At 35.4% G+C, this 72,089-nt stretch overlaps 5 protein-coding genes across 8 annotated transcripts; 3 read left to right on the top strand and 2 right to left on the bottom strand.

The window, feature by feature from the left end:
• Nucleotides 1–961: 961 nt before the first annotated feature.
• Nucleotides 962–2,246, top strand: LOC109021687 (zinc finger protein ZAT4-like). Its single transcript, XM_019004377.2, has one exon. The coding sequence runs from the start codon at nucleotides 1,105–1,107 to the stop codon at nucleotides 2,074–2,076; it is 972 nt and encodes a 323-aa protein (XP_018859922.1). The 5' UTR covers nucleotides 962–1,104; the 3' UTR covers nucleotides 2,077–2,246.
• A 21,281-nt stretch (nucleotides 2,247–23,527) lies between these two features.
• On the top strand, nucleotides 23,528–33,685 carry LOC109021692 (protein transport protein SEC16B homolog). Of its 3 annotated transcripts, XR_002001125.2 has the most exons (14): nucleotides 23,528–25,585; nucleotides 26,012–26,332; nucleotides 26,704–26,832; nucleotides 26,915–27,037; nucleotides 27,162–27,329; nucleotides 30,125–30,250; nucleotides 30,342–30,476; nucleotides 30,952–31,079; nucleotides 31,170–31,278; nucleotides 31,356–31,673; nucleotides 31,757–31,894; nucleotides 32,027–32,328; nucleotides 32,619–33,270; nucleotides 33,352–33,685. XR_002001125.2 is itself a non-coding variant. In XM_019004380.2 (13 exons), the coding sequence occupies exons 1-13, from the start codon at nucleotides 23,975–23,977 to the stop codon at nucleotides 33,133–33,135; spliced, it is 4,125 nt and encodes a 1,374-aa protein (XP_018859925.2). In that variant the 5' UTR covers nucleotides 23,528–23,974; the 3' UTR covers nucleotides 33,136–33,685. The 3 variants fall into 3 exon arrangements, 2 of the variants coding, with proteins under 2 accessions (XP_018859925.2, XP_018859927.2); XM_019004380.2 differs by having other exon boundaries at nucleotides 32,619–33,685; XM_019004382.2 differs by having other exon boundaries at nucleotides 31,763–31,894; nucleotides 32,619–33,685.
• A 1,180-nt stretch (nucleotides 33,686–34,865) lies between these two features.
• On the top strand, nucleotides 34,866–39,799 carry LOC109021694 (peroxisome biogenesis protein 19-2-like). The gene is made up of 5 exons (XM_035694182.1): nucleotides 34,866–35,049; nucleotides 35,134–35,182; nucleotides 35,278–35,569; nucleotides 38,311–38,627; nucleotides 39,289–39,799. Exons 1-5 carry the CDS (start codon nucleotides 35,010–35,012, stop codon nucleotides 39,332–39,334), a joined length of 744 nt encoding a protein of 247 aa, XP_035550075.1. The 5' UTR covers nucleotides 34,866–35,009; the 3' UTR covers nucleotides 39,335–39,799.
• A 975-nt stretch (nucleotides 39,800–40,774) lies between these two features.
• LOC109021695 (putative glucuronosyltransferase PGSIP8) lies at nucleotides 40,775–48,120 on the bottom strand. 2 transcript variants are annotated; one of them, XM_019004384.2, is made up of 5 exons: nucleotides 47,479–48,120; nucleotides 42,466–42,724; nucleotides 42,113–42,314; nucleotides 41,830–41,977; nucleotides 40,775–41,638 (listed from the first exon to the last, which is right to left on the bottom strand). In XM_019004384.2, the coding sequence occupies exons 1-5, from the start codon at nucleotides 47,787–47,789 to the stop codon at nucleotides 41,098–41,100; spliced, it is 1,461 nt and encodes a 486-aa protein (XP_018859929.1). In that variant the 5' UTR covers nucleotides 47,790–48,120; the 3' UTR covers nucleotides 40,775–41,097. The 2 variants fall into 2 exon arrangements, with proteins under 2 accessions (XP_018859929.1, XP_018859931.1); XM_019004386.2 differs by lacking the exon at nucleotides 47,479–48,120 and adding an exon at nucleotides 43,785–44,123.
• Nucleotides 48,121–65,120: 17,000 nt separating this feature from the next.
• On the bottom strand, nucleotides 65,121–66,949 carry LOC108991579 (pentatricopeptide repeat-containing protein At1g77360, mitochondrial-like). The gene has a single exon (XM_035694183.1). The coding sequence runs from the start codon at nucleotides 66,739–66,741 to the stop codon at nucleotides 65,266–65,268; it is 1,476 nt and encodes a 491-aa protein (XP_035550076.1). The 5' UTR covers nucleotides 66,742–66,949; the 3' UTR covers nucleotides 65,121–65,265.
• Between the last annotated feature and the right edge of the window lie 5,140 nt (nucleotides 66,950–72,089).

Raw genomic sequence — 72,089 nt, forward strand, 5'->3', positions numbered from 1 at the left:
TTCAAATGAAATTTTAAAAAAAAAACCAGTAGTTTAATCATTCAAGGCCAACTTATTTAATTTAAAAGAAAAACAAATTGTCTTCCATTTGGACCATGCATCCACAAACAAACCGATAACATTGTTGGGGAGACTTTTCCTTTTCCAAAGAAAATTCATGCGATTCACAAACGACCCACAACAATAGACAACACACCCATTTGGGGTGGCTTGACTTGTATGACTGAGCCACGTATTTGACTTGGTATCCCCAAATTCACTGACTACCCTAAATAAATCCCAAGTCATAAGCAGGGTATTAAAAAAAAGAAAAATATAAAGAGATTACACAAAATAAATTTATAAACTGACATAATTTTATTGAATCTATTAGATTTGCTTTATAATAAAAATAACTTTATAATTTGATGTATCATATCAAGTCACATCAGTTTGTAAGTTTATTTTTATATAATTTCTATATGACTAAAATATATTCTTTAAAAAAAACACAAACAAATTCAGCTAAATTTTCGTGCCAAAACAAATTCTCAATATGTTTGTTAATATGTACACATCCAACGAGAGAGAAAAAAAAAAGGTTGGTTAAGGTACTGTTAAATTCAATCTGATCAAATCATGCAATATGGCTTTAAAAAGTAGAAGTTTTCCATGAAAAATCCGCCCAACAAAGTTTAAATTAAAACCAGTATCCTTCAAATTTATTATACGTAATTAATGTATTAAAACCAGAGGAAAGCTCTATAATTGCCAAACTGGCAATTTATGAACTTCCAGAAAGTGGTAAAAAGAAAAGGTTAATGCCCAGATGAGCAAGGTCTGCATTGTCACTTGTCCAGCTTTCCCCACTCATGATCACGCTTTCTTAATTTTTTGCCGCTCGGAAGAATTAAATAGAAAGGAATATATATATATAATTTTATACCAAAAAACCATATTTTTGGGTTGTGTGTGTCTTTTGGTGAAGGAATGCTTGTCACCTACTCCTTTTAAAGTTCCCAATCTCCCAATGCTTCTCAAAGTCTCTTAGAGAGAGAGAGAGAGAGAGAGAGGGTAGTAAAAGCTTTGATCTTAGCTTGCTCTGTTTTGGTCCGTTCTGTGCCAATGGAGAGGCATAGATGCAAGCTTTGTTTCAGGACTTTTGCTAATGGCCGAGCTTTGGGTGGTCACATGAAGGCTCATTTGACCACCTTGCCTCTTCCTCCAAAGCCACTGCAACTCGTTGAGTCCCATACTGAGTCGGCCTCGTCTTCATCTTCTTCATCTGGTGAAGAGCAAGAAGAAGATGAACAAAGCCTCAGAGATGCAGAGGAAAAGGCTTTGGCCTATGGTTTGAGAGAGAATCCAAAGAAAAGCTTCAGACTTGCAGATCCTGAGTTCTCTTTTGCAGTCGATGCTGGGTCTGTGGTCCAGGATAGAGAGAGCGAGACCGAGTCAAAGAACCCCACTCGTCAAAGATCCAAGCGAAATCGGAAACCGAGTGTAGCAGAGAATCAGGGCGAGAACTTGGAACTGAAGAAGCCAAAGTTGAGAATACCCAGTTTGGTCGACTCGCCTGAACCGCTGAGTTCGGTTTCTGATACTTCTCCAGAAGAAGATGTTGCTATGTGCCTCATGATGCTTTCAAGGGGCATATGGATGGGGAACAACGAGGAGCAAGATCAAGAACAAGGTAAACAAGTGCAAAGATCGGTTCAAGTCAAGGTCCAAGAACCAGAGGAACTGGAGGAGATTAAAATTAGGAAGGTTCGAGGGAAGCATTGTTGCGAAAAATGTAAGAAAAGGTTTCGATCTTATCAAGCTTTGAGCAGTCACAAAAGGATTTGCTATCGAGATGAAGCAGGAAATGATAGTAACGAGCGAATCTTTGAATGCCCGTTCTGTGACAAAGTGTTTGGGTCTGGACAAGCACTTGGCGGCCATAAGAGATCTCACCTCTTGGGTTCTTCAACAGCAGCTGCTGCTACTGCAAATGCTGCTGCTGCAAGTCCCTTGAAACTTGAATCAACCGTGATAGATCTCAACTTGCCTGCTCCAGTAGAAGAAGACGATTTTAGTGTGGTCTCTGATGCATAATTATTATTATTATTATTTTTTATCTCTAAGATCAAGTTTACATCAATCTTGCTTTGTTTAATTGGATAAAATGGATTTCCTGTAGGCGGTAGTTAGAATATTTCTTCACCTTTGTTAGTACATCAATGCTTTTGAAGTTCCTTTAAAGTTTATGGCAATTCATTTATTACTGACTACTATTTTTATATATGCTGTAACCCCAATTCAATTGTCTTGGATGTTACACAGATTCACTCCATACAAACAAAACCCAAGTGATTTTTCATAGCAAATTCCAAAGTATTGTAGCTCAAATTCCAGTGCTGTGTTAAAGGCAGAATTCATTCAATATTGTTGTTCACTGTGACAACCAAATTAGGTGCAGCAACCTTTAGTAGATGAACCCATTTCAGGTGTACCCCATTTCAGTGATAAAAGTGTTGTTGGAGGCTTGCTTGTGGACTAAGAGAAGCTGGTCCTTAGAAAGTACCGAAATGTTGCTGTTCTGTTAACATGACAACTTTCAGTCTTTACCAAATTCTTTATAATTTTCTTTATTTTTTTTAATTCTCATCATTTGGAATATTATCTCTCCTGTTCTTTGTTGGGTTTCTTGGTTCAAGGTGAAGAAGCATAGAATCAAATGATTTTGAAGATGAACCAGGAACTAAGCTTTAGAGCCATGAAAATGACCTCAAAAAAAAAAAAAAAAAAACATTAGATTTGGTTTCTTGAGTTGAGGAATTCATTGAGATATGCAAAATCTCTTCATTTTCTGAAGAATGGGAAAGGAGATGGGTGGAATTTATTTGCCTTGGAATGAACGAAGTATCCGGGCAAAAGGAAGTGCCATGCTGTTGTTATCGAAGAATCAGTCAGATTTTTATTAATTCCTGATGGGAATCATATAATTAATGCCTTTTTTTAAAAAAATTAATATATACCTGTCACTTTACCAATCGCTAAAGATTGGAATTTGTGTTCCTTTTCTTTCTTTTTTTTTTTTTTTTTTAAATAATAGAATTCCTCGTCAAAGTTAGCGTTCAAGCACGATAAATTTTAAGAATAATGTACGTACAATCTTATTTAAAAATTATAATATAAGTATAGATAATTTTATTTTTAAAATTTTTTAAAATTATAAAAATATTTCTCTTAAAATAATACATTTTCTCATTTAATAAAAAATCTGTATATACAATCTCTAAGTGAGGACTGTAAATAAAATTTCTCAAATTTAATATAAAAAAAATTCTCTTATCACTCAACGCATTCTCTTTAGCTTGGTTAAATAAGAAAATTGAATAAAATTTATATAATTGATATAAAAAATATCTCATATTAAATTTGATAAATTTAAAATAATTTAGATTCTTATTATAGTAGTTGGTCAAAGATAAAAAAAAATTATAATTGATTCACTAAATATTAAAATATTAATTTCTCACTCCAAATAAACATTAAAATATTAGTTTCTCATTTCAAACAAAAATATTATTTGGTTTGTCATTAAGAAATTTAGATAGAATTTTAAATGAGTTTAATAAAATATTTTTTGTTATTAATATTAAATGACTTTTGAAAATATGATTTTTTTTAATATTAACTTAATTAGAATATAATTATTATTAACATTTAATTGGTAAAACTACAAAATGTAATAAAAATAAATTAAATAAAAAAAATTATTAAATTAATAATATTTTATTATTATATAGAGAGTGAATGGATAATTCAATGTAGGGATTGAATTTAAATGAAATAGAGAAATGCAAAAGAGTGTGATATTGACTAAATTCTTAAGATGGATTTGGCCAAGCCAATGAATATACTTTCACTATTCATCACTTCACATTTTATGAAAAATAGTCTCACACCATATGAAAAAATTACAGATATGAAATATGAGAGTAAATAGTGATTGATACAATACATTCTTCTTTTTAAAATATAGAAATAACCCTAAATAACACAATATTTAATTTATTTGAAAGTGTTTGAATCACAAAATTACAAGAAATATTAATACCCATATATATATATATAATTGAGCTTAAATTATATCAATAAGTGGGACATTCTACTTTATCAAAAACAAGTTTTGCAAGTTCATTTTAAAAAAATTGAAAAAATATCGGATTTATTATTTAAAAAAAAATCTATTTTTTAAAATTGGATTACTCTCGCAGCTAATAATCTTTCTCTTTTTCTTTTTTTTTTTATAATGAGTAATTTGTGAAAACATTACATGATAAAAGTAGAAAAGTGGCAAAAAGTCTCATTAATATTGCACCCCCCATTTCTTTTCTTTTTTTTTTTTTTTTTTTTTTTTGAGCAAACAATATTAGTGTTGTCGTGGTCCTTTTGATTCCTGGTCTCCTGCAGAGTGTAATGCCTATTTGCTCTGACCAAAACACACAAAAAAAAAGATAACTACTATGCGAGGTAAACGTTCTCACTTTCCCTTCTTTATTTAATGCCAAAAATTATGATTTCTAATAATTTCTTAAACAACTTCACGCATTTCATGATGTAAAAGCCAAAACAGTTTGCCTTACTTTCCATGGTAAAAGGCAAAAGAGTTGCTAATCCACGTCCATTTTTTTTATTTATTTTTTCTTTCTTTTAAATAAATTACAGAATATTTATTTTAAATAAAATCCACAGAATTTTTAATACCAACACATGAAGAGGTTTTCAATTCATCATCAAACGTGCATGAATAAGTATACCCTATTTTGATCAAATCAATCATAGAAAACCAACAACGTCCTCCTAATTAATATCAATAAGTTTGCTAAGAGATGGAAAGGATAAATTGGCAGGAAAATTGTTAGATCTATGTAACATACTTAACAGACCAAGAAAATTGTCGTTTGGATTCGAAGATGAGTTGAAATAGGTTGTGAATAATAGTGAGATGAATTGTAAATAGTAGTGAGATTTGTGAGTTAAAATTGTTTAATAATAGTGAATAGTAGTGAGATGAGTTGAAATGAGTTGAGATGGACTATGAATACAAACGAGATCTAAATTGAGATGGAAAGGATATATTTGCATAAGAACATATCATAAATGGACTGCACCTCCACTCAACAATTATAAAATTAATTGGGATGCAGTTATTGATAAAATCATTATAAGAAACTAGGAAAGGCTGAGTGCTATGCTATGAACACTCAGATCATCTAGGGAGATCGTTCCATATGCAAAGCTGGGGGAATCTGTTGCAGCTCTAAAAGCCACTATTCTATGCAATGAATTGAGACTGTAGCATGTTATACTCGAAGGAGATGCACTATCAATGGTTAATGCTACTAAGAGTTTTGAGGAGAAATGGAATTCAATCGGGATAATAATCAGAGATGTCAAAAATTTGTTAGGAAAGACAAATCACTGGTCTGTTAAGTATGTTCTATGAGTATTGATAATGTTGCTAATGTGTTAGCAAAACATGCTTTTATATCTCTTCGAGGCGGTTATTCAATCGGAGTTTATTCCTCCTTGTATACATTCTTTGGTTTATGAGAATTAATCACACCAGTCTTTTTCTAAAAAAAAAAAAAAAAGATTTATGTAACTTGACGTGATACATTAAAATTCTTTTATAATTTAATATATTACATCAAAATATTTGTGTATCATTTATGGGTGAGTGGTCCTCATATTGGCATATTGTAGTGGGACATCCTTATCACGCTATGCTCAAATAATTATATTTTCTTATGATAACATCAACCGACCATGTGTACCATGGATTAGAGGACAGACATATGTTGATAGTTGGCAATTTGGCATCCCTAGTGAAGGCCATAATAGGAAATTCGCCCGCGACACATTTGGATAATTAGATTAGGAAAAAAAAATTATATAGATTTGAGTCTTTAAAACTTGAATCCCCTTGGATCGTATATTAAAATTTAGATTTGTCTCAGATTTTAAATTTTCAAATTTTGACTTAAAAACAAAATTTAAATTAGTTACGATAGTACTAATTTGAAATCCGAATCTAAATTTAAATTCTTTCATTTAAATACAATTTATTTATTAGAATCGGAGCCGTATTAGTTTTCTCATCTTTTATTTCGAGATGACATAAAACTTTCTTTGAAAAAAAGAAAAAGGAATTATGAAGTATTTTGTTTATGCAAATATGAAATTATCAATCGTTAATTCAGTGGGTTTGCTGGGTTTAGGATAATTTAGGGTTTTTGTTTGAATTAGAAGGTAGCCAGCCAGCCTAATAACACTTAGATTAATGGAATTGGACAACATTGAATAATAAAGGGAATACCATCTAGGTAAGTCCAAGCCCAATAATACTAAAACGATGTCACTTAACTCAGGCCTAAATCAGAAAAAAGAAATAAAAAAATATTTTAATTAAAAAAATATTATATAAAAATAAATTTATAAAGTGATATTATTTTATGTGATATATTAAATTATAAAATAATTTTAGTATATCACGTAAAATAACATCTAAATTTATTTTTATATAATTAGCAACTCTCAAAACAATGGCCATTATCCAAAGTGATCAGTCGGAGAAGATAAAAAAACGACACGACGACTGTCCGTTTAGAGAACAAAATGATATATAATTCACTCATTAACCCTGAAATTCTCCACTCAGCCACTCAAAGAGCGTGCAGTCTGAAACGTGTCAGTATCAATCATTACAAAACTCAAAGGAAAGCACTTAAAGACAGAAAAATATGTCTAATTACAACCGATCCCACTCCGCCTTTAAAAAACAGCTTCCTTCCGTACTCTCAAAATATGGAGAAATGATACTTATAATTATGAGTGTATAAATATCGTATAGTTATTTTAAAAAAAGTGAATAAATATAAGATTTATATAAAAAAAAATTAATTTTTTAATAATAGACTCCACTCTTTTTCAAAACGACTGTACTACGTTTACACATTTCACCACTATATATAATATTATTCTTAAAAATAAGATCAATCATCAATAGTTCTTATATATAAATATATATATTTGTTTTAAATACTTTTGTTATAATTCATAAATGATAGATACGGTGCGTGAGTTTTAGTATATTCAATATTAAGTTTTATATCTTCTCAAAAAAAAAAAAAAATTTAAGTTTTATATTGCCTACGGCTAGTATTTAGTGCATGATCAATGCTACATATAATACTCATTTGGGGGTTATATGTGTAAGTCTAATCAATTTTATTTTTAAAATTTTTTAAAATTATAATAATATTATTCTTAAAATGATATTTTTTTTTATTTAATAAAGATTCTACATACGCAATCTCCATTTAAAAACTGTAAGTAAATTTTCTCTTAATACATATATCTATGTGCTGTATCTAATTTGAGTGTCTTAGGGCAGGTTTGGGGCCAAAAACAAAACACAAAATTCTCATCTCATCTCATCTTATCATTACACATTTTTCAAATTCTCATACAAAATATAATAAACAATTCAACTTTTTCAAATTCCAATACACCTTTTTCAAATCCCAAAACAATAATAATATTAAAACTTAATATTTTAAACTTCAAAACAAAATACAAAATTTTCATCTCACCCCCCAAACCTACCTTTAGAGTTTGAATTAAGAATTAAATTAGAAGAGAAATAGTCACATGAAACGATCGCTTTTTTTTATTATTATAAGTAGTGCAATGTGTATATATATATATATATATATATATATATATTTATATGAAATGGAAAGAGCTCCAAGACAGCAACAATCACTTTTTTCCATGAAGTGGAGAGGGAGCAAGGGGCGAAAAGCTACAGTCAACAAATCCGTGGAATTCCAGGGGGAGTAAGGGGCCAGCCGCCAGGGCCTGCGAACTTGCGAGAGGGAGTCGACAGAGACTGGCGAGAGGGACTGGCGAGATTTTTTCTTCTGTTTTTTCTTTTGATTTTTCTTAAAAAAAAACTTACCAGCCACCTCATTCTGTATAATATTCGGTAGGCAATTTTCTCTTGAACTAGTATTTCTCACAAACTCTTTGAAAAATATAGATAAATTTTGGATTAATACGAAAAAAAAAATAATTTTTTTAATAATAGACTCTAATTGTATCTAACACTTCAACTGTATTTAATACTATTCAAAATAAAAAATAAAAAATATTAAATATAATCATGAATTATATAAGTGATGCATATTATTTTTAAAAAATAATTGGATTTATCGTTAAAAGAATTATTGTTTTTTTTAAATAGATATCATATTTATTTATTTTTTTTAAAAGAAATGTATAATATTTATATATTCTATAACTATAAATATATAAATATTTATATTAATTAGTGTCCCCCATTTTGTCCAACACAGGCCTAAATGCCTCCACCCTTAATTACTGAGATTGATTAAGGGGCGAGAGGCACTCCTCATTGGCACGACGAACAGCCTCTTGCTAACACGTCATTCTTTTGTAGATCTTCCAAATCCGACTTGGGGACCATGCAATTGGCTTACATTATCATTGCCAATTAATAAGCACTAATTTGTTATTGAGAGGAGAGGATGGTGCAGTCCACCACCCAACATACTCTGTAACTTATACTTGATTATTAATTTAACGTTAGTTCTGATAATTAATGAAATATATATATATATATATATATGAGTTAGTCTATATACAGTCTCTAAATTACGACTACTTATGTAAATCTATACAGTTATGTTTAAAAAAATTTTAAAATTATAATAATATCTTATTTAAAATGATGTTTTTTCTCATTTTATTCTTATTCATCAATGTGACTGTACTTAAATAGAGAAAAAATAGAATTTCTCTATATATATTGTATATGATTTATTTGGAGCAATAATATCGGTGGTAAGAACGTACAATTTAAAGCGGTATTATAAATTATTTTTTTTTTTTAAATAAAAGTACTTCACTTATAAAAAAACATAAAAAAAGAAATCTATTTTTAAGTTAATGTAGAGGATACACTCTTTACAAAGCTAACAATTCGATTTATAAAAAAAAAAATTAGAAATTAAATATTTTATAAATTAAATTATGTCATGTCAACAATGTAAAAGATTAAGAAAAATTCTATTCCTAAGCCTCATACACCACACACCATTCTTTTTATGATTTCTTTAATTTTATTCTCTTACCAAATATGTGGTATATGGATTATAAGTAGAATAATTCAATTATTTTAAGAATAATAAAACGAAAAAAAAACTTTAAAAAAATTTTAAAAAAATAAAAAAATTTTGTTGTGTGGTGTATGGGCTTATGAATAGCAATGCTCAAAGATTAATAGATAATCATCCATACCTGCTTATAAGTAGAAGGATTAAAAAAAAAAAGATGTGCTTAAACTGCATATATACAAATTTTATACAAAATGTGAGACATCATATTGTATTTTTTTATTTATTATAAAGTTAATCTAACATATTACACTAAGCTACATTAGTATAATATAGACTTGTTTGTGTAAGAATGATGACACTTTTTTTGTTAAAAGAAGAAATTTGTTAAATGTACTTAAAAAAAATTTACAAAAAACTTATTTCTCCACGTGTTAGTTATTGATATGCTGAAAATCATAAAAATCTAACAAAATAAATTCTCTAATACACAAAAATGAAACAAGAGGACCGTTAAGTTTTACATGCAAGGGAAGCGAATCGTGTAAATTATTAAGGAAAATTGAGAGAGAGAGAGAGTGAGTAGTCTTGAAAATCATGTGTTGCTGCACGAAACACATGTCCTCGATCTTTCCGCATGCATTATGGATCGTGGCCGGTGGTCTTAATAATTTCGTGTTTATGTACTAAAAGGATGAATCAATATTCCGCCCATGAATAGATGTCATGTATTCAAATTGAATGTTAAGTTTAATGATTAGCTATATTCGATCGAGATTGTGATATTGTTTTGAGATAATTCGGACGCATTACAAGAAAATTAGTTATTTGCGACAGTTATTTTCAACAAAATGATTATTTTTAATTAAAATGAGATAATTTTAATTGCAAAGAGTAGTTTCATTGTAAAAAATTAATCATAAATATTCATTTTTCTTACTGTGACGTTTTAGATTCAAATTTTCCTTTTAGTTATTTATTTATTTATTTTTGTTTGTTAAGGATCAATGGTACCTAGCTAGCTCATACATAGTTTATTAGACAATTCTAACTGTGTTTACAACCCTCGAACATCCTGAAGATTACGCTAAATATTAAAAAGCCCAAAACCAACGTGTCAAAAGTGGAGTATTATTAATTAAATATATGATCCGGTGTGAGGGGAGGAATTGAGCCATGCAGCTGGCGCTTGTTGGGATGTTTCATCCCATGTATGTATTGTTGGGAAATATTTTGAAACGTTTTGTAAATTAGAGAATATGTAAAATAATAAGAATAAATTTAAAAGAGAAAACTCAGTGTTGAGGCAAGTTGTGATAGACACTTTCTTTAAAGTAGATTCCGCCGCTTCCAATTATAAACATACACTAAGCTTGTTGATAGTCTACTTTCAAGATACAACAACATCGGTTTCCGTTAATCTCCTCATCGGTGCACACAAAAGAAGATCCTTGAACCCGATATAAAATAGCCAAAAGCCAAATAAAGAGAGACAAAAAGAATGAGGAAGTGTTTCTCTAATTTTTGTAAAGAATTTAGGGATTAATGAATTTGTGGGTGGGGCTCCCTATTTATAGAGAACGAAAGGGCACTTGTCATAAGTCACAACTTATTTAAATGAAAGGGTACATGTAAAAAGATACTTGTGAAAAGTCACAACTTATTTAAATGAAATGATACATGTGAAAAGTCACATAACATAAATGAAATGGTACTTGTGAAAAGTCATAACTTAAATGAATGAGCACTTTTGAGAAGTCACAACTTCTCAAATATTAGAGAATACATTGAAAAGATTTCTAATTTACCGAATGATACAACCCTTTGTTTGGTTGGGAAGCGGTTAAGGCTCATATCCCCAAGATGCATACATTGGTTCAAGTACCAAGACACATTTTCATTTAAATTTAGATAACCGAACCGATACATTGAACAATGGTAATGGTTCATAGCTTGCGGTTTTGAACGTCTACCTAGTGTTAGCGTGTTTCTATCTGGAAGATCCATAGTGAACCAAGTCTTAAACCAGAATTTTTTAACTCAGGCTTCTCCACACCACACACATAGTACGGCATATATCTTGGATTCATGAGCGCTCTAGAAAATAACACAATTACCATAGACTGCGACCCCACAGTCACACACACATAGGTGAGTCCTCTAAGGGTATCTGCAATTCAATACCTTGCATTAGTCTTAGACTCATTCAAAACATTTCATTTTTTTTTGCCATTGCATTTGTAGCACTCACACACTAGGGATGGACCTATAATAACATTTTAATAGTACTATCCAGTCACTCAAATAGTCTGTTCTTCCCATTGAACATTCTTCTTGGGATCTCCAGTCCGGAAGGTTGGGTTGCCACTATCGGTGACCTAATTAATGGACTTCAGTCCCATCCCCCTTGATGTACGTATAACCTTTGACTTTGCCAGTCTTTTCGTCAAAAGATCCGCTAGGTTATCTTCTGAATTTACATATTCCAAAGTTAGGTATCCATTCTTTATCAGGTATCTTATCTTAGAATGCCTGATACTCAAATGTTTCCTCTTATGATTAAAGTGTTTATTAAAACTAACACTTCTTACAGCCTGATTGTCACAAAGAACAGAAATAGCTGGCATTGATTTTTTAACTAGTGCAATTTCTGATAATAAATTCTTAAACCACTCTACCTCATGCCCGGTAGTATCTAAGGCTATTAATTCAGTTTCTATCGTAGATCGTGAATCACAGTTTGCTTGGAAGATCTTCAAGCCACAACTGCTCCACCGAGAGTGAAAATATATTCACTCGTTCTCTTACGATCTATTATGTCAGTTATCCAACTGGCATCACTGTATGCTTCTAATACAGTGAGATACCCAGAATAATGGATACCATATGTCATGGTTCCTTTCAAATATTTAAAAATTCTTTCCAATGCCTTCCAATGAGAATCATTAGGCCTACTAGTATATCTGCTAAGTCTACTCACAGCATATGAAATATCAGATCTAGTAGAATTAGCAATATACAGTAACGTACCAATAATCTGAGAATATCTCAGTTATGACACAGGATCTCCAAGATTCTTATTTAAATGCAAACAAGGATCAAGAAAAGTACTGACAGTTTGCATTCGAATCTCTCAAACTTTTTAAGAATCTTTTCAATATAATGAGATTGATTTATGCTAATACCATCACGAGATCTCATTAATTTAATACCAAGAATTACCTGTGCCTCTCCCATGTCTTTTATGTCAAAATTATTAGATAAAAAATTTTTAACATCAAGAAAAATATCTATATTAGTACCAAATATGAGAATATCATCAACGTAAAGACATAGCATTACGCATGCACCATCAACTATTTTAGTGTATAAACACTAATCAGATTCTTTTATCTTAAAATCATAAGATAAAATTATTTCATCAAACTTTTGGTGCCATTGTTTAGGAGCTTGCTTCAAACCATAGAGAGATTTAATAAGTTTACAAACTTTAATAAGTTTACAAATTTTCATTTCCTGTCCTGGAATCACAAACCCCTCTGGTTGATCCATGTATATATATTATTCTAGATCGTCATTAAGAAATGCGGTCTTTACGTCCATTTGTTGGACCTCAAGTTTATGGATCACTGCTAGAGCAATTAGAACACGAATTGTGGTTATTCTAGTAACAAGAGAATACGTATCAAAATAATCGATACCCTCTCTTTGTGTAAAGCCCTTTGTAACCAGCCTAGTTTTAAATTTATCAATAGTACCATCAGGTCTCAATTTCTTTTTAAAAATCCACTTACATCCAATGGTTTTACATCCAGGAGGAAAATCACATAAGTTCCAAGTGCCATTAGTAGGGGTGTAAATTCAAACCGGAAAACCGAACCGAACCGGACCGGTTTTACCAGTTTTGAACCGGTCCGGTCGGGAACCGGTTTTTAAAACGTAAAAACCGGCCGGTTCCGGGATTTTTTGGACCGGACCGGTTGATTAAAAAAAATAAAAAAATAATATTTTTATATATAAGTTTTATACAAAATATTTTATATATATTAAATATTAATATATATAAGTTTTCTATATAATGTATAATTATAAATTTTTATGTGAAATTTTATATATAACATATATATTCATATATGAAATAATTTTTTATTATAATTTATAAATTATTACATAAAATGTTAATACTAAATCACTAAAAGTTTATAACTAATACTAATATATAATTTATAACTATATCAATAATCTAATATTAATACTATTATATAGTCTAATATATTAATAAAAGTATAAAACAGTTTTTTTTTAAATCAATTTTTTTTTATAAACAAATTTTTAATGACAAATTGTGAAATTTACATTTTAAAAAAATCGAAAAACCGGACCGGACTGGACCGGAAACCGGTAAAACCAGAAGTACCGGTTTAGGAGGATAACCGGTGCGTAATCGGTTTTGAAAAATACAAAACCGGTACATACCGGTTCGGTCTTAGATTTTATCCAAAACCGGACCGGTTACACCCCTAGCCATTAGTCTTAAGAGATTCTATCTCACTATTTACTGCTTCTTTTCAAAAAGTAGAATCAATGGAAAGTATGACATCCTTGAAAGTCAATGGGTCTTCTTCCATAGAATAAGTCTAAAAATCATGTCCAAAATCCTTTTCATTTCTAACTCGTTTTCTTCTTCCAAGTTCATTTTCTAATCCAGATACACTATTAGGATTAGATATAATGATAGGTTGACTACTGGTGGAAGGAAAATTTACTGTAGGTAAAGATCTCTTTAACTTAATTTTAAAAGGAAATAGATCTTCAAAGAATGTTGCATTAGTAGACTCCATGATGGTGTTGGGATCAATACCTTGGACTTATGATTTAATAATAAAAAACCTATATGCAGAACTATGTCTAGCACACCCAATGAATACTGCATCTACTGTGTTGGGACCTAATTTCTTTTTCTTAATTTTTGGAACATTAACATTTGCAAAACCTCAAATTCTAAAGAAATCAATATTGAGTATTCTACCATTCCAGAGTTCATATGGTGTCTTGTCAGATCCCTTAAATGGTACTCTATTCAAGATAAAATAAGATGCAAGTATTGCTTCACCATATATATCAAGGTTATATTTTACCTTTTAGAAACATTATTGGATTGAGGAGAATATGGAGCGGTTTCCTCATGTATAATATCATTCTCTTCACAGTATTGAACCAAATGATTAGAGGAGCATTCACCTCCTCTATCAGACCTGATAATTTTAATCTTTCTCTCCAATTGGTTTTCATCTTCAGTTTTATAGATGACAAATTTACTAAATGATTCATCTTTTATTTTTATCAAGTAAACATAACAAAATTTGGACATATCATCTATAAAAGTAATGAAGTATTTATTACCACATTTAGAAGAGACATCATATAAATAACAACCATCACTATGAATTAATTCAAGTAGCGATGAATTTCTTATAACAGATTTAAATGGTTTTCTAGGCTGTTTTGATTGAACACAGATTAAATATTTTTCATCCAAATCAACAGGAACTTTAGGAATAATCCATCATTTTTTTAACATTATGATAATTAACATGGCCTAATTTAACATGCCCTATTGAAGAGGAACATGTAGAAAATATAAATTTATTATTAGAATCAAATTTGTCTTCTACGTTATTTTGAATATTTATTACAAACAAACCACCACTCACATAGACTTTCCCTGCAAATGACCCATATTTAGTTACAATAACTTTATTGGATTGAAATAATAATGTGTAGCATATCCCACTAAGTAAAGATCCACTAATTAGGTTTCTCCTTGCCTCTGGTACGTAAAATACTTCTTCTAAAGGAAAAGTAATTTCAGAGTTAGTTTGAGTTCAATTTTTCCTACTCCAAATACTTGTGCAAAGGTGGAGTTACCCATCGTCACTTTCATGCCGCTTGTGTCCTGATATGTTGAAAAAATATTTCGGTTAGAAGTGACATGTACATTGGCTTCTGTTTCTACTATCCAATCAGTAGCACTACAAGCCAGATAAATTTGGAGACTTATGGTTACATACCGTTCATTGGTTCCAACAAAGTCAGTCTCGGAAAGCACCATATGAGCCTGTAGGTTAGGCGATCTTAGTTGTTCATTGCCTTGATATTTTCTCTTCTTATAGCGACAATTTTTGGCCAAGTGACCTGGTTTGTTACAATTAAAACAAATGGGTCTCTTATCATCTTTGTTAATATAGGATTTTGGTTTCAAATTATTCCTATAATTAGTTTTACTCTTATTGAATTTGGACTCTTGATGTAATGGGTTCTTATATATTTTATGGCATTCTACAATATTTGTTTTAAACTGAAAATCAGAAATCAATGGTGGGATGAGATCATTGCCCAGGTGTTGTTCTTGGATCCTAATGGCAGATATTAAGGTTTCCATAGTCATATCTTCAATCTTATATTTAAGAGATAGACCAAAATTCTTCCATGAAGGAGACAACTTGTCTATTGTACAAGCAACTTGGAGACACTCGGTAATATCTATTCCCCGTTGGCCCAATTCATGGTAAAGAATAGTTAACTCATGAGCTTACTCTACCACATATTTGAAATCATCCATCTTGAAACCAAGAAATTTGCTTGCAGTTTACTTATCCATTCCGGCATATTGTACACCATATTTCTTATCAAGAGCATTCCAAATATCTTTGGCAGATTTAATGTGTAGATAAACATAAAAAATGTATTACTTAAACGATTTAAAATCCTACATCTACACAAATGATCTTTTTCTGCACATGTTTGCAATTCAATAGTACGTGCGGGCTCATGTCAATCATCGAAAGGAGGATCATTTTCAATAACAAAATATAATCCAAGCATTGTAAGAAAGATTTTTATATTTTCTTGCCAACGCTTAAAACTGACTCATCCAAATTTCTCGAATGCAATTGGTTCGTTTGAAATCATGGAGGCAACCAAACAATTAAAACACACATCTAGTTTAACAAAGAGATTCTAATTTAAGATTGTTGAGAAATATTTTGAAACTCTTTGTAAACTAGAAAATATGTAAAATAACAAGAATAAATTTGAAAGAGAGAACCCGGTGTTGAGGCACGTTGTGATAGAAGCTTTCCTTACTGTAGATTTTGCTGCCTCTAATTATAAACATGCACTAGGCTTCTTGATAGTCTACTTACAAGATACAACAACATCGGTTCCCATTAATCTCCTCGTTGGTACACACAAAAGGAAATCCTCGAACTCGATATAAAATAGCCAAAGCCCAATAAAAGAAAGACAAAAAGAAAGAGGAAATGTTTTTCTAATTTTTGTAGAGAATTTGGAGATTAATGAATTTGTGGGTGGGGTTTCCTATTTATAGAGAACAAAATGGCATTTTTGATAAGTCACAACTTATTTAAATGAACGGGTACATGTAAAAAGACACTTGTGAAAAGTCACAACTTATTTAAATGAAATGATACATGTGAAAAGTCACATCACATAAATGAAATGGTACTTGTGAAAAGTCACAACTTAAATGAAGGAGCACTTTTGAGAAGTCACAACTTCTCAAATATTAGAGAATACATTGAAAATGTTTCTAATTCACCAAAGGACATAACCATTTGTTTGGTTGGAAAGAGGTTAAGGCTCATATCCCCAAGAGGCATATATTGGTTCAAGTACTAAGACACATTTTCATTTAAATCTATATAACCGAACCGATACATTGAACAATAGTAATGGTTTACATTATTTTCACTTTACATCAAATATTTTAATCATTTCTAAGTTGAAAAACCAACATGTATATCTTGCCTTGGAGGGAAGTCTTCAGATTTTATTTTGAGTATTACTACTAGGTCATCTGCTGCCACATGGCACCAGATGAGTACTCTTGGCACCACATGTGGTATCACATGGTTTATTAAAAAAAATAAAAATAAAAGTGGTAAAGGGAACCTAGGGTTTCGGTCTTCCTCTTAAAAAAAAAAATTCAAAATAGAAGGAGGTCAAAAAATATAAAAGAGGAAGACTAAAACTTTAAGGAACCAGGAACCTAGGGTTTTAGTCTTCCTCTTTAAAAGAGGTTTTTTTTTTATTTTATTTTTTATTTTTATTTTTTTAATCTAAAGCACATTGCATCATATGGTAGTGCCACATGAAAATGGTTATTTGAACAGTAAATTTCATATGGCCAAAGTAGCATTACATATGTTAACAATATGTTTCGCACACCAGTAACTGGGCTTGGTCTCATGCGACACAAGGAATGTGAGGGTTTGGGGTTGGTGAAACACCTCTGATACCTAAATTAGTACATTGTTCTTAGAGAGTTTTTTATATGTAAGAGTGTGTAAGTCTAAATTTTAATCTAAGATTTGGCTTTTATACTTCTTGCTAAGATCCCCGCATACTGTGTCAGGGGGCACCTATCCTCCGTACTGGGTACTGTGCCGTTGTTTTTAATGAGGTATGGCCCCCTCAGGTCGTGTTCTGTGTCGCAGGTGGGTGAGTGCAGTTAGGGGTGATTAACGGTCCGGTCGGACCGAACGGACCGACCGGACCGACCGTTTCAGTCCGGACCGGACCGGACCGAGACTTAGACCGGTCCGGTCCGGTCCATATTTTAGAGGACCGAAATCATTCGGTCCGGTCCACGGTCCACAGTTTTTTCGGACCGGATCGGACCGAATGAAAAATTAAAAAAAAAATATTTTTTATATATAATAATTGTACAATTAATAATATAAATTTTTAAATATATTATTAATTCTTGTTAATATTCTATAAATTAACAATATTTTATATATATCTTCATTTAACCTATCACTATTAACAATATAAAATTTTAAATATACTATTAACACTTGTTAATATTCTATGAATTAATAAATATATAATATCAATTAGTTAATTATATAGTAATTATATAAATTAATAATATAATTTTCATCTAATTTATTATCATTGACCATATAAAATATTTTTTTATTGAGTTTGTTACATAATCTACATTAATAAGTCATTTAATTTAATTTAGTATTTTAAATAAATTTTTTTATTAATTATTTTTAAAAAAAGAGGGCGTATCGACTGGACCGGACCGTATCGGTCCGGTCCGGTCCCTTTGGGTGTTCGGTTCGGTCCGGTCCGGAAAAATAATGGACCGAAAATTTTCGGTCCATCGCCGAACCGGACCGGCCCGTTTGCAGCCCTAAGTGCAGTCATCATCCATACTTTGTGTTAGAGGCAGGGCCCTCGTAGTGATCCCAATCCGCATCCCGTATCTAATCCATTAATGCAATGTTGCTCTATTGTTGTGTGTGAGCGCAATGCCGTGTCATTGCAAATGTTGTATCATTCTCCCACATCAAATCTCTTCCCACACTAGCTCTAAGCCTTCCTCTTCTTATCCTGATTAGTGGGCTGATTATGCTTTGGCCGCTAGGCCTCCCAGGGATGAGTTAGGCCCAGCCTGATACGGAGTGTTAACATCATTTTCAATACATGTTCCCTCCAAAGTTGATGTTGCAGTGTACTGAGGATTGTTGTTAGTTTTCTATTTCGATCACACGATCCCAATATTGTAAGTTGGGAGGCAGTGTTAGCTTTTGAGTGGACTGTCTAGAATTATATGGTACAATCTTAGAGGATTACTTAGTGTAGGGCCATAGGCAGCTAGCATATACCCAATAAGTTGCCCTTGCCTTTCTTGCATGGTTGGGTGATGAAGCATGTGGATTTAACTCTCGAAAAAATAAAGCATGTGTTATTCTAAAGGATGTGATAACCAAATGGTGTACCCTTGGAATGACACTCTCTCCATAGTTATGGTTCACATAGCTCATGGGAGTGATGGTTTAGAAAGTATCAAGAGACACAACCCTTTAATTTAATCAAAAAGTTGTATCCCTCGTCAATCAGTGCCTCATGGTCTATAACTAGGGACCATTTGTGCACAATAAAGGCACTTTATTCCCCTTTGTCCATCACCAACTTGTAGGGAAATATCATCATAGGAGTGTCACTATATTATTGAATCTCTGCCCAGTTTTCTTTCATCTTCGTTCTTCATAATTCTACAAAATAAAGCATTGAAGCTACTGGCCAAAAATTCTGTGATAGTAATAAGTAGTGGTGTGTGAGAGTCACGCGCATTAGCAATAGGGTGTAACTTATTTGATAGTTGAAATGTGGAGTCATTCGATGGGAATGTGGAACATAAAATGCTACTTAGACCGATAATTGTGATTGATTGTCATTTTTATATTTTTAATTAATGGTTAAGTAAGTGACAATCAGTAAATTTTTATTTTGTTTTTCAAAAAATGGTTAAAAAATAAAAAAAAATTTATTTATACTTGTCGGTACAATGTAGGGGCACCATTCTCGATCCCCTAGCATTGTCCATGTAGAACTAGACACCAAGAAACTCTTAGCGAGGCCTATATTTTTAAACATTTAATATAGTTTATTAAGAGCCTGTTTGAGATTGCGTTATGAGTCTTAAAAAGTGCTTAAATAGTTTAAAATCTTTTTAATAGAAAAATTAAGTTGTTTGGGTATTACATATTAAAGTACTTTTTAATATCAAATAAGTTAAAAAGTACGTTTGAGGAAAATAAAAAACGTTTTTCCGGATAATCCGGAATGTAGTTTAAATTTTAAAAATACTATTAATGAGCAAAAATACCCATACAATTTTCAGATAATTATAACTTTCAAAATTTTAAAGATTTGGCCATAATCTTTCAAAGATCAATGATCATTATTTCTACCTCAAAAAGTACTTTTTAAACTTGTTTCCAAAAAAATATAATATGCTTGAAAGTACTTTAAACATATGGTTACCAAACAGTAAATAATTCTTTAATAGTAAAACTTATTACTTTTTTGTTTTTTGATAAAAGAAGATCATCTTCATTCCATAACTCTAACCATCACAAGACTTATCTTTCAAAATAAGATGAGAGACCTCAGGAGGTCCCTCCTCTATCCAAATAAACTCAGTATATGCCTTAATAACCAATTTGGCAAAAACATGTGCAACAACATTTCCATCTCATTAAGTGAATGACGTGAACCATGAAGGTTGAGTAGATAATATTTTCTTCGTGTCTACAACCACTCGACCCATCCAAGAAGTATTTTCAGACTCAGACTTCACATCATCCAACATTGCCTTTGCATCCCCTTCAAAAACAACTTGCCTTAGCCCCAACTCTTCACACAAACTCAACGCTTTGTTCATAGCATAACATTCAACAAGGAAAATTGAACTGACATTATCTCTGGGTGCACTTAATGTCACCATTAATTCTCCATTACTATCCCTGATTACTATGCCAATGCCCATCTTCTTATTGTCGAAAGTAGCGTCAAAATTAGGTTTGTAATAAGGACTAACTAGCTTTTTCTAGCACAGTCTTTCCCCTCCTGTTACCTCCCTCATTACTTTGCACTGAACCTTCTATTGAACTAGTTTAAATGCTTCAAGTTTATCCACTGCCATTTTCATAACTACAATTGGACTTCTAAACTTATCTTCAAAGACAAAGGTATTTCTTCTAGACCATAACTTATGAAAAGCAGCTGAAACCAACTCAAGTTTATCTATAGTTAGACAAGTATACAATCAGACCATAATTGCATAAAATCCACAGCACTGCTCTGCCATTTTTTTACAGGACTTAGCTCTTCAGTCCAAACATCTGTAACTGCAGGGCAACTCCACAGGGCATGAATAACTGTCTCCTCCTCCCTGTGACATATAGGACACATGCTACTCTCCACTATTTTCTTCTTATGCAAATTGACTCGGGTAGGTAGAATATTGTTGAGAGCTTTCCAAATCAATTACTTCACTTTACTCGGGACTTCAATTTGCCATATCTTTCTCCATTGCTCATCTTCCTTATCTGCACTAGAAGTTTCTCTTGCTTTTTGCCATTTTTTCATGAAATCCACAAAATAAGCACTTTTCATCGTGTATGTCCCTTTAGCTGATTTACATCAAATTAATTTATCATTAGCTCCCTTAATATTGATGGGGATACTACAGATAGCTTCCTCCTTATTAAAAACTATTTCTACCATATCTCTTTTCCACAGCTTACTATCTTCATCAATTAATGCAGACACTTTTGTCTCAAAATTCAAAGTGTTAATGGGAGATTGAACTTGATAGGTAAGATGACTAGGAATCCAATATCTTTCCAAATGTGTATGCTCTTTCCATTCCCTACCCTTCAAACAAGTCCCTCCTTCAACAAATCCAAGACTGATCATAAGCTTCTCCAAATATGGGATGGACAGTTTCCCAACTTAGCCTCTAGCAACTGTTTCTTCTGAAAATACTTTTCCTTGTAAATTCGAGCTACCAAAGAAGCAGGCTCTTGAATAAATCTCCATCATTGTTTTACAAGCAAAGCACTATTAAAACTCTCAAGATCCCTGACGGTCAAACCTCCCTTTGATTTTACAGCACCTAACTTAGCCCAGTTTCTCCAATGAACTCCTTTATCAGACTTGTTGCAACTCCACCAAAATCGAGACAAGATAGCTTCAATCTCCCTACATAGCTTTCCAGGTAATTTAAAAACATTCAATAGTGTATGCAGGAATAGCTTACAATATACATTTAATGAGATTTTCCTTACCTATTGTTGAAAGAAGTTCATTCTTCCAACTATTAATCCTCTTCGATATCTTCTCCTTAAGACCTCTAAAAGTGTTGTATTTAGACTTCCCTACCACTGTAGGCAAACCCAAATATCTATCATAATTATTGCACATCACACCATCAGTTTATTGAGAAATAAAATCCCTGGTTGCTGCTTTGGTGTTTGAGCTGAAAAGAATAGAAGTTTTCTGCTTGTTGAGAGCCTGGCCTGATGCCCTTTCATATCTTCTAAGGATATTGTTGACATTATACCATTCTTCCTGCTTTGCTCTACAAAAAATAACACAATCGTCAGCAAAAAGAAGATGACTAATCTTTAAACCTCCCCTTATCACTACCACCCCTTAATATCCCATTTTGCCTCAACTTGTTGTAATAAGGTGCTAAGAGCCTCAGCACATAGTAGAAACATGTAAGGTGATAAGGGATCACTTTGTCTCAATCATCTTTAAAGGCAAAATGGTATCACCTGTCATCCCATTCACAATGACATAATAGCTCACGGGGCAAACACACTCCATAATTAATTTTGTCTATTTCAAACCAAAACCAAGTTTCACCATCATAGCTTCTAAAAAATCACACTCGACTCTATCATAAGTTTTTGACATGTCCAACTTGATAGCCATATTGTCCTCCTTGCCCCACTGTCTTGATTTCATAGTATGAAATAATTCATATGCAACTATAATATTATTTGTAATTAACCTACTAAGAATAAAAACACTTTGATTCCAAGATATGACACTTGACAGAACATTCTTCATCCTATTAGCTAATACTTTTGAGATCAACTTGTACAAGACATTATACAAGCTAATATGTCTGAAATCATGAACAGACTGAGAATAATTTACCTTAAGAATAAAAGCAATATGCATGTGATTCAGAGACTTAGGTATAACTCCACTCCCTAGAAAACCTAGAATTGTCTAAGTAACATCACCACCAACAATCTTCAAACGAGTAGAACTTATTACTTAAGCTATAATTTATAAGCTCTCTAAAGTTATAAGTTATATTTTTTACTGCAATTCTAAATATACACTAAAAATATTGCAAAACATGCACTAAATATTGCAAAAGTCAGCAACTATGGGATGTTTGGCAAACATAAGAATTTTAAAAAACTTCTAATAATTTTATTTCCGAACATCACTCAAGTACAAAATATTTTTTTATTTTAAAATTTTTCATTTAATTATTGCATAATTATTATTCACACACAAAAATCAATACAGATTTTACAAACTTCAAATAAAACACAAAAATTGATATAATTTTTACAAACTTTAAAATAAAAATTATATTAAAAAATCATATATAAACAATTTTTTAATTTTATTTATTCACTTTAACGAACTCCAATACAACTTATTTTAAAAAATATATTATTATTATTATTATTTTTTTTACTTGAAAGTTAAAACTCTCAAAATATTTTATTGCTGTTGACAAAATAAAGAGTGCGGAAGCAGAAAAACGATAGGGCAAGTCAAAGGAAAATGGCTTTTACGATCCCTCCACGTATCGTTCACCAACATTTCTGGCGGTAGAGGAAAATAAATAAATTAAATATAAGAAAGAGGAAAAAATAATTACAAAAGATAGAAAAATATAAGAAAGTAAAAATAAAATGGAATACACGAAGCACTTGGTGGGTGCGGTATTGAGGCCCGTCCCCTGCTCTCGAGACTTTCTCTCCCTCTCTCTTTGTTTCTCTTTGCCATCTCCTCCTCTCGATCTGTAAGTTATTTTTGGATTTTTTTGAATTATTTCCTTTCGCCTCAACTCTATGCGTTGAATTCAAGCAGAAACTTGCAGAAATTTGGTGCATTCTGCTTGATTTATGGTTCTAGGATCGCAACGACGGTACAAACCGTAGATCCTGTTCGTTTGTGGGATGTATATCTTCGATTTTGGGTTAGGTTTCGGGGAAACTAAGATTTTGAGGTGAAATCCTGTGCTTCGTCTTCGGATCTCGAGGGTTAGTCTACATTCCAGCTCGAGTTTCGAGGTTTTACTTCTTCATCGTAATAGATTCGGGGGCCATTGGCCGTGATTTGTTCGAATTTTGGTGGGATCGGGAAGGGTTAGGGTTTTCTAAATGGCTTCGAATTCTCCATTCCTGGTGGAGGATCAGACGGACGAAGATTTCTTTGACAAATTGGTGGACGATGAGTTCGAGTCCTCCACCACCGCCAGCAGATCAAACCCCCAGTTTGCTGACGGTAATGATTCTGACGACGCGAAAGCGTTCGCGAATTTGAGCATCGGTGAGGTTGGAAATCCATATGAGGATGTGGGGGGTGGTAGTCGCGGCGGCGATGAAGATAACATGTTGGATTCTGGATCGAAAAGTGAGAAGGATTGCATGGATGAAGCTGCAGAGTTGTTGGGTGCTCACGCTGATGAGAGGAATTCATTGATTTCATCCAATTCGGTTGAGCATGATAGGATAATGGAGTCGAGTAATGATGGGATTGGATCCGGATTAACACCGGATTGGACTGTGAGCAAGAGCAGCGGATCCGGGGGCTCTAGGGTTAAGGAGGTGGGCTGGAATTCTTTTCACGCGGATACGGAGCAGAATGGCAGTGAAGGGTTTGGATCGTACTCCGATATTTTCAATGAATTGGAAGGTGATTCCAGTGGTTTCCCGGGAAATGTGGGCGATAACTTGAATAGCAAACCGGAAATTGAATCGGCCAATAAAAACTGTGGAGCTGATGGTATGAATAATTTGGTCAATTATGCGCATTATCAGGAGAGTCAAATTCATGGTGCATCAATGGAACAAAGTACGAATGTGCAGGATTTTAAAGATAGCCAGTACTGGGATAATCTCTATCCTGGGTGGAAGTATGATCCCAATACCGGGCAATGGTATCAAGTCGATGGATATGAAACTATGGCAGCGGATGCTCGTGATTCGGCAACTGATCTGGGCGCTGTTTCTGATGGTAAAACGGAGGTTTCTTACATGCAGCAAGCTGCTCCCTCAGCCGTGGGAACTGTGACTGAAACTAGCTCGACTGAGTGTGTGTCTAACTGGAGTCAGGTTTCCCAAGGGAATAACGTGTACCCGGATCATATGGTTTTTGATCCTCAGTACCCCGGCTGGTATTATGACACAATTGCGCAAGAATGGAGCGCTTTGGATACGTACACTTCCTCCGTTCTATCAACCGCACAGACCCATGATCAGCAGCATCAGAATAGGTTTGTTTCCTCTGGTAGTTTTCAGCAGAATAGTAATAGCTTAAATGGTGAGTACTTTCAAACTGACAATTATGGACAAGGTTTTGTGAGCCAAGGCGCGGATCAAAGCTGGGCTGGGGCTTACAACAATGATTATCAGAAGGATTTGAATGCATGGCAAGCTGAAGCTTTTCCAAAGAGTGCGGCTTTTGCAACTTTGAGTGGAAAACAGCAATTGGATAATTCTTATGGCTCGAAGGTTTCTGTGAACCTCAATCAGGAAAATGCTAAGCTGGATGACCAAACACAATTCTCGAACAATTACTTTGACAGTCAGAAAAACGCAAATGTTTCCCAGCAATCCTTTGGGAGTGGCCATCAGGCTTCTTATGCTCCCAATGTAGGAAGATCGTCTGCTGGGCGTCCTCCACATGCTCTGGTAACGTTTGGGTTTGGCGGAAAACTCATTGTAATGAAATATAGTAGTTCTCTCAGTAGCTCATCGTATGGAAGCCAGGTTAGGCCTTGGAATTTTTTCCTATTTTTCTTGATGCTGTTTTTGGTTGCCAAATGACTGAGATACGGAAACAACACTGCATTTCTGCAAGTTTTGTTCTTTCTGGGATACATGTCGAGACCTGGTATCCCATCAATAAAACAGTTTTTCGGTTAAAACATCAAATTGTCGTATAAGACTCTTGGGAATTTTTTGCTCCTTCGGTTACAAGATATTTTTTTCCTATTGATCAAGAAATTCTAAGAACCGATAAAAAAACGATATTTTTTTTCCTTCTTTAAAAAAAAAGGTTTTAAGGATTATTTATTTGAAAACCCCCAATATATTTTTTTCCTTCCTCTCAGCTCTCTGAGAGACCTAGCAATCAGGAACATGTTAGTATTCATATATGAAAGGGCTAATAATCTATTTTTGTTTTATGTGAAGGATCCTGTAGGAGGCTCAATTTCTGTTATGAACTTGACGGAAGTTGTCTTAGGAAACACTGATGCTTCAAGCCTTGGATTGGGTGCCTCTTGTTATTTTCATGCTCTGTGCCAACAATCCTTTCCAGGTCCATTGGCTGGTGGGAGTGCTGGAAGTAAAGAGTTGAACAGATGGATTGACGAGAGGATAACAAGCTGTGAATCATCCAACATGGATTATAAAAAAGGCAAAGTATTGGGGTTGCTTTTCTCTTTGCTTAGGATAGCTTGCCAGCATTATGGAAAACTTCGATCTTCTTTTGGTGCTGATGTTGTTTTGAAGGTAAATCAAACTTTTTCATTTATAATTGCTTTTGATTTGATGAGAACTTTTTAGCATCTATTATATATCCAATATTATAGACAAGGATAATAATTGCGGTAAACATACTGGAGGTCTATTGAGCTGGTAAGCTTGTAAAACCAGGGTACGTGAAGTTTGAATATCAGAATGAAGGGATTTCCCAAATGACGTTCCTTTCTCATGTAATGCTTTCAGAAGCAGGGATAATTTGTTTTTTACCTATAAAAAAAAAAGCAGGGATGATCATTCGTTATTTTTGTTGCGAATGTTTCCAGCTGTTTGCATCCTTTAAGATCAGTCTGGGTTATTTTAATAGGCATTTGGTAATTTTTGCTCTGTATTGTCAATAGGAAAATGATTCTCCTGACTTAGCAGTTGCTAAACTTTTTGCATCTGCCAAAAGTAATGGTGCACAATTCAAGGAGTACGGGGCTCTTAGCCACTTTCTGCAGAAATTGCCTTCTGAAGGACAGCTAATGGTATGCAATAAATTGCTTTGCCTTTCTCCTCCATTTCCCCCGATTTTTACAATTTTGTAATAGATTTTGATGTACTTTACAGGCAACTGCTTCTGAGGTACAAAATTTTCTCGTTTCTGGTAGAAAGAGAGAAGCTCTTCAATGTGCACTAGAAGGTCAGTTGTGGGGACCTGCACTTGTGCTTGCTTCACAGCTTGGTGATCAGGTTTGATGCCTGTTCAGTCTATCCAGATGCTTGCCTTTGTTAAGTAGTGAGAGTTTTGTGCTTACATCTCTCCTCTTTTTCTTTTACTTCTTTGGGGTGGGGATGTCGGCTCGGACCAATGCAGTTCTATGTTGATGCTGTGAAGCAAATGGCAGTTCGCCAGCTGGTTGCAGGATCACCTCTCCGTACTTTATGCCTGCTAATTGCAGGGCAGCCAGCAGAAGTTTTTTCTTCAAACACAACTGATTCTGGTCTTTTGGGTGCTTTTAGTATGCATCAACAGCCTGCAAAGGTGATATATGGATTTAAGAATGTTCATCGTAGTTGATTGTTAGCTACGTTATGCATGTTACACAATCTTTTTTCTTTCTAACAGTATATAATAATATATGTTTTGGTATAGACAATTTTTTTTTTTTTGATAAGTAAGAAGTAAATTTCATTGATATGAGTGAAATAGGCATAGCCCGTGTACACAAGAAGTATACAAAAGAACACCTAAATACATTCTAGGAAGGATAAATTAAGAACAGAAAGTCATGAGCATTGTTCCCATTAAATACAATAGCAGAAAACCAAAGCAATAGAGTTTGTATAAAAAAACTCTAAAGCTTCGCCATTGTGCGCTCCCATATCTTCAAAGCAAATGGTCATTCCGTTCCGCCCAAATACATCACATAACACAACGGAATCATCTTCCACACTGCTGCCACTTGATGACAGCCTTGAATCTCCACCCAACCAGCCAGTAAATCAACCACCCTTAGAGGCATTACCTAAGCGACGTCAACTCTTCTAAAGATTTCATCCCACAATACCCTTGTCACCTCACAATACAATAATAAGTGATCCCACTGATTCTCCTTGCTTTTTACACAAGTAGTACCAATCCATCACAATGAGTCCCCTCTTCCTCAAGTTGTCCATGATCAAAATCTTTCCAAGAGCAGCAGTCTAAACGAAGAAAGCTACTTTAGAAGGCACACGAGATCTCCAAATATTCTTCCAAGGGAATGGATTATTACTTTGTGATACCAAAATTTTGTAATACTCCCGGACTGTAATCTTCCTGCTGCCTTTGGACCTCCACTGCATCCTATCCCCCTGTGCCGTATTGTTTCCCGTAGAGTATATCAACCTGAAAAATTTTGAAACAGTGTGCAGTTCTCAATCATGAATATCTCTATCAAATAGGACATTCCACTGGTGGGAACCATGAGAAGATACCCTCAGATCCGCCACAGAGGCATCCTTGTTAGTTGCTAAACGAAAGAGATCAGGGAACGCCCTATCAAGAGCACAATCTCCACACCAAGTATCTTGCCAAAACCTGATTCTGGTGCCTTCTCCAGCCACAAAATGGATGTGGTTTTCTAAACTCTGCCATCCCTCCTAATAAATTTCCATAAGCCCACACCATAACACCCCCCCTCTCACTTCATTGAGCCCCAAACCCCCCCCCCCCCCTCCTTCCGTATCTAGCATCAATGATGTGAATCCCCCTCCATGTGGTACCTCCATAACCATTTCCCCAATAAAGCTGTATTGAAAATCCTCAAGTTGCACACTCCCAAGCCACCATTCGAATTTGGGGAACAAACAGTCTTCCACTTAACAAGATGGATTTTCGGTTCCTCCCCCATTCCCCCCCTCAAAAATGCCCGAAATAATTTCTCAATCCTATTCGCTACCCTTGTTGGCAAAGGAAATAGAGATAAAAAATAGGTGGGGATGTTAGATAATGTGCTCTTAATTAAGGTGAGTCGACCGCCTTTCGATAAATATAACCGTTTCCAACCAGCCAACTTTTTCTCTACTCTCTACAACCCTATCCCAAATCGCACTAGCCTTAAAGGTTGCTCTCAACGGTAGGCCCAAATATTTCATAGGCAAGGATGACACTTTACAATCCAATAGGCTCGCCAGGCTATTGAGACTAGGCACCACACCCATTGCAACCATCTCAAACTTACTAAGGTTCACTTTAAGCCCCGAAATGGCTTCAAAGCATAACAAAAGTGCTTGTTAATTTTGAATCTAGCCCTGGTCTGCTTTACAAAATAAGAGGGTTTCATCTGCAAATAGGAGATGTGAGATTAAGATAGAGCCATTAGTGCCATTACCCACTGAAAATTGTAACACACCTCAAGTTGCTTAAAGAGAAATACAAAGAAATTGCTCACTTTGAGGGGAGCACCTCCATTGAAGAAAAGAATAAGATGATAAGAGAAAGAGAAATAATATTTTCATTAACTTTCTGAATACTATTTTCGGTAGCTACAGGGAGCATATATGCTAGAGTTTTGCCAAACATCAGAAAAAGGCCTTAGCCTTGGTAAAACATGACTCCAGATTAATAACTAACGGACTGGATAAAAGGAAATAACAAGCTAAAGGCCCAGCTACTCTATGGCCCACTTCCTTACATAACATAAAGGGAAACAAGAAGTAAAGTAATAGACCCAAACTGACCCATGACCCATGTATTCTGTTCATGAACTGTGACAAAAATCCAGATAACAAACCACCACCCACAACAGCCTTCACCATCCGACCAAGTGCTTTCATGACGATAACAAAAAGTAATGTTATAGACAATTTTTCCTTTAGTATTTTGTTTCATAAGTAATGTTATCTCGTTAAAGAAGCGTAGAGGGGTTGCAACCCCAGAACACCTGCACTAAAGTATTTAAGGAAAAAAAGGTAGCACTATAGCAAGGTAATGGTATCCTATTAAGGACAAGCTAAAAGGGGATTGATTTTTTGGATCACCTTGCCCTGCAAAATATTCCAATTATATTTTACTTATCAAAAATAAAAAAGATGTTCCAATTATATTTTGTTTTTAGGACATACCCATGTAGTTTTTTTATATCCAAGTTTTCATACACAAGATCATACCCATATATGTATTGTTGAAGCCAGTAGGATACAGAAAACAAGCTTTACCCGAAATCTCATGCAATACAATTCCTAGGGCTCAAACCCCTAATCTAGTAGTTATCTTGTTGTCATACAACTTGAAGCAAAGTATTCTGTTAGCGTCTGACTTGGAACCAACCTACTCTTCTCACGGAGAAACTACAGATTGGAGCCAATTTTATGCTTGATGACTGGGAGGAAAATTTGGCTGTAATAACTGTAAACAGAACAAAAGATGATGAACTAGTACTTATTCATCTTGGAGATTGCCTGTTGAAGGAAAGAAGTGAGGTACTATTTCACTTGTGGCAATTTACTTTTTTTATTGCATTTTCTTTTGGAAAACTATTTTATTCCTTAGCTAAGATGAGTTCTGTTTCAGATTACTGCTGCGCACATCTGCTATTTAGTTGCAGAAGCAAACTTTGAGTCGTATTCAGACAGTGCCAGACTCTGTCTAATTGGAGCAGATCATTGGAAATTTCCTCGAACGTATGCTAGTCCAGGGGCTATTCAGGTGCTTTCAGATTCTAGTGTTGTCTTCCGAAAATTTCAAATATATTTGCTCTGTTGATGTTGTGTGGAGCTTGCTTATTCAAATTTATTAGTTCCAGAATTCTAGTAGTTGCAAGATGGTTTCACTTTCTTGGAGATTGCAGGGTTGAAATCAGACATTTGGAGTGGAGCTTCATTTTATATATTATTTGTATATGTACGCATAACCTTGAAATGGTTGTCTACGCTTTTTATGTTGGATGCCTTTCCACTGTCGTTGTAGAATTGTTTTCAAGTCAACCATATGCTTGATTCACCCTCGTGTTTCTTGTTTTATTGCTTTGACTAACCTTAGCTCAGATGTTCTTGTGGTTGTCAATCCCAGCATCCTTGTAATTTTCTCAAGCACTTATCATCCCCTTGCATTAATTTTAGTAAATGATGCTTTATTTTATTTTATTTTTTTTATGGAAAATAAACTTTCTCGCATTGGACAGAGGACCGAGTTATATGAATATTCCCAGGTGCTCGGGAACTCTCAGTATGTCCTGCTACCATTTCAACCATATAAGATCATATATGCACACATGCTAGCTGAAGTGGGGAAGGTTTCAGACTCTTTGAAGTAAGTAGGAATTGTTTCATTTTGATGCCTCGTGGAATTTTGTTGTCCAGTTCTATGTGTTTTTTGTTTAACATGGTGAGGTTAGCTCAGATACTGTCAAGTGGTATTGAAGTCTTTGAAGATTGGTCGAGCACCCGAAGTAGAAACATGGAAACAATTAGTGTTATCTCTTGAGGAGAGGATCAGAACCCATCAACAGGTACTTAGTCCTATTAGTGTATCCTCCTGACTCTTAAGTTACTAGTGCTGATCCATCAATGAACATTCCATTTGCAGGGTGGATACACCACAAATTTGGCTCCAGCAAAATTAGTTGGGAAATTGCTCAACTTTTTTGATAGTACTGCACATCGTGTTGTTGGGGGTCTCCCACCACCTGCACCATCAACATCTCAAGGAAGTGTTCCAGTTAATGAACATTATCCCCAGCCAACCGGCCCTAGAGTATCGTCTAGTCAGTCAACAATGGCGATGTCATCATTAGTGCCTTCTGCTTCAATGGAGCCCATAAGTGATTGGACAGCCGGTGGTAATAGAATGACAATGGCCAATAGAAGTGTTTCAGAGCCAGACTTTGGTAGGACTCCAAGACAGGTATATGTTATCTCCCAACTAACTCTTTGTCATCTGTTCACCTAGTTAAATAAAGTTTATGAAGTTTTGCTAATCCATGATAGGAACAGGTTGATTCATCAAAAGAGATGGCCTCAGTAAACAAACAAGGCAAAGCTTCACGCTTTGCTCGCTTTGGTTTTGGCTCACAGTTGCTGCAAAAGACTGTCGGGCTAGTTATAAGGCCTCGCTCAGATCGACAGGTAATCTCTTGAAAATTAGCTATTCTTTGGATTTCTCTCCATTTTTTTCTTAATTGTTTTTCTTGAGTAGTATGTTTATTTTCTCTTGGCCCCCCTATAAATGGCTTCTTTTTTTATGCACTGCTGCTGAAGGCTAAACTGGGTGATAAGAATAAATTCTATTATGATGAAAAGTTGAAGAGATGGATTGAGGAAGGTGCTGAACTCCCAGCTGAAGAAGCTGCCTTGCCTCCTCCACCTCCGACAATGGCAGCCTTCCAGAATGGTACGTCAGATTACAATTTGAATTCCACATTACAGAGAGAAGGGACTTTGATGAATCAGAGTCCAGATTATAAAAGTCCTACTCCTTCAGAGCACAGTTCAGGAATCCCATCTATTCCATCTGGCTCAAATCACTTTTCGGCTCGGGGAAGAATGGGCGTACGTTCAAGGTAACCTGAAAGAAGTTTATGCTCTCCTTTTTCCTTTTCTTTAAAAAAGTAAACAACTATGCTACCTCCACGACTAAATAATGTTGAGTTCAACCCCTTCCAAGGTGATAATCAAAAATCAGATTAAGTGAACAATTGACTTAGAAAGCTCTCTTTACACTTCTTAATGTATGAAAACCTATGGAGTGCAGCCCCCATCTAAAGGTCCATTATCTTTCCTTTGTTTCTCCAATGACAAATTGGAGATCACAATTTAAGCTTGATAAACTATATTCTCTGGCTTTTGGCAGGTACGTGGACACCTTCAACCAAGGTGGTGGAAACCCTGCAAGCATGTTCCAGTCACCGTCTGTGCCATCCGTTAAGCCTGCTGTTGCTGCAAATGCAAAGTTTTTTATTCCCACCCCAGCATCATCAGGTGAACAGACAATGGAGGCTATTGCAGAAAATGGGCAAGAGGGAATTCCAACCAATGAGGATCCTTCAACATCCAATGCCAATGACTCGTTCCCATCTCCTGTACCTTCATCATCAATGACAATGCAGAGGTTCCCTAGCATGGGTAACGTCCCAGGCAGAGTAGCAACAAATGGCAAGGCCTCTGTCTCTCCTTACTCTCGGCGAACAGCTTCTTGGAGTGGAAGCTTCAGTGATCCATTCAGCCCTCCCAATCCAGCGGAAATAAAACCTTTAGGGGAAGTATTGGGCATGCCCCCATCGACATTGATGCCTAATGAGCCTTCTTTGATGCGTATGCCAATGAATGATGGCAGTCTTGGGGATGACCTTCATGAAGTGGAACTTTGAGCCAACAAAGTTGAGATGTAAATATCGAAGTTTTGTTCTTTGTGATCGATAGAATACTCGGTATAATCCTCCTGGATCTCTCTCCAAAATGGTGGTATGTGCTGCAACCCGACTCCAGAGAAGAAACAAAAAGAGGTCACCCCTTTAAAGTTTCCAGCTTACCTATACTGCCGGCGCTGATTTCTATAGTCCTAAATTTCAAGTTGAATGTGCCAGGAGTAGCCACCATTTGAGGATTCAGGAGTTTATACTCCCATCAGCAAGCAAGGAGAGACCCTGCATCGGCACCATTGTACAGTTCATTTGTTCATTTATTGAGAAATAGGAAGGCTCTCTGGGTAGGTAGAGTCTGAAAAGATATCTTCTCAAGGGAAGAAAGGTAAGTGTATTGAATTGCAAAAATAAGTTGTTTTGCTTGTCAATTTGCATGATTTTTAATGTTTTATAAAATTGAATCAAATGTCCCAAGTGGATGTCGAGGTTTCCACCACCAAGATTTTGCGGCTTGAAAGTTTCCACCAAGATTCGAATAAGAATGACCTGACGATGACTCCATTCTGTTACTTGAACTTTCTTTGAGACTTTAGAATTGTGCTCCATTCTCTTTTTGTCTAATGTGAGTTTGTAACTACGAAGTGCAGTTTGCACCAGATGTCAAAAGACTAGTAATCCGATTGATTGGCCCTTTTTGTATAAATAATTCGAGATAAAGAAAAATCATTTCTCATCAGTCACTATTTATCATCTCATACTACATACCTTATGAAAAATACCTACATATTTTATGAAGAAGTTATAGGTATGAGGTGTGTGATGAACAGTTGCTGATTTGTATAAGAACTCTTTGAGATAATAAGCCCTTTATATATTGGACTGGAAATAATAAATCTAAGATGAAGAGTAATATTATTCAATTTTATTTATTATTCCATTAACATTAGTTGATGTTATATATAATATTTATTTAAATTGTTACCATATAAAATCGCTTTAATACTATGTTATATAAAACAAGTGTAACAAGATGTTGACAAAATAAAATAATTAACATTATTTTGTGAAACCGCGCAGCATCTGTAAGCTTTCTTTGTTTTAATTTTATGTAAAGTTTATTTTTCATATACTTAATATATTGCTATGAGCTTTGCTATTTATAAGTTTCATACACTACACACCATATTTTTTTTAAAAAAAATTAGTTTTATTTTTTTTAAAATAATTGAATTCTTCTACTCATTATTCATATATTATATATTTGATAAGAGAAAAAAAATTTAAAAAATAGTAAAAAAGTAGTGTGGTGTGTGAGGCTTATGAATAGAATTTTTTTATTGTTATTTGCAAAAAAAAAAAAATAATAATTAACTCAATGAGATTTCTTCACGTCATAAATAAAATAAAAATTCATCGTAATTCTTTTGATAGAAACAAAAAAAAATGTGTTCTTTCAAAATTGAAAGTAGAAGTGAGATAGAATACATAATTTTCACATATAAATACATTTTATACCTTTAAATCGTTAAAATTTATGTACTTTTACGTCAAAAATCGACAGCTAAAACAGTTCGGCCGACGTAACAACTTAGGCTGTTCACGGAATCACGTAAAACTCATTTCGCTACAGGTTTGTACAAATCGATGCCGATGTCTTTATTATGACGGTTAGTGGCATTTAAGAGCGAAAAACGACGAGGGTTCCTTGGTTCATATATATTGCCCTTTTCTTTGGGTTGAAGTCTTTGTAGTTTGTACAAATATCTCATTCCCCAAAAGAGAGAGAGAGAGAGAGAGACAGCGAGCGTCTTCAGAGTTCGAGGTGGGAGATTTTTGTGAGAGTGAAAAATAAAGGACAGCTTTTACAGTTTTGTGCATCCATGGCCGACCACTCCGATGATTTAGACCAACTCCTGGATAGTAAGCTCATAACTCTCCGTGTGCGTGTGTGCGCGAGCGCTTGTGTGTGAAAATTGCAGGTTGAATGACTTCTCGTGATTGCAGGTGCTTTGGATGACTTCGAAAATCTCGACCTCAATCCTTCCCTTCAAAGGTTCTATATGTTTTTCCTCCAATTTCTCTTCTCCAAAGTTTTGGTCTTTGACACCTATCATCTCTGAAAATTCCTCTTTCGTTTGCCTATGATAGAAATAAAGAGGCTAGAGAGACCAAGCAAGATGGGCCACCCACTCTGCCCTCCGGGATTCAAGGACTGGGCATGGGTTTGCCCGACCTGAGAAGCAAGAAAAAAGGGAAGCAAAAGGTTTCCAAGGATTCTCATGTTTCTGAGGCGCTTGACAAGCTCAGAGAGCAGACTATGGAGGCTGTTAAAGGACTTGAATCGGTGACTGGTGCTAAACCCGGCGGAGGAGATGATTTGGGCAGTGATGCTATGATGGAGGATTGGGTCAAGCAATTTGAAGAGCTTACTGGGTCTCAGGTAATGTGCTTGAAACTTTTTGTGAAGTTTCCTTTTGGGCTTCGTCAATTTTTAACCTATCTGGTTGAATGTTTGATTGAGACTTGCGGTTTGAGTTATGAACCAATTATGAATTCTTATCGAGATACGATATTTTTTTTTTCTCCAATTTGTTGTGAGTAATAGGTTTGAAGAATATTGCAGGTATTTAATGATTTTTAACTCTATGGGCTTGTTCTTTGTAACATGATAGCATGGAAATTTGTTTGTAAAAAACCAAAAGTTGACCCTTTATTGTTAAGTGTCACATTAACGGGATGAGTTGTGATGGGATTGCACGGCTCAAGTCTCATATGGCATGTTTACTAGATAGATAAGTGATTGCAGGATCTCCATTTGTAATAATATTTTTTCTTCTTGGAGTATAGCATAGACTTTGTTAGCACCTTCCTTGAATGTTATGCAGTGTTGGACACCGTGTAATGCTGTCCTTAGCGAAGACATTAGATTTGAGTGGGGAGATTTTGTTCCCCTTAATTGTTAAGCCTCGTACTGGTGGTTGAGTTGTGAAGGATTTGCATGGGTTCCGTGTCAATTGTAAGATTTTCTTGGTGGAAGTGGATTTTATAAGCTATTACAAGAAGCGTCAATTGTAACACTCTAGAACTTTTGAAGCATAGTGCAGATGTCCTAGGTCATGATAATGTCATGGTTTTGGCAGAGAAATTTAAGTTTGAAGCAGTGTAAGGAGTTGAGAAGTTTGTATAAATTTATTAAATAATCAAAATAGAATGTTCACGGTATATTTCTATAAACTTTCTCATGGAATTAAATAATCATAGTTTTTTCCCTTTTAGTAAACAGGGAAAGGATTGGAGTTCAATTGTAATTGTGCCAAAAGCTTGTAAAAAAAGAAAAAAAGTGTGATGCTAATTGCGATGGCACACTTGTGCATCACTCTTTTAACCATATTGCAAATAGAGAGTCCTACCTATCTAAAAGAAATTAGGGATTTTGCAGTAGTATTGTGCAATACTATTATTGATATGTTATTTATTCATCTTGCTCTCATGTCGCATCATTGGTGGAAGAGTGCTCAAAGTAAATAGATTACTTATGATGTGATGAGGTCTTTTCAGAATTGCAAGGGATCAAAATGCAGCTGTGGGATATTCTTTCTTTTGTATTGACAATAATATTTAGTGGAATGTCAACTTTTTTAGGGATGTTAATGACTGGGAAGTGGATGATGTTAAGGCTTTTCTGGAAAGACTTCATAGTTCAAAGTTGATGCTAGGTAGGGAGGACAGCATGCTGCGGATTCCTGCAGGAAATTCTAAGTTCTCAGTTTCCTCTTTTTACAGCATATTAACCAGTCACAAGAGCTGTGAATTCCCCTGGAAAAACATATGGAAAGTGAAAGTTCCTTCCAAGGTCGCTTTTTTCTGTTGGGTGGTATCCCTGGGCAGAGTGTTGACAACTGAAAATCTTAGAAGGACCGATATGTACATTGCTGATTGGTGTGTCATGTGCAAGAAGGATGGGGAATCTGTTAATCATCTCTTTCTTCATTGTGAAGTGGCCAGGTTCTTGTGGAATGAGGTTTTGAATCGGTTTGGTCTTCTTTGGGTAATGCCTAAGGAAGTGGTGGATTTATTGGTAGGGTGGAAGGGATTGAAGGGTAGCAAGAATGCTGTTGATATTTGGAAGATGATTCCTTCTTGTCTCATGTGGTGTCTATGGCTTGAAAGGAATGAGAGATGCTTCGAAGACAAAGAATGTTCATTAGGAGACCTTAGGGATTTTTTCTTTAGTACTTTGAGTTTGTGGGCTAAAACTTTTGTAATGGTTGATAATTTCTAGAATTTGTTTTAGATTTTCCTTTGTATACATCTTGTGTACTTAGGCTTATGCCTATTCTTGGGAATAAAATCTCTTATTACTTATCAAAAAAAGAAATCGGGGTTTTGCAGTGAATGAGATTTTCTCAAAATAATGAAAACCATATTGTAGAGAAGCTTAGGATACTTTAATTCTCAAGATAACTCATCTCTTCCCTTTCTCTTTGCAGAAAAAATTTGCTTGCTTAACTTTTGCTTTAATGGGAAATACTTTTTTTTTTTTGATAGGTAATCATAGGAATTTTATTAATAGAAATAGGCAAAGCCCAGGTACACAAGTAGTATACATGAGAAACACCTAGTTAGCTTTAATGGGAAATACTAACTGGCAGCTCCTGACTTAATTCCATATTTGTACTTTATTTTGTGGCCGAAGAAATCTTAGAGAGTCAGACTTTGAAACTGCATCGATCTGAGCTGAAGAAAAATTTAATCGTAAGAAATAGGTTGTTGCGAATTTGTCAAACATTTCTGGATTCGTGACACTCGCATACACACAAGTATAGATTCTTGAGTTGTTTGAAAAATAGAAAGGCCGGGATAGGAAGCAAGCCTTTTTGGATTGCACCAGAAGTAGAGGAGTAAGAATGTTTGCTGGATCAGTAGTTGCAAAATTTCAACCCGAAATTTGATTATGTGGAGTAAAGTGGATTTAGGCTATGAAGTATATTATGTTAGTCAGAATGATGTTTTTTCTTTATGCTATTGCATCCTGCAGGTGCTGTAGAAGTTGGAGTTATGGTTCCACGCAAATACGTTTGGGATTCATTCCATGTGTTTTCTATCAAATCACTGTTCAATGCCGTTTCACTGTTTGGTATAATCTCTGAAAGTTTGAAATATCTTGGGCATTTTCTCCAGGACATGGAATCTATTGTTGAGACCATGATGCAACAGCTTTTGTCCAAGGAGATTCTTCAAGAACCAATGAAGGAAATTGGAGAAAGATATCCAAAGTGGCTGGAAGATCATAAAGCCAGCTTGAATGCAGAAGAATATGAACGTTATTCTCGCCAATATAAACTCATAAAAGATCTAAATGAACTTTACGAAAATGATCCTAGTAACTTCAACAGGGTTGTTGAGCTGATGCAGAAAATGCAGGAATGTGGACAGCCTCCAAACGATATTGTCCAAGAGCTTGCTCCTGATTTTGATCTAGCTAATCTTGGACAGATGTAAGTGCTCTACTTTTTATTTTACTAAATATTACCTGAGCATTTAATATAAAATGTCATTAGCAAAGCTGTCTCTTATCGAGGCCTTTGAGAGTGTGAAGTCTCAGGAATTAATTGCTCTTCCAGCATCATACTAGCTGACACTTGTGATATTCTCAGCTGAAGTGTGAATCCGAAATTAGTTTTGATTTAAGGAGTTTGTCCTTTTATTCGTGTGCGTAAAGAAAGAAAAAAAAAAAAGGTACAAATTTGTAAGAGTATTCCATTGGCTAAGAGTGTCATACCCCTACAAATGCATGTATCCATCATGCCAGATTGGCCGAGAGAAGTCATGCCTTTTAGTTGGATTGAGGCATATACCCCTAGTGAGAGTATAAATTTGTAAGAGTATTCCATTGGCTAAGAGTGTCATACCCCTACAAATGCATGTATCCATCATGCCAGATTGGCCGAGAGAAGTCATGCCTTTTAGTTGGATTGAGGCATATACCCCTAGTGCCAAATTCCTCACTCGTTGGCATGTATTTTTCCCTTGATGTTTAAAATAAAGTTCTGCAACAATTGGAGGTGTTAGGATATTAGATGCACTATCTTGTGGTAGTAGACATTGCTCATTTTATCAGTAGTCTTAGCTACTGAAGCCAACACCTCTCTTTTGCAGATCTCCAGAGATGCTCGACTCCCAGTCAAATTGTTCCATAATGTGAGGAAATGTCTTCTATCCAGTGATTACCTATCAAAAAGAAAAATGTCTTCTATCCAGTGGCATGTCCCCCCAACCCCAGGCTGTTCGTTTATATGGTGGATATTGTTATTTGTTGAATATTTGTAGGAAATAAATTGTTTTATGCTCCAAGAACTAGATGATGATGATGACGACGACGACGAAGATGAGTTCCGCAATTTCAGAGCTTCAGTGTCGGTTCATTTCAAGCTTTGTACCTGATCTGACGTTGTATCCTGAGTCAAATTGTGGCTTTTGTGGGTGCTAAGTTCAGCAATTTGCTTGTGAGGACGTTACATCTCATGCTCTTCTTTTACAGGGGTTTCTATAGATTTACACTTTCTTGGGTCAAAACTCTGCATTCGCCACTTTGCAAGTTGTGAAAGCTGATGATTAAGCACTGTAGTAAGGCTATTGCTTGTCACAGTCTGATAAAAATGCTTCACAACGCACCTGAGCTATCAAATTGAATATGGATGCTAAAACTGAAAGAATATCAAGTCTGAGTTGATATTTTTTTTATAGGGAAAAGTTGGATGTTCTTTGTGAGTCATTAGTGCATCCGAACACATCCAATATCCTTGCAATGGACCAATTTTGATTTAAATTTAGTTTTAATTTTTTTAGACAAGGGGTAATATAACACATGAACTTTTTTTTTTTAAGGCTCCTTAACCACTTAAATTTTATCGAGAAATGTCTAAGCTATAAAGAAATTTTATAAAAATAAATTTATAAATTGATGTGATTGTAATTTAATATGAACAAAATCAAATGAGAACGAATCCTATTATTAATAAATTTATCACAAAAGGCAAAAAAGGTGTGGCATAATTTGGCAAAATCAAGACTGGACAAGAATCAAAGGGGCATCATTAAAGTGATGGATGGGGGATGGCTCGTCAGTCGACTGCATTACCATGCATCGTTAATTATCGAGAGAGATGGTAGAGTTTTCCACGTTTGTCATGAGTTGTGAGAAATCATTGCCCTTCCCCTTTTAACTTGATTGACATTGGAAAGTCACCTGGATATTCTGGATTTGGATTTGCTCGTGTTAAATGGGTTGGAGTTGCCCGAGGCTGGGTATTCTGGATTTCATGTACGTAATTTGGGCACGCGTGATTGGTGTTCGAGGAATTACCTCACCGGAAATTTGAGCAATTTCAGTATTTCAGACATACGATGCTACTATGGTCTTTCGGAGTATCTACCATCTAGAAGATCTCAATGACGTCTAAATTGGGAGGAGGGGAAAAGATGATATCATGATTTAAAGTCCGGAGAACAGATTTATAAGTTTATGATGGTAATTTGAACCTTCTCAGTCATCTTTTTGCCTTCTAACATCGCCCCCTTTTTGGTTGAGTATGTAACACTACCCAATATATAGGTTAGCCAATGGGGAGGGGGAGACGAATCAAAAGAAACGGCGAAGCTTTATATGGACAAAACTTGTAAAAAATGATCACAAACAAAATCAATATTACAAGAAAGTCAATTGATTATAACAATCATGTATGATTTTCATTGCCAATGTCCTTTGGGAGAGTGACATAATCCCCCCCCCCACCATCTTGCTTAATCCATCACAAAACTTGTGTCCTGGAAGAAACCACGGAAGCCCATGCAAAGCAATGCTCCTCATTTCAATCCCACGTCTCCAATATCTGTCCAAATTTTCCCAAAACTTGCTCCATCATCCCAGGCATCGGTTCATTCAGATCATGATCAGAAACTTCATACTCAATATAACTTGTTGAACCCTGGAGGAGGGGAAGATTCACCCAGTTTTGGGAAGAAGGCTTCCCTTTCAAGTGAGACTTGAAGGCATGCCATGATCTTGACCATCGCTACCCATGCGAACGGTGCAGCACAAAATGCATAGCCAAAGACGGCAAGAGCTCTTACAACTCCATCTGAGTACCAAGGAAATGCCATGACCAGAAGGGACCCAAAGATCCCAAGCCATAGCACCAGAACTGGTAGCATTGGCAGTAAAAATGCATTAATGGCTATGGAGCAGAGTCCAAAAGAGCCGAACAAGTATATGGTCCAGCCTATCAGTGGATGAACTGTGTGCGGAATAATGAAGAAGGGTACCACATAGGAGGCAAGAATAGACCACACTGCGATTACTTTGAGCCCTGTCTGTATAAAGGAGATGTTCTTCTCCGATCTCCGGTAGCATATCTTGGAGAAGCTGGGCCGTGCTAGACGAGTCATTGTTATTATTCCTACATAAATTGCAAACTGTATGAGTATTGCGGGTATCTCTGCAGCATACCTGTATATAGAAAATATGTTAGCGTCACAACTATTCTTTGCAATTGATTTCAAAAAATGAACAAAATATTTGTAACTTCTTATCTCTCTTTTATTAAAGATGCCATAAAATATTCGTTCATGTTTGAAACTTGATCTGTTTTTTTCTATATTTTGTCTGAAAAAACAGCGCATAAGAATGCCTAATCTTACCCCAGCGTTTGACGACGCTGTTCGTGCCATGAAATGCCCAAGGGCAGGACAGGCCAGGACCACCAGTACCATGGCTTCAACCATGGTGCACCTGGGAATGTAATCACGCTGTTGGGTCCACAAGGTACACTCCAGCGGAGTCTAAGATCTGGAACATCAAACTAAAGTAATTAAGATAAGCACATAGTTAAAGATAAATGCATTACTTCAAGAACAAATAAACAATTGAAGTTTAAAGCAGAAGAAAAATGGAGAAATTTTATTTATTCTCTGGTTTACGTACAATAGTAAGTAGCATCCATTTGATAGCCCAATGGAAGTCTGAAGGTTCCGTCAAGCTTGGTGCCGTTGGGGGGTGGATGGAACAAAGGCCGATCAAGCAAATTCGGGAAGTATCCGCAAATAAAACCCTGGTCTGCACCATCTGGATTCTCTCTTCCAATCTCTAAGTCATGAACCATGTCCTTGAACACCTCCATTGATGGCTGCAGAACCAGTTTCATAACAACACCCATTAAACACATTCAAGCCAAGTTCTGAAACGAATTATTATCGATTTTATTGACTGAGACCCAATTCCTCATTAGTTTTAGAAACTCATTTAACAGAAACATAAGCAAGAGTTGGAATTTTTACCTGCAAGACGAAGAGTCCAGTGTGAAAGATGCAAGGGTTGATAAAGACAGCACAAAACTGTCCACATTGGAACAACTCATCAGTTTTCTGAAGGAAGAGATTATCAGCATCGAGCATGATAACCCTGTCATATTCGACCAGGCGCCATGCATAGAGTTTGTTCAATGTCAACTTGAATCTCCTGTCGAAGTTGGACTGATCCTTGTATGGATTATCCAGATTTTCAACTCTCACCACCTTTGCCCCATCTTCCTGTTCCCTAGACCACAGATCAAACATGATAACCCGTCACTCCATTTTCAACAACCCTTTTCATCTGATCAGAATTAGCCCATACCTAAAAAACTGCCCATAAATGAATAGATTCAAGGGGATGGTAACAAATTCATGGGGCCACAGCCACTCTCTCCCTATTTGTTTCTTGGGAAGGAAATCTAGGAAATTATCTCACACTACCTGAACAAGTAACAAAAGAAAAAGGAAACAGCGGTGTAAATTGAAAGCAACACATACGCTTTCGATTCTTATATTGTCTGGTTCTTCAGCCACGAAGATGACCCCAAACTCACCATGATTATGATACAAAAAGTCAGAGCTTACAGATCCCATGTGACAGTCAAGCTTACGTAACAATGGCAATATGTGTAACACGGTGATAATAAAGTAAAGATTTTTTTTTTTTACAATTGATGTAACAAGTTTGAGGATTACGCTTAATTATACATTAAATAAATTATTAATGTGGACATTTATCACTTTAATCACTATAAATTATGACTAGTTCACAAAATGACATATTTACTGGGAAATTGATGTGGTTTCAATTCTAAACGTAAAAGCACCGTTTATCTTAAAAGTTTAAGCTTGAATTTAGGATGTCTGCTCTCTGAGATTTCACATGAAAGCACCAATTATCCTAAAACACTTCAAAGCTGAGGAGGAGGAAGATTTACTTTATACTAACAACACTAAATTAGTAAAATATTTAAACAGATAGGAACAGAACCTGAGCTCTTTTTTCCAACGCGGATAGCTAAGCTAAGCTGAAAAAAAAAACAATTCGGGGCCACCTCTGTTTCTGCTTTATGGGGGCAGCCAAGCAAAACCATCAGCAATATTACCAATGGTTTGGTTTGAACAACACTATAGCTGATCGTCTTATCCTTTTTTGAGCAAGAGGATGCTAACCAGCAACAGAGGTCCACGCCGGCGTACGTTAGAGACAGACAGATCGAACAAGACAAAAACGGTGCCGCACGGAAGTTGCAAACAAAAAGGGGGAAAGGAAGGGAAAGCGGTCGGTTTGATGAGAGACTCACAGAGCTCGGACCCATCGGAGAGGAACGTCGAGGGAGGCAATGACGACGAGATCGGCGTCCACGTCCAGCTCGGCGAGCGATCTGAGCATGACACGTGTGGCCACGTAGAAATCGTAGTCCCTCGTCGTCCCCACGTACATAATCGTCGCGTAAGCGTTCCGGTGCTTCTCCCTCTCCTCCAACGCCGTCGTCTCGTGAACATGAGCGAAGAGCAGTAACAGAATCCTCAGAAACCCCACAACCTTGAACATCTCTCTCCGGCCCATCGTTCCTTGGAGTTCGTTTGGAGAGCTCAGGTCGTGAAGAAGTCAAAGGTCCTTCCAATATACCGATATAGTGCTGGATGATTAGAGTATTTAACGTGCTGGATGGGGCCGGGCCCCGGGGACAAAGTCAATGTAGTCGGACTTTATTTCCATCTAACCAAACAGTCTCGACTCTCGAGTACTAGTGTCTGACTATTGTTAATCCCGACCCTTTAAGAGGCTCTCCGTGGACGGTCGACGTGACATGCATGATTTTAAGATTAGAGTCGTGCTATACCATCCCGAGTTTACGAGAGAGCTACCGACAATTTCAAATGATTTTTTTTTTTATATCTTTAAATATTTTTTTTAAAAAAATAATATTTATAATTATAAAAAAATAATTTACAAAAAATAAATAAATACGATATTCATAAATAGTGGGCCAAAAAATTCAAATCTCCTAAATATACGTAGGTATAGTCATTAATGACTAGGTATCAATGAATTAGAGTAAAAATAATAAAGAAAAAATTTATTTACCAACTTAATTTTTATCATTTTATAATATGATATTAAATGATAAATTTATAAATAAAATATAATAAATAATTTTAAATTATTTAATATTATATTATAAGATGATAAAAATTGAGATGATGAATAATATTACTCAATAATAAATGAGAACCAAAGAGTCCTATAAAGAAATTCAAATATTATAAAAAAATATTTCAGATGATCTATAAATAGTAATAAAATAATTTATAAATATTAATAAATTGTTTATAACTAATAATAAAACAATCTTAAAATATCTAAAATAATTTAATTTTTTAAAAAAATAATATTTATAATCGTAAAATGTATAAATATCGTACAATAATTTAAAAATAAATAAATATCATATTCACGCAAAAAGAATTAAATTTTTAATAATAAATATTATTTTTTTTTCAAACGATTACGTAATGCATCTATCATCGACTAATTATAGTATTACTCTTTTTCTAAACAAGGTTCATCGTATGATAGACCCTGTGCCGAAAAGGACACACAAATGCTAAAAAAAAAAAAAAAAAAAAAGAAATACTTATATAGATATACCCGTCGGTCCCCAAGCCGTATCATTCTTAGTCCATGTGTCCACAATTAATGTCACAATCGATTCACAAGATATTTTTATCAACAAAAGACAGATTGGATTAGACTCCTTTCCTCATTGTTTAGCACATTTGTCAAGATTTATTATCAACAAGAGAGAGATTCCATTCCATTCCTTGGCCTTATTGTTTGGTGTGTACTTAAGTAGCACATTTCCCATCGGCCTTCCATTCAACGTTTACTATAATATCAAACGAGAATGGCTATCGTGAACAAATTATACAAAATAAATTTATAAATTTATTATATTTATTTTATAATAAAAATAATTTTATAATCTTATATATTATGTTAAACTACATTAATTTATAAATTTATTTTTATATAATTTAAAATATTTTCCATATTAAATTAAATAGAGATAAGTGTACAAACGAAATGCACGCTTCTTTATACTTACAAATTCTCGCATCTTTTTATATATAAATATATATATATTTCCACAGTTGACTAAATAATAATTTTTTTCATATATATGTAAAGAATATTAACTTATTTCTATTTTAATGGAAGAGACACAAATACGTTAAGTGAGTACTAAAATATTTATTCAATATTAAATAATATCTGAAGACCACTGACACCTGACACCCACATTGAGCCTACCCGACACCCTGCTAGACCACCGCATCAGGTAAGTGGGTGGACATTTTTTTGTAAACTCATCGCATCAGGTTGTGAGTTTATTTTTTTGTAATCTCTTTGTAGTTAAAATATTTACCAAAGAGTTAACATGCGAGCGAGGCTTGGGTGTGATCCCCACCTGTTTGAGATACACTCGCCTGCCCTCATATATATATATATATATATAATATTTTTTATTTTTTATTTTTCAATATATATTATATATAGATATGAAAACAATGCCTTTTAATGAGTTAAAAAAACTCCATACACGATCTCATTTAGGCAATGTATAACCTAAATCTATTCCTCTCCCGATATTTCTTTTTCCTTTCCCTTGTCTCTCCCGTCTCCCTCGTTCTATGAGTCTTTTCAACCGCTACATCATCTACGTTGTCACCCTTGTCGTCTCTCACTTCCACTCTCAGGTGAGATCTCCCTCGTTGTCTCTAGTCTCTTCAGCCGCTACGACGGCTGCGCCGTTCTCTGTTGGTCTCTCATGTCATTGTCGTCGTTCTTGCTTCCCATTGAAGCCTACAACCACGGGTGGGCGAACGGCCCATGGGCCAATCCACTAGCCCGACATCTTGGCAAAGTTACCCACTATAGGACGAGATTGGGGCTTGAAGACTGACTCGATACCTCGTCCATGCGAGTGTAAGGGGTGAGGTGTGGGCGGATAACAGGCTTAATACATAATAATAAATATTATAAAACTAATTTTGGATCTTCCTCTTTGACATTTTCGTAAAATTCAATTCCTATGAAAAGATACGAAGGATAAATATTGAAAACGTTAAGATTTTAGCAGTTTAGGGTTTCCAAAGTTGACTCAAGACCTTAATTGTTTTATACGTAAGATATAGATATAATATTTAATTGATAATTGCTTCTTCTCCAAAACTTTAGTGATGCAACAATGACTATATATATGTAAGATGGATCATGCCGTACCGACAATAGATTAAATGCATGGCATTATTAGGTGGAAGAAGACTATTAATTATTGTTTAAAAATGGTAGAGTAGAGTAGAGTAGTAGTAGTAGTACTCTATATATCTATCTAAAATTTACTTCTAAAGGACGTGACAACCACGCCCAATCGTGAACAAAGATTACTAGGACTAGGAGAAGTAAATCCAGCACGCGCCTGCAATTAAAATTCAAGAAAGACACAGACAATTTTGCCGACCATCATGCATTGCGGTGATGACGCTAATTAAGGAAGGCGATCTGCAGGGAATTAAGGTATCCCCCCTGAGGATATGCTTTTTTTTTTTCTCCGCCACTTGCTCTTAGTCTATCTCCAACTTGATTAGATCAACCCATAAATATATATAATTATATATATATATAATTATTTGGAAATTACTTTTAAGAAGTGGGTATTTCGTGAGCATGTTCTTGATCAATCTAAGCGCATTACAAGGGATCGAGATAGAGTGATTTTCCACATACTTCTAACTTCTAAGGTTTTATTTTTGCATTGTTTATTATGTCAAGAACTCATTATGTTTTGTTTATTATTTGAAGATTGAAGAGATTTAAATGAATGAAGTAGTGTTAGATTGGCGCAAATTAACGATGACAGACTACAAGAAGTTAAGAATAAAACATAAAAAATAATACTGGGAGTGATGGGAGAGAGATGATGGACATACAGAGCTTGGACCCATCGGAGAGGCACGTCCATGGAGGCAATGACGACGCGATCAGCATCTACGCGGAGCCTGGCGAGGGATTTGACCATAACTCGGATAGCCACGTAGAATTCGTAGTCCCTCGGCGTCCCCATGTACATCATCGTCGCGTACGCGTTCCTCTGCGCCGCCGCCGGCTGCGATACTACTACTGCCCCTTTCGTCTCTCCTCCATATGCCGCAGACGTCGTTCCATATGCCGCAGCTAAAATGATCAGCAAGTACAAGAATCTCGAAAACCCAGAAGTCTTTCGCTGCTCTTTCCAGCCCATTCGATCGTGCGTGCGTCCTGATCGTTGTTTCTTTTTCTGTTTCGTTTCTTGCTTGTTTTTTCAAAAAGCTGATCGATCTCCCTCCGTGCTAGAATATATATAATATTGTATGTACCTCGTAGAAGCTAGCTAGGACCCAGTATCGATCTCTGTCTTCTAACCTGTCGCTTAGTATATGCTATACTTTTCTTAGATTCAATGGAGCTGTACAGATAGAGAGACGCGCAGAGTGAGAGGGAGGGAGAAAAGGAGAGAAAGAGAAAGAAATTGATGGGTTTCTGAACAAAGGGTAGCGTCGAAGAAGAGCCTGAAGAAATAAAAGAGGATAAATAAGGAGACGTTCTTCTTTAGGCGTGTAAAGTGTTTTATGTTTGCGGCAAATCTGAGGATGCCAAGACATCACTTTAAAATCTCAGCCAAGTTAAAACAGACATTTTTTTTACTGTTGTGGCCTCAAGTGTTGTTTTGCCATACGTACGGCCGTGAGCTGATTCCTTCGGCATGTTTCGATGGTTGGTATTATATATATCATAATTTTAAATAATTTAAGTGAAAATATTCTATTAAATTTTGAAAAATAAAAAATAAAAAATTGAATAAAAAAATTATAAAATTAATAAATTTTAAAATATTTTTAAAATATTATTTTTCTTTTGTAATTTGTAAAAGTTGTATTAATTTTTTTAATTTTTTAGAAGTTGTATTGATTTTTATGTTTGAATAATAATGAAGTAATTACTAGAAGAAAAATTTAAAAATCTTAAATTGAAAAAGATTTTATAATTAAGTGACGTTTGAAAACAACAATTATAAAATTTTTAAGAAATTTTGAGAATATTTTAAAATTCTTGTAGTCTTCTAACATGTCCTAATGGAATGAAGATTTTCTATACTGATGCGTGTAGAGTAATACTAGATACAATCATATTTTATACAAGTCTCGTGTATTTTTATATAAAAAAATTTGGATTCATCATTAAAAAAATAATTTTTTAAAGTAAATTTTATATTTATCTAATTGTTTTTAAAAAAGAATGTATTATATAAACTTGTTTGCCTTATATTTCAAATATCATTTATATAGCAAGAATTTGCCTAAATATTATGATTTGAAGTGGGAAAATAATAAACATACATATTTTTTACAATACTTGTAACGTTACTTTATAAAAATATCTTTATTTTTAAACATGTGTTCTTATTATTAACGGTAAAAGTATTTCGGTCAGTAACGCCGGCTGTATAAATATCTCAGTAATCTCATAGTCCTTGAGATCCTTAGAAGATTTTTCTTTGGAGTATGGAGCTAGCACTGGTTTTCTCGTTTATAAAGGTTACTTGACCTCTTCTATTTTTTTTTACTTTTCAATAATATTACTTAAAAGCTAAGTTTGAATTTTCCTTTCTAGTTATCACTTTTTATGTTAGGTGATCATGTGGAAGACTTGCATATAATCAATAACGTAGTGACTATGTCAATAAATGGACAAATAAATAAATTAGGAAAGGATCTTTATATCGTATACTTATTTTAAAAAAATAAATAAATTTGAGATTTATATAAAATAAGAAATTAATTTTTAATAATGAGCTTAATTTTTTTAAAAAATTAACGTTAGATACTGTCTTAGAGTTAATTTTTTCATATAAATTTTAAATTTTTTATTTTTTTAAAAATAAGTATACGAGACTTACATATTTTAAAACTGTATAAATCAGATTCCTTATTTTAAAAATAATACGAAAAATTTATACACAATATAATTATATATCTATACTAGCATTACTCAAATAAAGTTTTCCTTTTTATTTTCCTTGTTGAACATAATACTTCTCTCTCACCTTCCTATTTGAGAGTAACTAGTGATTGGTGTGAGGAGATGGTTATCAACTTATCATCTCCTTCTCCATTTTCATAAGATTTGTGTTCCATTGACTATTCGCAGGCTCTTTGTTTAAAGAAAAAAAAAAAAAAGAGAGTATTCGCAGGCTGTCTCTCTTATGATTGGACATGATATTCTTCTTTCAATATCATAAGAAATCACGCGGACATTTTCTTTTTTGGGTTCCAACTCGATCTGACCAGTTGGGGTAGAAGACTTGGTCAATTATATGAATATCTTAACAACTTTCAGTGTATTTTCTAAGATGGATGTAGGATTAATATTGGAATTAATGTACTAAAGATGTTTATTAATACATCATATCCTAATCATATATGAACCATATATATATATATGCATGTACAGATGGCAAAATTAAAGACGATCCTGCATTAATATCGAGTAAGCATAAGGTAATTAATTTGAATAAAATGGAGGAGGAAATATATATTCCATATGGTACGGCTTTTGCTGTCCAAATCACTGGCTGCTGGATCGTGAGCATCACCAAAATCATGACCTGTACACGTTAAATGTGTATATCTACAAAAAAAAAAAAAAAAAAAAAAAAAAAAAAAAAAAGTGCTTTTATAACTAATTTATTGCAACTAAAAAGTTATTTACAATCAATTTTAATTATAAATAATCATTTCGTTAAAATTAACTGACCATAAATAAATAATTTTTTTGTAATATATTTACATTACTAATTATTAAAATGGATGCATTTTTGTAGTCACATGGTTTGCAAATTATGTATACTTCTTTAAAAAAAAAAGTGACTAAATCATAAATCTAAATAAATCAATAAAACCCATAAAAAAAAAGGATGGATTCATATTTATTTTTAAAAAATGCACAAAACTTATAATAAAATGTAAGATTATCCTACCAAAATACTTAATCAAAATATTATTTCAATTTTTATGCTTTCACTCGCAAACATATATATATATATATATATATATATATATATATATATATACACACACACACACACTAGGAAACAACCCCGGAGTGTACCTGATATAATGATTTAAATAAAAATAAAAATAAAAAAGTCAATAGCTTATTTGTCTTGAAAAAAAAATACAAGATTCTTAAAGAAAAACAAAAAATCAAGATTAAAAAAAAAAATCTAAACTTCAATAAAGTATGAACATTGTCCTGCATCTATATTGAATTATCTATTTACTCTCTATATAATAATAATATATTATTAATTTTTTATTTTAAAAAAATTGAAACAAAAAGAAAGGAAAATGAGTACACTGTCAGAGTAAAAAGGACATGAAAAAGATATGTAAATTCATGTGCGCCGTAGGGCTATTAAGGACTTTTTGGTAAAATATGATCATTCATTAAATTTTATAATTAAACTATACGTCAAATGGTCAAGGGTCTTAAGGTCCTTTTGGTAAAACACGATATTTCATTAAATTCTACAAGAGAACTACACGTCTAATAGTCAATAGTTTTAAGGGCCTTTTGGTAAAACAAGACTTAACGGACTTAACGGAAAAATAACAAAAATTATTATTCACAGTTAGATATATAACTACTTATTTTAATAGAGTGGACATATGTGTATATGTGTGTGTGTGTATATATATATATATATAGCATTCAATTTGAACTTAAATGCTAGCTGCTAATGTTTTTTAAATCGATCAAATGAGCGGTACACACACGAATTGCATATAAAGGAGGACTACTCAAATCAAGCACAAGATCAAAATCAAGCAAATCAAGCACAAGATCATGCATCTTGATTTTAGGAAATATTACTGCTGTAAATACTCTGTAACAGCTGTGCAAATCACGGCCAAAAATCTTGTAACAGTCATAGCATATTTTCAGCAATCCTTCCTAGAATAGCTTTCTCTATTCTTGTATATATTTCCTTCTAAGAGTCTGTAATCTGTGTGTAAGAATTTTCTACGATTGCAATAAGAATTTTTCCTCTTCACAGCATATAGTTTTTCAAACTTCATTATGGTATCAGGAGAGTCTCCCTCCACCGAGAATTCGATCCCTACCACTGAAGCCAACCACAATCCAATTTTTACACCACAATCTCCAACAGAAATTCCTCTTATTGCTCTCAATATTTCTTCCCAGATCAATGAAAAACTCACACCCTCAACTTTTTCCCAATGGCGTGCTCAGTTTGAAGCACTTCTCATTGGGTACAATTTACTTGACTATGTCACTGGTGAAAAACCCTGCCCTAATGCCACCGATTCCTCCATCTCCACTCCTCAAAAAATTCACTGGATAAGACAAGATAAACTTATACTCAGTGCAATTTTAGCTTCCACCATTACCATCATCACCCCCTTCATCTCCATTGCCAAAACTTCTCAACAAGCTTGGCAAAAATTACATACCCTGTATGCGAGTAAGTCTCGCACCCGTGCAATGCAATTGAAAGAAGAACTCACTTTGATCAAAAAGGGAAATCAATCAGTTCAAGATTACCTTCATACAGTCAAAGCTCTTGCTGATGAAATCTCCCTCATTGATCATCCTATTTCTGAGGATGATCTTACCCTTTACATACTCAATGGTTTAGGGCCTGACTTCCGCGAAATCGCAGCTCCAATCCGTGCACGGGAACGGCCTCTTCAATTTGAGGAACTGCATGACCTCCTTGTAGGTCACGATGCTTATCTACGGCGTCTCGAAGCATCCTCCCAGCAACTCGTCACCTCAACGAATTACTCAAATCGGCGCCATGGGTTCTCCTCTGCAGGTACGAACTCTAAGGGTAACTTGAAGTCACCTGGGTCTAACCGACCCAACTCCTCTTCATCACAAAATCAAGCCTCGGCCCAATATCGCACAAATAATGGCCCACGTGACAACAAGAAAAACAAACCCAATGGGCAGCGCAGGTACACACCCAAGTGCCAAATCTGTGATCAATTTGGGCATATTGCAAAACACTGTCCCCGTTTGCAATTTTCTGAAGCAACAGCAAACTGTACATCCACCTCACCAGTTCCGGACACTAAATGGCTCATTGATTCAGCTGCATCTCATAATATCACTGGTGATTTGGCTAATTTATCAATTCACACTGAATATGATGGCACTGACGAGGTTGTAATCGGTGATGGTTCAGGTTTGCATGTCTCTCACATTGGTTCCTTGGTTCTTCACTCACCTACACGAACCTTTCATTTAAATGATACTCTTTGTGTTCCTCATATCTGAAAAAATCTTATTTCTGTTCATCATTTCACCACTCAAAATCATGTCTTTGTTGAATTTCATCCCTATTTTTTTCTTGTCAAGGATCAGACCACGGGGGCGGTTCTACTCAAAGGTGCCTGTGAAAATGGTGTCTACACCTTACCGGAATCAATGGTAAAATCTTCTCCAAAAATTGTTGCAAATGTGCATGAACGGACGTCTATTGATGGGTGGCACAAGCGGCTTGGACATCCTTCCAATAAAATTGTTCATCATCTTGTCAACTCTTTTTCTCTTCCAATAATAAATGAAAAAGTTTCTCAACTTTGTACTTCTTGTTCCGTTAATAAAGCACACAAGCAACCATTCCGTTCCACTAGTCTTCAAAGTCATGCTCCGCTTGACTTAATTTATACGGATGTTTGGGGTCCTTCAAATTCGGTTGGTATTGATGGGTCACGCTATTATTTGATTTTTGTAGACCATTTCACAAAATATATTTGGTTCTATCCTATGGAAACTAAATCTGGGGTTAGCACAATCTTTCCTCAATTTAGACACCTTGTTGAAAACCGTTTTCAAGCAAAAATCAAAACCATTTACTCTGATAATGGTGGTGAATTTATGGCTTTAAAAAAATATTTTTCTATTCATGGTATAAGCCATTACACCACCGCTCTTCATACCCCACAACAAAATGGTATTTCTGAGCGTCGACATCATCATCTAGTTGAAACAGGCCTTACTCTTTTACATGATGCTTCTCTATCCTTAAAATACTGGCCCCATGCGTTCTCCACTGCTGCTTATCTGATAAATAGACAACCAACACCTCTCCTAAACAACAAATCACCCTTTGAAGCACTGTTTCAACAGTCACCGAATTACTTGAAATTAAAAAAATTTGGTTGCCTATGTTTTCCTCTCACCAGGCCGTATAACTCCAACAAACTTCAACCCAAATCAACAGCCTGCCTGTTTGTGGGCTACGCCTCGACCCAGAATGCATACAAATACATTGACCCAAAGACAAACCGGATGTATATCTCACGCCATGTCCTTTTTGATGAAATGCAATCCGGTCTTCCTCAAGCTCCCGAAAACCCATCGTCCAGCGCTGTGCCTCGCATCAATGCGTCCGCTCCCACGCAACCTCCACCCGTGATTTCGGTAGTGCCCAGCACCATTTCGGCATCTCCAGGTAATTCCCCTTCTCCTTCTTCTTCTTCTTTCCGCAATCGGGATACTGTTCATGAGTACCCTAATTTTTCTTCATCACACGACAATGGTATTTTTTCCCCTGATTCACACACAAATCTCATCACACACGATTCTCCTATACACAGTAACCCTTCATCCATGTCCTCTGATCTTCCTCTTCAGACCCTTACCCGAACTCACTCCATGACCACTCGGTCAATGAACAACATTCACAAACCAAAATAATTAAATTTCGTTACCAAACATCCCATTCCCAACACCATTGAACCAAGCTCTGTGGGACAAGCACTCCGTGAACCTCATTGGAGAACAGCCATGTCTGAGGAACTGACTGCGCTCATGCGCCATGGCACCTGGGAACTCGTTTCCCCACCCAAAAATTGCATACCCATCGTTGTAAATGGGTATTTCGTGTCAAACGCAAGGCTGATGGAACGGTTGATCGCTTTAAAGCGAGACTTGTGGCTAAAGGTTTCAATCAATGTCCTGGTTTAGACTACAAGGAAACCTTTAGTCCCGTTGTTAAACCCGCTACCATTAGAACAGTTTTAACGCTTACTGTGATGCAGGGATGGTCCTTGAGACAACTTGACGTAAACAACGCATTTTTGCATGGCCAGTTAACTGAAACAGTGTATATGCATTAGCCTCCAGGCTTCAAAGATGCATCAAAACCGAATTATGTTTGTCGGTTGAATAAGGTCATTTATGGCCTTAAACAGGCTCCTAGAGCCTAGTACTCTGCATTAAAACTGGCCATCTTGGATCTTGGTTTTACAAACTCCAAAGCGGACTCCTCCCTATTCATTTATCAACATGGATCTGTTTTGTGCTATTTATTGGTGTATGTGGATGATCTTGTCATCACAGGCAACAACAATAACTTTGTATCCCATGTCATTCACAAACTTGGCATTCGGTTCTCATTAAAAGATATGGGTCAGCTCCATTTCTTCTTGGGCATGGAAGTTATTCCAATCACCTCAGGGTTGTTTCTCTCTCAACACAAATATATTCTGGACCTTCTCTCTAAAACGAACATGACGGGTGCCAAAGAAGTTAACACTCCTCTGTCCACAAGCACCGCACTGAAGCTAGTTGATGGCACAACCTCCTTTGACAGTACTGAGTTCAGAAGTGTGATTGGTGGACTTCAATATTTGTCCCTCACTCGTCCCGACATCTGTTTTTCAGTAAATAAACTCTCACAGTTTATGCACAAACCCACAATCACACATTGGGCAGCTGCAAAGCGGCTTCTTCGTTACTTGAAACAAACACTTTTTCACGGCATCCATATAAAAAAAAATTCAGCTTTTGATCTCACAACATATTCGGATGCTGATTGGGCGGGTAACTTTGATGATCGTACTTCAACTTCAGCATACATTAGCTTTCTTGGATCTAATCCTATATCATGGAGTTCAAAAAAACAAAAGAGCTGTTGCTTGCTCGTCGATGGAAGCTGAATATCGATCCCTTGCAAACGCTGCTTCAGAAACTGTTTGGCTGCTCTCCTTATTCAAAGAACTCGGGCTACCCATGAAAGCTTCACCCAAACTTCTGTGTGATAACTTAGGTGCCACTCACCTAAGTTTTAATCCTGTGCAACACTCTCGGATGAAGCATATTCAAATTGATTTACATTTTGTGCGTGATATGGTTCAACGTGGTATTCTCAACGTTCATCATGTAAATACTCAAGACCAACTTGCAGATTTATTAACAAAATCATTATCAAAACAGCGCACAGATCTTCTTAAGACCAAGATTGGCTTAGCCGATGGCAGCTCCATCTTGCGGGGGCGTATAAATGAGGACTACTCAAATCAAGCACAAGATCAAAATCAAGCAAATCAAGCACAAGATCATGCACCTTGATTTTAGGAAATATTACTGCAGTAAATACTCTGTAACAGCTATGCAAATCACGGCCAAAAATCTTGTAACAGTCATAGCATATTTTCAGCAATCCTTCCTAGAATAGCTTTCTCTATTCTTGTATATATTTCCTTCTAAGAGTCTGTAATCTGTGTGTAAGAATTTTCTACGATTGCAATAAGAATTTTTCCTCTTCACAGCATATAGTTTTTCAAACTTTATTATTGCATACCATTTGTCTCTCATCACTATTCTCACAACGAAGCCAGTTATTTCACATCAGTATTCGACACGTTTTCTTCTTAGAATGCATCATCGATACGAGTACAAGACTAAGTATGTTTGGAAATACAATTGTTCTTAGACTATTTTACTGTTAGTCATAAATAATTTACTATTATTTATAAATTATTAATTATTATTCAGAAACTCTTTTTTTATTATTTACAAACTATTTTATTATTATTCACAAATATATTCTTAATATCCAAAAGATCTATGATCGATCCAAAGAAGATATATAGATAGATGATAGTCGTCCCACATGCCATCAGCCAACTACCTCTTGTTGCTCAAATGGCAAACTACTTCATTTCTCATGAACTTGGTTCCTACGTCGATCAAGTCCTGCATGAACGATATTAATGTGTTTTGTTCCAACTTATGACCGTAGTTGCGAAATGCATGAAAGCTAAGATGCAATATATATGATCATTATATGACGTTGTCATGCTGTCCCTCTTGCTGGGATCGATATACTTCTGTTGTTTTTTTAACATTCGTGCCGGCCTCCATTGATTAAAATCTGATTGTCTCATCATAATCTCATATGTCTATAATCATTGCGATAGTGCCACGTCATAAAAAATATTAAGATTTTTTGAAAAATAAAATTAAATTTAGGTATAATTATTGATGTAATACATTTTTACTTAGGCCTATGTAAAAAATCGTTTGGCCTGATCCGCCCGCTTGACCCAACCTAACCTGCATCAAATAAATCATTTTAACTACATCTCGTGTTCAACCCATACAACCCATAAATTTCAGGCAACCCGCCTCTTAAAACACCCACGCTTTACAGTTTGCACATAAAAGTGAAACCCTAGCCAGCTTCCTCCCACTTCTCTTTGCATCACCTTTGTTCCTCCCTCCCCACTTCTCTTCGTCACAACACCATCATCCCCAACTCGAGAGTCTTAAATGATTTACTTGGAGCTTCAACTATCTATACCTGCAAGGGATTTCAGTACACGCCCAAACCAACTGCCAGGCTCATCTCAGCTTGTCTTCTACCTTCACTTCCAATCCTTTGAGACGATGAGCCGAACCAATATCACTCTGGTATGCTTCTTTGCACTGCTACAAAGTTTATTCTTCTTTTAAATGTGGAATTCAAGTTGCCAGTCGGAAATCATTTTCGACATGACCAACAAAGAACCTTTAGAGTCCCTAGTCCCTAGTACCAGCTTAGAGAGAGAGAGAGAGAGAGAGAGAGAGAGAGAGAGAGAGAGAGAGGAAAAATGGGTTGACCCGACCCAAATTAGCCGAGTCGGGTCCAACTAGAAACCTTCAACGTGCGGATAGGGTTGGGTTGGGCCAAAAACATGGACAAATTATTCGGGTTGCAGGCCTATTTTTAATTGGTTTATATGTGAATAAATTAAATGATCAAGAACCAATTTATAGCATGTGTCACACGGTATAAAATTGACCGAAAAATAATAAAATTTAAAATGAAAACTAACATTAAAAAAGAACAAGATTGGCATGCAATAATATTCTAGCAAGCCGGTTCAATGGCAAGGCCATTTAGGCCATTGCCTAAGGCCCTTACTCTATGTCAGGCCTCCAAAAATAAAAATGAGGTATTTTTTTTAAATGTTTTAAAAAAATAAAAATAAAAACCATTGTATTAAATAAAATTTTAAATAATTTTTATATTTTTTAATGTGCAAGGCCTCATAATACTAAATCTAATATTTAATACAATGAATTATTTATATTTTAAATAATTTTTTTAAGATCTTGCTAAATTGAGGTTTAAAATTTGCATTGAGGCCTCATTTTACGTTGTTGTATTAAATATAAATTCAAAAAATCTTATTTTATTGAAAATTTTAAAAATTATTTCATATAATAATTTATATTTTTACGAATGAATCATTTAAATTTAACCTTAGGCCTCAATTTGTATTGAGCCGTCGCTATCAATTCTAGCTAGTAATTTTGACCCTATACCATAACATCATGCATGGTCTCGATGCGAAGTGCATGTACCCTTGTTCACATGAGCATGAGCATGACCATAGAAAAATCAAGGAGTTTGCAGTCAAAATTAAGGATAATGTATGTTAAAAACAAAAGAACTACGAGACAAAACATGATGAGATTCTTAAATATTATGATCGCTTGATTAATCAAGGATCAACGTCACGAGCTTCCACCTATAAAGCATATCAATATGCGACTTTATTGATCTGTCAAAACTTGCCCCAAAACAAAAACAGATGTCTGATTTTGCAGACCATGCCACCTGTCTAAGTTCTAACCTTGAACGAGGATGGAGCTGATGAGGTCGGTCGGTTGGCGCATATATTGTATAAAACAAAGCATTGCTTTGGCCGACCAAAGCATTAATAGTTAAATTAGAACTAACCACTTAGGAAATGATGTTTATGTGTCAGTATTTTAAAAATCAGAGGCTTTCACGTCACCCTGAACAGAAGAAAGTTTACTTATAATATATATATAATGTTCTTGTTCATGTTCTGATTCATCAAATTCAGACGTTTCTTCCCACGCACAGAGCATAATGGCAAAGCTACTGCTAATTAATTATCGTAAAGATGGCTCATTTGTGGCCATCAAGAGCCATCAAGACATGATTAGTATCCTCACAATCAAACATTACCCATCGAGAGAGAGAGAGCAACAAAAGGATAGTGCCACCAACTACAAGAAAAATAATTATTTATAATGAGTTATTTGTGAGATATCAAAAATAGAATAGTGTCATTATGTCTTTTCAATTTGTTAACATGATGTATCCTTAATGTAAATTATACTTTTTTTTTTCTTTTACTTTTTATTTCAAATATTTTATAAACATGTTTAAACGTTCGAAAGAAAAATATCAATACACTAATAGTCATTTTTTAATCAATAAATAAAAAAAATTAAATATATGAGCGGTTAAAATGAGGAGGCATACTAGTATTATTCTAAAAAGAGTAATGCTAGCTATAACATCCAAATAGATAAATTTTATGTAAGTCATTTATAAAAAAATAAATCTCACTAAAAAATAATAGGTTTTTTTTATATATATAATTTTTGAGATGAGGTCTATTTTTTTATAAAATAATTACACAATTTTTTTTTTTTTTTTATTTGAAGCTTAGACAAATAATTTTATCTCATAAGAAAGGGGCTCGATCGAAAGGTGCGAATATTTGTACAAATCATTTATCGTCGATAAACGCCAAGACATCGCTAATTCTTTAAGCAAGCAGCGGCAGTTTGTTTTAGCCTTTTAGGGACATGGTTTATGTTCTGGGTTTGTTGGAAGTTTGCGTCTGAATTTCATGGCATTTTGTTGTGAACATGTCCGTCCAAACTCGTAGCAGGTGAAGCCTAAGAGAACAACCATCGAGATAATAACAATTTGATTTTCTTTAATTGAATGTTAATAGATATTAAGGGGTAATAACTTTAGATCTAAGATCAATTTAATTTCATCTCAAAATAATTATGGAAGTGAGGAAAATTATCTTGACCCATCTCAAACTAATCATTGATGGGATCAATTATTTTTTTAATTTTTTTCATATAAAATTAAACCCATCTCAATCCACTTCATATATTCAAACACATGTCTCAACATATTTACATTCAAACATTTCAATGAGACCCACAAAATACTACTATTCACGTATCAATACAGATCATCTGAGATTACCTCATCATCCAAACGTAGTCTTAAGTTTTAAGAGCATGTTTGGTGCATTCACAATCATCACTCAAACAAAAAATACTTCTCTATTTCAATGTTTAAACTTTTCATCTAATCATTACTCAAATATAAAAATCAATATAATTTTTATAAATTTCAAAACAAAAATAATATTAATAAATTATATTTAAACAATTTTTTAACTTTATCTATTCACTTTCAAAACTTCAATACAATATTTATTTAAAAAAATATTTTTATTCAATTTTTTCTCTTTTATTTTCTAAAATCCAATAAAACATCTTCACTCAAATCCTTTGATTACCATTCACAAAATTTTGAAATACTTTTAAAGCATCCAAACATGCCTGTAGCGTAAGCTTGAATCTCATGGTACATCAAATGCTTACACTTGGAGAGAGAAAAAAAGAACTTGACTACTAACATCTAGAAATTGAGATCCTATGCAATTGTTATCGCTACTATGGTCGAAACACTGGAAAAACAAAATAAGAGCACAATGGTCCGCGCCAATGCACTAATGTAGCTCATTTAAAGGAAAATGTTACATACTACGCCTTCATCTCATTCTAACTTTGCTATAATCAAGCGGCATTAACCTTAGAATTTTCTTTTAAAAACACTCCGAATTGTCTTTAAAAAAAATAAGTGATGATCCAAGGATGATCGAATACGTCACACTTACAAAGCGAGATGAAAGTAAGTGTGAAGGGAAAAAATTTCCATAGTCCATAAATTGGGCCTAGTCCACCAAACCACCACTAAAGACAAAAATAGAGACAAATAAGAGATAAGAAGGGGATAAGAGAGATATAAAAACTGCAAATGTCAGAGAGAGGCAAGAGGGAGACAAAAGAAATATTATGGTTGTAAAATAACAGAGTATCAGAAGAAGAAGGAGAAGTGTTCACGCAAGGAAGATCTGCTAATTTATGGCAGACTGGCATGTACAGTAAATGGTCAGGGAAACATATAAAAGGAAATGCCTAGACAACATAAAGGATGACGATCAACAGACATATGAGGAGATTTTTCGAATACGAATCAATAGGGAATCGATGGAAATATATTGAGGAATAGCTCCAACTTTCTCTGTATAGTGAGATATAAGGATCCATGAGTGATTGTGTAAACAAATATATTATAGCGGAGACTTCCCTCCCCAAACTCCCGTGGATGTAGACATATTGCCAAACCACGTAAATCTTGGTATCCATCTCTTTTTACTTTCCCTGCACTTATTTTCCATTCACCTCCATGGACATACGAACCACCACCGTACAGCCGCACCGGAACATTATTGGGAGCTCCTAATAATTCACATCGTGGCACTGCCTACGTAAAGTTGCACAGGCCCGCGAAACACGACGTCAACAGTGGCGCTGTCTGTGGGATCTCTGTTGCCCCATAACCAGTGTGTCCTTCGTATGCCGGCAACAACGCGCTCTCAGAGCTTGTGATGTGAAGAAGAACAAACTGAAGCGATGGAAGGAAGAACAGTCTGTGATAACACAGAAGAAGAACACAATGAAGGTGAAAGAATGATGATTTTTCGATGCACAGAATAAATTCCGAATAAAAAAGGAAGCATCATCCAGATAAGTACTCCATGCTTCATTACTTTTATTTTCTATTAAACTAGTTTATGCACAGGCACATGCACATGTGGACAAAAAAACTAAACACCTAGTTGAGCAGTGCCCACCAGAACACTGTGTTGTGCACATCACACGCAGCACTGTGCACTTAAGTGCATAGTACCATGTATGAACAGGCCATGGTACGTACCATGCATGGAGCCTAGCAGGTGCACAGGACGTGCACTCGAGCGGCACCCTACTCTGCTGTGTGCGGCCAAAAGCTGCAGGCAGGAACTCCGAGCCATCGCACTGGCCGTCGGCATATTTTGTTGCGGCCATGGTGGTCACCGAAAGCAAAGGCCGTCCACGACGTACATGGCCACCGCGGGATATCACCCCTCAGAAGACCGTAAGGCTCACGGCTGCCAGCCATGAACCACCTGACCTTCCGGTGGACACTACCGAGGCCGCATTAAGTTTCTGTCTCCGACCGGTTCATCCCCGTCGCCAGGGGCCGAGTGGGGTGCTCTATACTGAAATGTCATGCGCACGAGCACTGCACGGTAACCCAACTACTACACGGCTGGAGAGGGGGCCAACGCCCACCATGTGGCTCGCCGGCCCCGTCTGTCACTGCCAGAGCATCACCGGCAGCCCCTCATCCCCGGGAAGTGACCCCGAGGAAAACACACCACACACACAGCCTTGTGGTGCTACGTGGTAGCCCAGCTGCTATGCGGCATGAGAGGTGGTCAGTACCCACCATGTGGTGCGCAGGCATTGTCTGTCTCCTTTGAGCCGATCATTGACCGGCCACTCCTTCCAGCATGGTTTCACGCGAACCACGTCTAGTAATGCCATGGAAACAGCTCGCTCTCCAGCTTGGTCTCAGCTTTGGCACCACCTGCTTGGAAGTTAGTAGCTCAGAAACAACAGACACAGATTCTCTCAGCTTGACATGCACGGATTCTCGCTCGGAAACTCACCTGAACGTGAAGCACCAACTCGAATCCTTCAGCTCGGAAATCATTGCACATGAAAACACCTACTCGAAAACTGCTGCACGAAGAAAACCTGCTTGGGAACTATTAGCAACCCACCATGTTCGTTAATCGCAAAATTTATGTGAATTCTGTTTCTACTAACAAAATTATTTCTATCATTAGAACGAACCGCTGGGAGCAAAAGGTCAAGAACCGCCCGACCTACTAGAAACAAGCTTGGTCTCTAGATCGGCCACGAAGTATAAAGCATAGGAACAAAGCCATGAGCTCTAACTTGCTAACAACTATTCACAACGCAAGTCCCAATGACTTGTCGAGCTTCGTGCAAAATGAGATACGTTGGTGAGGGAGCAGGGCCCTCGGGCTTTGCCAACCTATAAGTGTCAATCCACAAAATATAAAGCACAAAAACCGAGCTATGAGCTCTAACCTACTAACAGCTACTCTCAATGCAAGTCCCAATGACTTGCCGAGCTTCGTGCAAGGATGCGAAATGATGCGTTGGTGAGGGAGCAAGGCCCTCGGGCTCTACCAACCTATAATGCCAATCCACGAAGTATAAAGCACAGGAACAGAGCCATGAGCTCTGGCTTGCTAACAACTATCACAACGCAAGTCCCAATGACTTGCCGAGCTTCGTGCAAGGTTGTTGCCTATGATGCATTGACAACAAAATCTCCATCAAACATAATCTCCATCAAACAAAATCTCAATCAACGAAATCTCCATCAAACAGAATCTCCATCAACAGAATATCCATCGAACAAAATCGAGTCAATCTCCCGCACCATTCGAGCTCCGCACTCGTGAGCGCTTTATGCGGTCAAGTCCACCTCCCATACCATTCGAGCTCCGCGCTCGCGCTTTACGCGGTCGAGTCCATCTATCGCTCCATTCGAGCTCCGCACCCGCGCTTTACGCATTCGAGTACATCTCCTGCACCATTCGAGCTTCGCACTCGTAGCATATGCGTACTCGTTAAATGCTGGATATCAATTTGCAAATCCGTTCACCTTCAACGTACCCCCAGGCCAAAGATTCTCATAAGGAAAAACTTTCGTAATTTCCAGTCCACAAGTGTGCTAAAAATTAGCGGAGTTCTGTGAAGGGGAAAAATGCCCATAACCCATAAATTGGGCATAGCCCACCAAGCCATCACTAAAGACAAAAAAAGAAACAAAGAAGAAGATAAGAAAGATATAAGGGTTGCAAATGTCAGAGGGAGACAATAGAGATATTAGGGCTATAAAATGGCAGAGAATCAGAAGAAAAAGGAGAAGTGTACACGCAAGGAAGATCCGCCAATTCATGGCAGGCTGACATATACAGTAAAGAGTCAAGTAAACATATAAAAGGGGATGTCCAGACAACATAAATGAGGACGATCAATAGACAGATGAGGGAATTTTTTGTATACGAATCAATAGGGAATCGATGAAAATATATTGAGGAAGAGCTCCAACCTTCTCTATACAGTGAGATATGAGGATCTATAAGTGATTGTAAACAGATATATTATAGTGGAGACTTCCCTCTCCAAACCCTTATGGACGTAGGCATATTGCCGAACCACGTAAATCTTGGTGTTCATCTGATGTAATATATAACATTACTCCGTTTAAAAATGTTGAATCATTTAGAAGAACAAACCAAGCTTATACTAAAATGAAAGCAAAATGACTATTTAGTTGAAGAGCCACCACTATTGTGTCACCCATAAATCCCATGAGATCCCAACGAATAATAATCGAGACACCAACACAACAGAAAGTTAATTAGTATGAAGGGAAAGCAAGTTAAGCAACACATAGTAGAAATACATACATACATACATACATACATACATACATATATATATATATATATATATAAAAGGAGCAGAGAACAGGCCACAATGCAAAATACAGAAGATTCCATCACTTTTTTTTACAGATATTCTTCTTCTTTAATTCAATTATTAGATTTACATATCAGAGAAAAACTTCAGTTATACTAAAATAATAATGAAATTAAAGGAATGAAAAAAAAAAAACAGAAATCAAAGAAGAGGGTATAGGTAGGTCCATTTGACACCAAGGCAAAAGACATGAGAAGTCTGCAATGGGCTGGTAAGCCTACATCTCTCTCTCTCTCTCTGTCTCGGCAACCGTTATATCTCCTCGAGCATTGAGATTGCCACTCCAGGAGAGGGTAAAACAGATGCACTGATTTCATACAGAGAAATGGAATTTTCGTACTCAGATAACTGATCAGAATTGACGAAAAAACATAATTGTAGTGAAGAAGGAAATTAACCACTGTACACGAGTGGAACTAATCTGAATTCTAAACAATCAGAGGAGATTGAAAGGAAAAGACCACAAAACAAAAATGAAAAGAGAATAACTCAGCACAGAAGAAAATTTAGAAGTGACCCAAAAAGAGCCATACTTTGTCCCCTTCTACCACCTATGGCAGAGTGTGTGTGTGCGGGCGTGTGTATGAGAGAGAGAGAGAGAGAGAGAGAGAGAATAAGGTAAGACAGCTACTTTCAGCACAAGACTGGCCAGACATCAAGGATATCCATGAGAAAGCACAGAACCTACATCACTTGTAAAAGAAAGGGTTAGACAATCAACACAAAAAGAAAAAACGGTTTGCATCAAGGACTTCTAATTATCGAAACATTAATCCAAAATAATAAAAATGTTAAAGTTATATGCCAGATCAAAACAAAAATTTACACCATGAATCCTAGTGTCCTTTCCACCTCCTTGAAAGACTATCAAATTTGTCCCTTGCAGCTCTATCCTCCTTCTTATAGAAAGCATTCTTCAATTTTGCCATTGTTGTCTCATATATACTTACTCTTCTGTCAAGCATATCATCAGCAAACCTCCTTGTCTCCGACAATCTACCTAAGTTACAAAGACCAAGGAGCAAAGCATTTGCACTTTCATCAAGATGCTTGACATTGTTCTCAATCATGTAGTTCCAAATCTCAATGGCTGTTTCAGGGTCATAGCCTTCAAACAACATAGTGATGGCTGTTGCGCAATTAGAATGCGTAGGTGACCATTCATTTTTAATCATCTCGACAAAGAATTTACCCACCTCATGAACCTTATTGTTTCTAATCAGGCATTTAAATATCATGTTATAACTTAAACTATCAGGAAAAACACCATCAAAGGGCATCTCATCCAGGAGCCGAAACGCATTATCGATATCATTATTGTTGCAGAGAAAACCAATCATCTTATTATACATGATCAACTTGGGCACCGAACCACTTCCAACCATAATATCCCACAATGGCATTGCGTGGCTCGAATCTTTTAGCTCAATAAGTATATCGAGAGCATCGGAAAAGAATTTCAAACCTGGCAAACAATTATTTTCCTTCATAACTTGAAGAAACTTGATGGCCTCTTCGAACTGCGCCTCCCGCAAAAGCATCTTCAAGAATGCCTCATAAGTTGACATATACTGCGGGCTCCAACCGAGGCGGATCACCATTTCCTCAAAGGTGCGCTTGGCTTGTGCTACATCGCCTTCCTTCCGCCAACCTTCCAACAAAACGGCGAACGTGTCCCCATCTGGGGGAATCTTCACTTTGATCCTATCGAAGAACTCCAACGCCTTCACCGTTTGATTTTCCTCGCGGCAAATCACGCTCAACAGCAGATTCACCGCAAGGACATCTGCTTGAATTCCGTACCTATCCATCACATCAAAGCTCATCCCGGCCTCGTTAAATCTCCGGACCATGCAATAACTCCCAAAGACGGACTCGAATGTGGCCATCGAGACCATTCTTTCCTCCTTCATGGACCGCACCGCGTCCCACATGGGGTCGAACAGCTGATTCTTGCCAAGCAAGTCGACCATGAGGTTCCACGCATCAGCGGAGTGCTTCTGAGCCCGGCCGGCCCACCGGAAGAACTTCACAGCAGAGGAAGGGTAATGGTAGGAAAATTTGAGGACTTCCTGGACGATTTCCGTTGAGGGAGAGATTCCGGTGGAGGAGAGTGCAGATTCGATGTCATGGGGAGAGACACGGGTAAGGATTTCGCAAATGGTTCGGGCGGCGGAGGAAATTTCCGGTGCGTCGAGGTGGGATGGGAATTGGTGAATAGGAAGAAGTGGTTTTAGGGGTGAAGTTGAATTTGTCGGGATTTGTGACAAGGATGAAGAAGAGGTATTGGGGTTCACAGCCATAGCCTCCATTTGGTGTCAAAGGAGGAAACGGTTTAACCCTAGAATCAAATTCAATGTATAATTTACAAAAAAGCAAACGAAAATGGAGAATAAAGTAAGAGAAGGGAATCGGAAACGGAGAACCTTGGAGGCGAGAGTAAGATGATGTTGGATTCAGCTGCAGGAATGACCGGAGATTCCAGCTGAACTGACTGAGGTTTTCCGAAGAGATGAACACGTACGTAGGAATAATGCCTACTCGCCAACGGTTAATTGTCGGCCCATTTAGATGGGCTGGGCTGGGCTGGGCTATTTAAAGAATGCACATTCATCTAAAAGAATAGTAAGCCCAAGGGAAAACAACGATTTTTTTGACATCAAATACACACGAATTTCATTTCTTAATTATTTTTTTAGATTTGTCATGAATCCAATATTCATGTACATAAGATTCGGAAGGCATTACAGAGTAGTGAATTCAACCATGAAGAGTGATGAATTTTGTTTTCTCTTTTTAAAAAAGAAAAACGGCACTTCCAATTTTATTCATAATCCTCATTTTTTGCAGAGTAATACCTTTTAAAAAAAAAGAACTTGGAGATTACAAAAATTTCAAAACCAAGCTTTGAAGAACAACTATATCTTTATAATGTGTTAATTACAATCATAGTCTATACTCAAAGAAAAAAGTTAGAAGCTACGTACAAAATCATCTAATGATGGTGCTTAAGGTTGTATTTGGGTAGTGTAATGATATCACATCACTCTATTACTATTTATTGTTTTATTATGAATTTTCACATACTTTTCACTAGTTTTTACTATTATTGATTACAATTCAATATTTTATCATTATTTTTATTTACTACTATTCACAGATTATCTGAGATTATCTCACTATCCAAACAAACCCTGAATCGAGATAATCTCAAAACGTCTATCCTTATATACTCCCCAAAGCCAATGATAACATTTAAATAGCTAAAGAATAAGTATTTGAAACACTAAATACCCATTTTTTTGCAAGATGAAGAAGTTTTACTACTCTTAGTGCTTCTTCTCATTTACACAAAGCTATACATTGACCCTCATAGTAGTTAACTTTTTTATTTTTATGAACTCAGGTGTTGATCATTTATGTTGTGAAGGGACAATGCATGGACAAAGACACTTAATTGGTAAGTGTACCTGTCATATTATTGTAAGGGTAATGCTATTATGTCCTTTTTTATTTATATAACACACAAAGCTATAATATGGTGCTACGCGGCTTATTAAAAAAAGAGTAATGCTATATATAGTTGTAGAATACGTAAACATCGTACAGTTATTTTGAAAAAAAATAGAGCCCACTATTAAAAAATTAATTTATTTTCATGTGGATCCCATATTTATTCACTTTTTTCAAAGCGACTGTACGGCGCTTGCACATTCACGACTGCAAGTATCATTTCTCTTAAAAACAACTAAAACACAAACATAAAAGTGTATAGAGAACCTAGGGTTTTAGCCTTCCTAATCTCTTTTTGTATTTTCGAACACCATTTTGTTTTGAATAATATATATATATATATATTTTTAGAAAAATAATTGTATGACAACCAAATATGCCAACCAAATATGACCACTAGTTGATTATGTAAAAACGTTTAATCATGTTGGAGTTATTTCAGATCCATGGCGTTTTAATTAGCCAACTTGATCGATCTGTCTAATGTTTTAGCGTTTCTTCATTGAATTTTCGGCGAAGAGTGTGGCCTTTATATACCGATTGAGCAGTGTGCTGGTTTTGTAGATAATTCGGCCTAGTGGCTCTGATTAATACATGATTTTGGCCCGTATAAAGGCATTATATTATATATATATATTATTTCGCATTGCGGGTACGCTTTAATACATTTCTCTCATTTAATAATATAAGTTTCTCATTAATAAATTGTCATGGTGCTTCTAATGATTATATATCACTTTCGTCCTATAGTACATATAATATAGCCTGTCTGGATCGTGCTCCCCTAGTACATATAATATATCATTTCAGTGATTATATTAATGTGCTCAAAGAATTGAGAGTGAATGATATAAACTAGAAACATGAAGAGAAATTTTTGAAATGGTTTGAACAACGTGTAATGATATTACAAATGCAAGTTTGTACTAAATCAAAAAATACATTAGATTGTTTATTTTTAGATGTTTATATATTATTTAATATGTCAGTTGTACAAATGCATGTGAGTAATCTAAATGATATATCGGATGAATTGTATGCACCGGCGCGTGGCTTTCTCGAGACAGGCTGCTCGATATTCTGCATGTATTTCTCGAGGAAGTAGGTATCACACAATAGATCGAGAATACTATAGAAAAATACAAAATAGTGGTGTCCTAGTCGAAGGAAGTCATGATAGAGACAATGTTGATTTCTATGAGGTTATTATCGATATAATTGGAATGATATATTTGTGGGAGTTTGTGGTGTATTTATTTAAGTATGATTGATGTGATTTAAGCAATCCTCGAAGGGGAAAACGTCATTATGAATATTTTCTAAATATTAATACATTAAAAAATGGTACGAAAATGATCATTTTATTTTGGCTTTTAAAACATCTCAAGCATTCTATTTAGACGATTCTGAGTTAGGGAATGAATGACAAGTAGTACAAAAAGTTTCTCTAAGAAATATATATGACGTTATCCCTGAGGCGGAGGGACAAGATGAAGAAGAAGATAATCCATTTACTCAAGAAGCATACCAAGAGAGTCAACTCGTCTTTAACTTATTTGTAGATTGGAGTCGATATGAGATGACCCCATTATATGGGGAAGATATTGAGGCTGAAATTGTTGATGCAATAGTTGAGCAAAATGTTGAGTCATCTAAAGTATCTACAGATAATGAGAGCGAATCTACAAATGAAATTGATACAGAAGACTCACCGATTTTGTATTTACATTACACAGTATCTCGAAATTATGCCACCGAAGAGAAAGGAAGTTTGCATCTCATCGCCACCTGTTTCTAACTCTTCGTCTGATTCACCACTAGAGACTGACTATACAGAATAAGGTATATATCTAATCTAATACTCATGTTTTTCAATTAAAATAATTGATAATTGATACAAGATAAATAACTAAATATTTTATAGAGTTAACAGTACAATTTCATCAAAGTCAAGGCACAACTAAAAACATGACGTTAGAGAAATATCATAAATTGGGTAAGATTAAGGTTAACATTCCTGATGAACATACCGGAAGCGAGGGACAACAAGCAGCTTGGCTTGCATCGCAAGTGTGTGCTTTTACACGGACTTATACACCTTTGGCTATGAGTTCATGGCATAAAGTCCTACAATATGTGAAAGTGCTTATAAAGAAGCGTTGGTTGGTACGTAATATTTAAATAATTAATTTATATTAATATTATTTAATATTCTAAGTGATAATATATGTGTATATATTTTTTCAATGATGATTTCGAACTAAATTTTGATACGAGAGAGGAGCGTAAGACTGTCGATGAGTTTATGTGTAATGCATTCTGTAAGTATAAGATAATGTGTCATGAGCATTACAATAAGTACGATAACAAGGAAGATGCACGCTAACATCATTTTCAGGATGTCCGATCTTCTGATTGGGAAAAACTTTACGACATGTTTGAGGATCCATCATATAAGGTAAATTAAATGAATTTTTTGTGTCCTATTTATAATTTTTCCTTATTATTATTTACAACTTCTATGCTAGAACGAAGTTCTATAAACAAAACAAATAAATCGAAGTTGAAGATTCATCATCATGCAGGTTTAAGATCTTTCCATTGCCTCTCTATGAAATTGGTAGTATACTTTTTATTTTATATAGTTTGTTTTTTGGAAGTACTCATTTTAATATTGACTTTATATCTTAACAATGTCTCTTATAACAAGAGTCAGACACCAATTATGATTTGACAAAATTATATGCTGCATCACATACTGATTGTAATGGATAGTGGACTCATCCCGATACTTGTGAAAATTATGTAAGTATTATAATCTATTTTAATTAAACATATTTGAATATTTGTGACGATATTAATTCTTTATGTGTGTAGTAATTCTTTATGACGATATTTTAGCCTACGTGCTGAAATTGTTTCAGATAAAAATTCCTCAACAAGTGATGTTGAAATTTTTACACAAGTTCTGAGTCAACGTTCAGGATATTTGAAGGGTTTGGGTCGTTGTGTAAAGTCTTCTAGTTGTTCCTCAAAGTCAAGTACCTCTATAGCGTTATAATGTGAATTTCAGGATCAAATAATTTACTACAAGACAATATGAGTTAGAAGCTTAATTGGCGAAATAAGGAGACATGGAGATGCGCATGAAACAACAAGAAGAACAACAAGAAGAGTTAGGGAGAGAGATGCAACTCCAAATACAGATGCTTATGCAACAGTTCAAGCCTCCAAGCAACTGATTTTCATGTTTTGTATACATTTTGGGATTTAAGTATAAAATTATGTATGGATTATAGTTGTAAGGAGATTTTCCCCCATTAAGCCCAAAAGGGCTGTGAATGGAAATGAAGCAAGATCAAAAACCTGGCCCGAAGTAGAAAGCCCCTAACCAAACCCACGGGAAAGCTCCTATGAGCACGACCTGCATGAGGGATAGTGCTGTAGGGGACGAGACTCGTCGATCTGGAGAGCCCTCGAGTAGTGTTCAGTCCTCAAGTGCCCGCCCGCACAGTGAGCGTAATATGCTAGAAACCATTGATCTACTGATAAGAAAAACATCAATGAACTATAAAGAAGGCAGTTTGAGAGAATGAAGTCGGAAAACCACGCCGCATTAATGGCTCCACTACTCGGGCTACATGCCACATTAATGACGTCGTCACAGAGCCATGCCGCATTAAAAGACTCTAACACAGGGAACAATACGAAGGACGCAGACTTTATGGGGCAGGCATGATCTGTCCCCCCAGACTTATAGTATAAATATTGGATCTTAGGTACGAGAATATATCTCTTTGATCCCTAGACTCCCTTACTTATTTACAAACTTCAAAGAATATTTACTAACTTTGGCATTGGAGGTTACCCGGCCCTTAGGCCATCCTCTCCCAGTAGCCTTTCTCTCCATCTTTTGCAGGCTCTTTTTTGAAGACTTGACTTGTTGAAATTTGGCTCAAAGTTGTGCGAAACACGATGTTAACAGTGGCGCCATATGTGAGATCGTAATAGATCTTGCGTGTCTTTCTCATGCATGCGACAACCTGTTCTGAGCAACTCAAGAGAGACATGGGAGATGCTATGGAAGTAAGGTTGAAGACCATGGAAAAATGGGTAACAAAGCTAACTGGCAAAGTACAAACACTTC

The sequence above is a fragment of the Juglans regia genome, chromosome 9, assembly GCF_001411555.2.
Source record: "Juglans regia cultivar Chandler chromosome 9, Walnut 2.0, whole genome shotgun sequence".
Taxonomy (NCBI): Eukaryota; Viridiplantae; Streptophyta; class Magnoliopsida; order Fagales; family Juglandaceae; genus Juglans; species Juglans regia.

What these genes read in the sequence shown, in the direction of transcription:
- LOC109021687 (XM_019004377.2), top strand. Translation starts at nt 1,105, where the DNA reads ATGGAGAGGCATAGATGCAAGCTTTGTTTCAGGACTTTTGCTAATGGC.
- LOC109021692 (XM_019004380.2), top strand. Translation starts at nt 23,975, where the DNA reads ATGGCTTCGAATTCTCCATTCCTGGTGGAGGATCAGACGGACGAAGAT. An exon ending in GGATCAGAACCCATCAACAG is followed by an intron (nt 31,279 to 31,355) that starts GTACTTAGTCCT and finishes TTCCATTTGCAG; the next exon opens with GGTGGATACACCACAAATTT. An exon ending in AGAATGGGCGTACGTTCAAG is followed by an intron (nt 32,329 to 32,618) that starts GTAACCTGAAAG and finishes GGCTTTTGGCAG; the next exon opens with GTACGTGGACACCTTCAACC.
- LOC109021694 (XM_035694182.1), top strand. Translation starts at nt 35,010, where the DNA reads ATGGCCGACCACTCCGATGATTTAGACCAACTCCTGGATA. An exon ending in CTCAATCCTTCCCTTCAAAG is followed by an intron (nt 35,183 to 35,277) that starts GTTCTATATGTT and finishes TGCCTATGATAG; the next exon opens with AAATAAAGAGGCTAGAGAGA. An exon ending in AAGAGCTTACTGGGTCTCAG is followed by an intron (nt 35,570 to 38,310) that starts GTAATGTGCTTG and finishes CATTTTCTCCAG; the next exon opens with GACATGGAATCTATTGTTGA.
- LOC109021695 (XM_019004384.2), bottom strand. Translation starts at nt 47,789, where the DNA reads ATGGGCTGGAAAGAGCAGCGAAAGACTTCTGGGTTTTCGAGATTCTTG. An exon ending in CTGGACTCTTCGTCTTGCAG is followed by an intron (nt 42,315 to 42,465) that starts GTAAAAATTCCA and finishes CTGGTTCTGCAG; the next exon opens with CCATCAATGGAGGTGTTCAA. An exon ending in CAGCGTCGTCAAACGCTGGG is followed by an intron (nt 41,639 to 41,829) that starts GTAAGATTAGGC and finishes TTCTATATACAG; the next exon opens with GTATGCTGCAGAGATACCCG.
- LOC108991579 (XM_035694183.1), bottom strand. Translation starts at nt 66,741, where the DNA reads ATGGAGGCTATGGCTGTGAACCCCAATACCTCTTCTTCATCCTTGTCA.